At 45.0% G+C, this 72,089-nt stretch overlaps 1 protein-coding gene across 1 annotated transcript; it reads right to left on the bottom strand.

Moving 5' to 3' along the window:
* Nucleotides 1-26,120: 26,120 nt before the first annotated feature.
* On the bottom strand, nt 26,121-38,374 carry LOC137381594 (probable G-protein coupled receptor 139). Its single transcript, XM_068054289.1, has 2 exons — nt 38,305-38,374; nt 26,121-27,028 (listed from the first exon to the last, which is right to left on the bottom strand). Exons 1-2 carry the CDS (start codon nt 38,372-38,374, stop codon nt 26,121-26,123), a joined length of 978 nt encoding a protein of 325 aa, XP_067910390.1.
* Nucleotides 38,375-72,089: the final 33,715 nt, after the last annotated feature.

Below are 72,089 nucleotides of genomic sequence, written 5' to 3'. Positions count from 1 at the left end.
CCAAATTGATAACAGTGTGATAATTCACCCACAGTAACAGTGTCAATAACACAATAGAACTACATTTACACAGTGATAACAGTATGATAATTCACCCACAGTAAGTGTTGATAACAAAATAGAACCACATTTACACAGTGATAACAGTATGTTAATTCACCCACAGTAACAGTGTCAATAACACAATAGAACTACATTTACACTGTGATAACAGTGTGATAATTCACCCACAGTGACAGTGTCAATAACACAATAGAACTACATTTAGACACTGACAACACTGTGATAATTCACCCTCAGTAACAGTGTCAATAACAGAAAAGGACGACATTTACACAGTGATAACGGTGTGTTAATTCACCCAACAGCAACAGTGTCAATAACACAATTGAACTACATTTACACAGTAATAACAGTGTGATATTTCACCCACAGTAAGGGTGTCAATAACACAATAGAACTACATTGAAACTCTGAGAGCAGTGTGATAATTCACACACAGTAACTGTGTCAATAACACCATAGAACTATATTTACACTTTGATAACAGTGTGATAATTCACGCACAGTAACAGTGTCAATAACACAATAGAACTACATTTACAAAGTGAGAACATTGTGATAATTTACCCACAGGAACACTGTCAATAACACAATAGAACGGCATTTAAAATGTGGTAACACTGATAATTCACCCACAGTAACAGTGTTACTAACACAATATAACTACATTTACAAAGTGATAATAGTGTGATAATTCACCCACAGTAACAGGGTCATGAACGCAATAGAACTGCATTTACACTCTGATAACAGTGTGATAATTCACCTGCAGTAACAGTGTCAATAACACAATAGAACCCCATTTACACTCTGATAACAGTGTGAAAATTCACCCACAGTAATAGTGTCAATAACACAATAGAACCACATTTACAAAGTGATAACAGTGTGATAATTCACCCACAGTAACAGTGTCAATAACACAATAGAATCACATTTACAGAGTGATAAAAGTGTGATAATTCACCCACAGTAACAGTGTCAATAACAGAAAAGGATAACATTTACACAGTGATAACGGTGTGATAATTCAGCCAACAGTATCAGTGTCAATAACACAATGGAACTAACTTTAAACTCTGAGAACAATGTGATAATTCACCCACAGTAACAGTGTCAATAACACCACAGAACTACATTTACACTTTGATAACAGTGTGATACTTCACCAAAATTAACAGTGTCAATAACACAATCGAACCACATTTACACAGTGATAACAGTGTGATACTTCACCCACAGTAACAGTGTCAATAACACAATAGAACCACATTTACACAGTGAGAACAGTGTGATACGTCACCCACAGTAACAGTGTCAATAACACAATAGAACCACATTTACACAGTGATAACAGTGTGATACTTCACCCACAGTAACAGTGTCGATAACACAATAGAACTCATTTACAAAGTGATAACAGTGTGATGATTCACCCACAGTAACAGTGTCAATAACACAATCAAACCACATTTCTACATTGATAACAGTGTGATAATTCACCAACAGTAACAGTTTTGATAACACAATAGAACCACATTTACACAGTGATAACAGTGTGATAATTCACCCACAGTAACAGTGTTGATAACACAATAGAACCACATTTACACAGTGATAACAGTGTGATAATTCACCCACAGTAACAGTGTTGATAACACAATAGAACCACATTTACACTGTGATACCAGTGTGATAATTCACCCTCAGTAACAGTCTCATTTGCACAATGGAACCACATTTACACAGTGATAACAGTGTGATGATTCACCCACAGTAACAGTGTCGATAACACAATAGAACTACATTTACACTCTGATAACAGTGTGATAATTCACCCACAGTGACAGAGTCGATAACACAATAGAACCACATTTCCACAATGATAACAGTGTGATAATCCATCCACAGTAAGGGTGTGAATAACACAATAGAACTACATTTATACTTTGAAACAGTGTGATAATTCACCCTCAGTGACAGTGTCAGTAACATAATAGAACTACATTTACAAAGTGATAACATTGTGATAATTTACCCACAGTAACACTGTCAATAACACAATAGAACTACATTTACAATGTGGTAACACTGCTAATTCACCCACTGTAACAGTGTTACTAACACAATATAACTACATTTACAAAGTGATAATAGTGTGATAATTCACCCACAGTAACAGGGTCATGAACGCAATCGAACTACATTTACACTCTGATAACAGTGTGATAATTCACCTACAGTAACAGTGTCAATAACACAATAAAACCACATTTACAGAGTGATAAAAGTGTGATAATTCACCCAAAGTAACGTGTCATTAACACAATGGAACCACATTTACAAAGTGATAACAGTGTGATAATTCACCCACAGTAACAGTGTCAATAACACAATAAAAGCACATTTACAGAGTGATAAAAGTGTGATAATTCACCCAAAGTAACGTGTCATTAACACAATGGAACCACATTTACAAAGTGATAACAGTGTGATAATTCACCCACAGTCAGAGTGTCAATGACGGAATTGAACTACATTTACACATTGATAACAATGTGATAATTCACCCACAGTAACAGTGTCAATAACAGAAAAGGACAACTTTTACACCGTGATAACAGTGTGATAATTCACCCACAGTAACAGTGTCAATAACGCAACAGAATCACATTTGCACACTGATAGCAGTGTGATAATTCACCCACAGTAACAGTGTCAATAACACAAAAGAACTACATTTACACTGTGATAACAGTGTGATAATTCACCCACAGTGACAGTGTCAATAACACAATAGAACTACATTTAGACACTGACAACACTGTGATAATTCACCCTCAGTAACAGTGTCAATAACAGAAAAGGACGACATTTACACAGTGATAACGGTGTGTTAATTCACCCAACAGCAACAGTGTCAATAACACAATTGAACTACATTTACACAGTAATAACAGTGTGATATTTCACCCACAGTAAGGGTGTCAATAACACAATAGAACTACATTGAAACTCTGAGAGCAGTGTGATAATTCACACACAGTAACTGTGTCAATAACACCATAGAACTACATTCACACTTTGATAACAGTGTGATAATTCACCCAAAGTAACAGTGTCAATAACATAATAGAACTACATTTACAAAGTGATAACATTGTGATAATTTACCCACAGTAACACTGTCAATAACACAATAGAGCTACATTTAAAATGTGGTAACACTGATAATTCACCCACAGTAACAAAGTTCATAACACAATATAACTACATTTGCAAAGTGATAATAGTGTGATAATTCACCCACAGTGACAGAGTCGATGACACAAAACAATTATATATTTACACTGTGATAACAGTGTGATAATTCGCCCACAGTAAAAGTGTCATGAACGCAATAGAACTACATTTTCAAATTGATAAAAGTGTGATAATTCACCCACAGTGACAGTGTTGATAACACAATAGAACCACATTTACTCTGTGATAACAGTGTGATAATTGACCCACAGTAACAGTGTCAATAAAACAATAGAACCACATTTACACAGTGATAAGAGTGTGATAATTCACCCACAGTAACAGTTTCAATAACGTAATAGAACTACATTTACAAAGTGATAACAGTGTGATAATTCAGCCACAGTAACAGTGTCAATAACACAATGGAACTACATTTACAATGTGATAACAGTGTGATAATTCACCCACAGTAAGAGTGTTCATAACACAATATAACTACATTGACAAAATGATAATAGTGTGATAATTCACTCGCAGTAACAGGGTCATGAACACAATAGAACTACATTTACACTGTGATAACAGTGTGAAAAGTCACCCACGCTAACAGTGTCAATAACAGAAAAGGATGGAATTTACACAATGATAACGGTGTGATAATTCACCCAACAGTAACAGTGTCAATAACTCAGTAGAACAACATTTAAACTGTGAGAGCAGTGTGATAATTCACCCACAGTAACAGGGTCAATAACACAATAGAACCACACACAGTGATAACAGTGTGATAATTCACCCACAGTAACGGGGTCATGAACGCAATAGAACTACATTTCCAAATTGATAACAGTGTGATAATTCACCCACAGTGACAGTGTCGATAACACAATAGAACTATGTTTACACTGTGATAACAGTGTGATAAATCACCCACAGTAAAAGGGTCATGAATTCAATAAAACTACATTTCCAAATTGATAACACTGTGATAATTCACCTACAGTGACAGTGTCGGTAACACAATAGAACTCCATTTACACTGTGATAACAGTGTGATAATCCTCCCACAGTAAAAGTGTTATTAACACAATATAACTACGTTTACAAAGTGATAATGGTGCAATAATTCACCCTCAGTAACAGGGTCATGAAGAAAATAGAACGACATTTACAATGTGATAACAGTGTGATAATTCACCCACAGTAGCAGTGTCAATAACAGAAAAGGACGACATTTACACAGTGATAACGGTGTGATAATTCACCCAACAGTAAAACTGTCAATAACACAATAGAACTACATTTAAACTCTGAGAGCAGTGTGACAATTCACCCAAAGTACCAGGGTCAATAACACAATAGAACCACATTTACACAGTGATAACAGTGTGATAATTCAACCACAGTAACATGTCAATTACACAATAGAACCACATATACACTGTGATAACAGTGTGATAATTCACCCACTGTAACAGTGTCGATAACACAATAGAACTACATTTGCAAAGTGATAATAGTGTGATAATGCACCCACAGTAACAGGGTCATGAACGCAATAGAACTACACTTCCAAATTGATAACAGTGTGATAATACACCCACAGTGACAGTGTCGATAACGCAATAGAACAATTTTATACTGTGTTAACAGTGTGATAACTCACCCACAGTATCAGAGTCAATAACACAATGGAACCACATTTACACAATGATAACAGTGTGATAATTCACCCACAGTAACAGTGTCAATAAGACAATAGAACTACATTTACACAGTGACAACAGTGTGATACTTCACCCAAAGTAACAGAGTCAATAACAGAAAAGGACGACATTTACACAGTGATAACGGTGTGTTAATTCACCCAACAGCAACAGTGTCCATAAAACCATTAAACTACATTTACACAGTGATAACAGTGTGATAATTCACCCACAGTAACAGTGTCAATAACACAATAGAACTACATTTACACATTGATAACAGTGTGATAATTCACCCACAGTAACAGTGTCAATAACATAATAGAACTACATTTACACATTGATAACAGTGTGATAATTCACCCACAGTAACAGTGTCAATAACATGATAGAACTACATTTTCAAAGTGACAACATTGTGATATTTCACCCACAGTAAAATTGTTAATAACACAATATAACTACATTTACAAAGTGATAATAGTGTGATAATGCACCCACAGTAACAGGGTCATGAACGCAATCGAACGACTTTTACACAGTGATGACAGTTTGATAATTCACCCACAGTAACAGTGTCAATAACACAATAGAACCACTTTTACACTCTGATAACAGTGTGAAAATTCACCCACAGTAACAGTGTCAATAACAGAAACGGACGACATTTACACAGTGATAACGGTGTGATAATAGACCCAACAGTAACAGTGTCAATAACACAATAGAACTACATATAAACTCTGCGAGCAGTGTGATAATTCACCCACAGTAACAGTGTCAATAAGACAAGGGAACCACATTGACAAAGTGATAACAGTGTGATAATTCACCCACAGTAACAGTGTCAATAACACAATAGAACCACATTTACACAGTGATAACAGTGTGATAATTCACCCACAGTAACAGTGTTGATAACACAATAGAACCACATTTACACTGTGTTAACAGTGTGATAATTCACCCACAGTAACAGAGTCAATAACACAATGGAACCACATTTACACAGTGATAGCAGTGTGATAATTCACCCTCAGTAACAGTGTCAATAACACAATAGAATCACATGTACACACTGATAACAGTGTGATAATTCACCCACAGTAACAAAGTCAATAACACAATAGAACTACATTTAAAAAAGTTATAAAAGTATGATAATTCACCCACAGTAACAGTGTCAATAACACAATAGAACTCCATTTACACTTTGATAACAGTGTGATAATTCACTCACAGTAATAGTGTTAATAACACAATATAACTACATTAACAAAGTGATAACAGAGTGATAATTCAACCACAGTAATAGTGTCAATAACACAATAGAACCACATTTACACAGTGATAACAGTGTGATAATTCACCCACAGTAACAGTGTCAATAACACAATAGAACCACATTTACACAGTGATAACAGTATGATAATTCACCCACAGTAACAGTGTCAATAACACAATAGAACCACGTCTACGCAGTGATAACAGTATGATAATTCACCCACAGTAACAGTGTCAATAACACAATAGAACTACATTTACACAGTGATAACAGTGTGATAATTCACCCACAGTAACAGTGTCAATAACACAATAGAACCACATTTACACAGTGATAACAGTATGATAATTCACCCACAGTAACAGTGTCAATAACACAATAGAACTACATTTACACAGTGATAACAGTGTGATAATTCACCCACAGTAACAGTGTCAATAACACTGTCATTGTCGACAGGAATAGTTCCGGAAGACTGGAGGATAGCAAATGTTGTCCCCTTTTTCAAGAAGGGGAGTAGAGACAGCCCTGGTAATTATAGACCTGTGAGCCTTACTTCGGTTGTGGGTAAAATGTTGGAAAAGGTTATAAGAGATAGGATTTATAATCATCTTGAAAAGAATAAGTTCATTAGCGATAGTCAGTACTGTTTTGTGAAGGGTAAGTCATGCCTCACAAAGATTATTGTGTTTTTCGAGAATGGGACCAAACAGGTGGATGAGGGTAAAGCAGTGGATGTGGTGTACTTGGATTTCAGTAAGGCATTTGATCAGGTTCCCCACGGTAGGCTATTGCAGAAAATACGGAAGTATGAGGTTGAAGGTGATTTAGAGCTTTGGATCAGAAATTGGCTAGCTGAAAGAAGACAGAGGGTGGTGGTTGATGGCAAATGTTCATTTTGGAGTTTAGTTACTAGTGGTGTACCGCAAGGATCTGTTTTGGGGCCACTGCTGTTTGTCATTTTTATAAATGACCTGGATGAGGGTGTAGAAGGGTGGGTTATGTAAATTTGTGGATGACACGAAGGTCAGTGGAGTTGTGGATAGTGCTGAAGGATGTTGCAGGGTACAGAGGGACATAGATAGGCTGCAGAGCTAGGCTGAGAAATGGCAAATGGAGTTTAATGCGGAAAAGTGTGAGGTGATTCACTTTGGAAGGAGTAACAGGAATGCAGAGTACTGGGCTAATGGGAAGATTCTTGGTAGTGTCGATGAGCAGAGAGATCTTTGTGTCCAGGTACATAAATCCCTGAAAGTTGCTACCCAGGTTAATAGGGCTGTTAAGAAGGCATATGGTGTGTTAGCTTTTATTAGTCGGGGGATCGAGCTTCGGAGCCACGAGGTCATGCTGCAGCTGTACAAAACTCTGGTGAGGCCGCACCTGGAGTATTGCGTGCAGTTCTGGTTACCACATTGTAGGAAGGATGTGGAAGCTTTGGAAAGGGTGCAGAGGAGATTTACTAGGATGTTGCCTGGAATGGAGGGAAGGTCTTACGAGGAAAGGCTGAGGGACTTGAGGTTGTTTTCGTTGGAGAGAAGAAGGAGGAGAGGTGACTTAATAGAGACATATAAGGTAATCAGCGGGTTAGATAGGGTGGATAGTGAGAGTCTATTTCCTCGCATGGTGATGGCAAACACGAGGGGACATAGCTTTAAGTTGAGGGGTGATAGATATAGGACAGATGTTAGAGGTAGTTTCGTTACTCAGAGAGTAGTAGGTGTGTGGAACGCCCTGCCTGCACCAGTAGTAGACTTGCCAACTTTAAGGGCATTCAAGTGGTCATTGGATAGACATATGGATGAAAATGGAATAGTGTAGGTCAGATGGTTTCACAGGTCGGTGCAACATCGAGGGCCGAAGGGCCTGTATTGCGCTGTAATGTTCTAATGTTCTAATGCTCTAACTACATTTACACAGTGATAACAGTGTGATAATTCACCCACAGTAACTGTGTCAATAACACAATAGAACTACATTTGCACGGTGATAACAGTGTGATAATTCACCCACAGTAACAGTGTCAATAACACAATGGAACTACGTTTACAAAGTGATAACAGTGTGATAATTCACCCACAGTAACAGTGTCAGTAACACAATAGAACGACATTTACACAGTGATAACAGTGTGATAGAAACAAAACACTACGGATGCTGGAAATCTGAAATAAAAACAAGAAATGCTGGGACCACTCAGCTGGTCTGGCAGCATTTGGGCAAAGAGAAGCCGCGTTAACGTTTCGGGTCAGTGAAACTTCTTCAGAACTAACAAATATTAGAAATGTCAAAGGTCACAAGCAAGTGAGCCGCTGGTGGGGCAAGAGATAACAAAGGGGAAGGTGTAGATTGGACCAGGCCACATAGCTGACCAAAAGGTCACGGAGCAAAGGCAAACAATATGTTAATGGTGTGTTGAAAGGCAAAGCATTCGTGCAGACAGGGTGGTAATAAACTGAAGATTGAGCAGCAGCAAGTACAAACATGAAGAAAAACAGTGGGTAAGCGAACTGAACCAACCAGAATGAAATGAAACAAACAAAAGAAAATAAATTGTAAAAAATATAAAAAGGAAAAAGAAAAAATGACTAAAAATAAAAGTAAAATGGGGGGCCCGTCATGCTCTGAAATTATTGAACTCAATGTTCAGTCCGGCAGGCTGTAGTGTGCCTAATCGGAAAATGAGATGCTGTTCGTCCAGCTTGCGTTGTTGTTCAGTGGAACACTGCAGCAAGCCCAGGATAGGGATGTGAGCATGAGAGCAGGGGGGAGTGTTGAAATGGCAAGCAACCGGAAGCTCAGGGTCCTGCTTGCGGACTGAGTGGAGGTGTTCTGCAAAGCGGTCACCCAGTCTGCGTGTGGTCTCCCAAATGAAGAGCAGACCACATCGTGAGCAGCGAATACAGTATACTGGATTGAAAGAAGTACAAGTAAATCGCTACTTCTCCTGAAAGGAGTGTTTGGGGCCTGGGATAGTGAGGAGAGAGGAGGTAAATGGGCAGGTATACATCTCCTGCGATTGCAGGGAAAGGTGCCATGGGACGGGGATGAGGTGGTGGGGGTAATGGAGGAGTGGTCCAGGGTGTCTCAGAGGGGATGATCCCTTCGGAATGCTGACAGGGGAAAGGAGGGGAAGATGCATTTGATAGTGGCATCAACTGCAGGTGGCGGAAATGGTGGAGGATGATCCTTAGGATATGGAGGCTGATGGGGTGGAAAGTGAGGACAAGGGGAACCCTGTCACAGTTCTGGGAGGGAGGGGAAGGGGTGAGGATAGAGGTGCGGGAAATGGACCAGACACGGTTGAAGGCCGTGTCAACAACAGTGGGGGGGAATCCTCGGTTGAGGAATAAGGAGGTCATATCAGAAGCACTGTCAGGGAAGGTGGCATCATTAGAGCAGATGCGTCGGAGACGGAGAAACTGGGAGAATGGAATGGAGTCCTTACAGGAGGTGAAGAGGTGTAGTCGAGGTAGCTGTGGGAGTCGGTGGGCTTATAATGGATATTGGTAGACAACCTGTCCCCAGAGATAGAACATAGAACAGTACAGCACAGTACAGGCCCTTCGGCCCACGATGTTGTGCCGACCCTTTAACCTACTCTTAGATCAAACTACCTACATACCCTTCATTCTACTATCATCCATGTACCTACCCAAGAGTCGCTTAAATGCCCCTAATGTATCTGCTTCTACTACCACCGCTGGCAGTGCATTCCACGCACCCACCACTCTCTGTGTAAAGAACCTACATCTGACATCTCCCCTGAACCTTCCTCCAATCACCTTTAAATTATGCCCCCTGGTGATAGCCCTTTCGCCCTAGGAAAAAGTCTCTGGCTCTCCACTCTATCTTTGCCTCTCATCATCTTGTACACCTCTCTCAAGTCACCTCTCATCCTTCTTCGCTCCAATGAGAAAAGCCCGAGCTCCCTCAACCTTTCTTCATAAGACATGCCCTCCAGTCCAGGCAGCATCCTGGTAAATCTCCTCAGCACCCTCTCTAAAGCTTCCACATCCTTCCTATAATGAGGCGACCAGAACTGAACACAATATTCCAAGTGTGTTCGAACCAGGGCCTTGTAGAGCTGCAGCATAACCTCGCGGCTCTTAAACTCATTCCCCCTGTTAATGAAAGCCAACACCCCATATGCTTTCATAACGACCTTATCAACTTGGGTGGCAACTTTGAGGGATCTATGGACGTGGACCCCAAGATCCCTCTATTCCTCCACACTGCCAAGAATCCTGTCTTTAATCCTGTATTCTGCATTCAAATTCGACCTTCCAAAATGAATCACTTCACACTTTTCCAGGTTGAACTCCATCTGCCACTTCTCAGCCCAGCTCTGCATCCTGTCAATGTCCCGTTGCAACATACAACAGCCCCCCACACTATCCACAACTCCAGCAACCTTTGTGTCATCGGCAAACATACTAACCCAGCCTTCCACTTCCTCATCCAAGTCATTTATAAAAATCACAAAGAGCAGAGGTCCCAGAACAGATCCCTGCGGAACACCACTGGTCACCGAGCTCCAGGCTGAATACTTACCATCTACTACCACCCTCTGTCTTCTGTGGGCCAGCCAATTCTGTATCCATACAGCCAAATTTCCCTGTATCCCATGCCTCCTTACTTTCTGAATGAGCCTACCATGGGGAACCTTATCAAACGCCTTGCTAAAATCCATATGCACCACATCCACTGCTCTTCCTTCATCAATGTGTTTTGTCACATCCACAAAGAATTCCATAAGGCTTGTGTGGCATGACCTGCCCCTCACAAAGCCATGCTGACTATCTCTAATCAAACTATGCTTTGCCAAATAATCATAAATCCTGTCTCTCAGAATCCTCTCCAATAATTTGCCCACCACCGATGTAAGACTGACTGGTCTGTAATTCCCAGGGTTATCCATATTCCCTTTCTTGAACAAGGGAATAACATTTGCTATCCTCCAATCATCTGGTACTACTCCAGTGGACAGTGAGGATGCAAAGATCATCGCCAAAGGTGCGGCAATCTCTTCCCTCGCTTCCCGTTAAAACCTTGGGTATATCCCAGCTGGCCCCAGGGTCTTATCTATCCTCATGTCTTTCAAAATTTCCAGCACATCCTCCTTTTTAACTTCAACCTGTTCGAGCATATCAACGTGTTTCACACTGTCCTCACAAACGACAAGGTCCCTCTCACTAGTGAATACTGGAGCAAAGTATTCATTAAGGACCTCCCCTACCTCCTCCAACTCCAGGCACAAGTTCCCTCCACTATCCCTGATCGGCCCTACCCTCACTCTGGCCATCCTCTTGGTCATCATATAAGTGTAGAATGCCTTGGGATTTTCCTTAATCCTACCCGCCAAGACTTTTTCATGTCCCCTTCTAGCTCTCCTAAGTCCATTCTTCAGTTCATTCCTGGCTACCTTGTAACCCTCTAGAGCCCTGGAGACAAGAAGTCGAGGAAGGCAATGAAGTGTCAGAGATGGACCATGTAAAGGTGAGAGAAACGGCAGTTCTGATGAAGGGTCACTGACCCGAAACGTTAACTCTGCTTCTCTTTCCACAGATGCTGCCAGACCTGCTGAGTGGTTCCAGCATTTCTTGTTTTTAATCCATAATGTAGAGATGATAAAATGAGAGCAGTGGCACAGCTAATCTATGTTTCCCATCACTAATAAGTAACTATAATAGTTTTGTCTGCTGAGTGAATCCATCATTTCTTGTTTTTGTTTCAGATTTCCAGCATCCACATTATTTTGCTTTTATTTTAGTGTTTAATTCACTGCCACTTCTCTTCCAGGAATGCCTACCTTGAAGAAGTTCTGCTCTTCTCTCCGACGGGATTTTCGTTTGTCTCTTTTACGCCCCCACCTCAATGAATTACGCGCTAGGCATGACGTTGAGCTCTTCTTCCGTCGCCTAATCTGTGAATTTTCTAATATTTGTCAGTTCCGAAGAAGGGTCACTGACCCGAAACGTTAACTCTGCTTCTCTTTCCACAGGTGCTGCCAGACCTGCCGAGTGAATCCAGCATTTCTTGTTTTTGTTTCAGATTTCCAGCATCCGCAGTATTTTGCTTTTATTTTAGTGTTTAATTCACTGCCACTTCTCTTCCAGGAATGCCTACCTTGAAGAAGTTCTGCTCTTCTCTCCGACGGGATTTTCGTTTGTCTCTTTTACGCCCCCACCTCAATGAATTTTGCGCTCGGCATGACATTGAGCTCTTCTTCTGTCGCCTAATCTGTGACTTTTCTAATATTTGTCAGTTCCGAAGAAGGGTCACTGACCCGAAATGTTAACACTGCTTCTCTTTCCACAGATGCTGCCAGACCTGCTGAGTGAATCCAGCTTTTCTTGTTTTTGTTTCAGATTTCCAGCATCCGCTGTATTTTGCTTTTATTTTAGTGTTTAATTCACTGCCACTTCTCTTCCAGGAATGCCTACCTTGAAGAAGTTCTGCTCTTCTCTCTGACGGGATTTTCGTTTGTCTCTTTTACCCCCCCACCTCAATGAATTTCGCGCTCGGCATGACGTTGAGCTCTTCTTCTGTCGCCGAATCTGTGACTTTTCTAATATTTGTCAGTTCCGAAAAAGGGTCACTGACCCGAAACGTTAACTCTGCTTCTCTTTCCACAGATGCTGCCAGACCTGCTGAGTGAACCCAGCATTTCTTGTTTTTGTTTTAACTATAATAGTTTACCTGGAATCCCGATAGCTGCAAGGATGGGATAGTAAATGGCAAACGCCAGACCATTTAGTGATATGTGCATTTCTATTAGCAGCTCCAAACATGCTCTGTACTAATCTCAAAGACTTTAGCATTTATACATGATGTTAGGATCCAGGGAGATAATTACATGGTTTGATTTGTTACATTAATTACACTAATTGAAACAAACGCATTAGTGCAGCAGATGCCAGACTCGTGTTTTTGTTTTGATGAAATGGAATGTTTTGCAAGGGATCTATCAGGGCTCTAAAGTGACATAGACACTACAGTATGATCCTAGTTACAGTTATGATAATGAAAAGCTAAATAGATGGTTGCAATGGTGAAAGTGAAACTTGTATATGAACAATCCCTGGGTTTAAGCCCTTTAATGCTGAGTTAAGTGCCCTCGGCACAAGGTTTAACTAACCAGAGACATGCTGGTCCTGAAGAAAACCGCAGCCAAGTTCTCGTTCCTGAATATCATTCATCTCCAGTCCGTGTAATGATGGGTCATATGCACCTAATTCCGAATTCCACTTCAACGCAGCTGACTGTGTCCAGTGTGGATTGGTCTAGGTCAGCTCGGTATTATCAGTGTGCTTTGGCACAGTTGTGCATTTTTACGTTTTGTGTGTAAACATCCAGTTCAGCACAGTTGTATTCAGTATTGATGGTCAAGTTCAGTATGGTTATCATCAGTGGAGACGTGCGCAGTTGAGCACATTTATACTTAATGTAGACCGGTCGAGGTTATATGCAGTGTGGAGAGGTTAAGTTCAGCATAGTCACAACTATCTGCACAGGTTTAGTTCAGCATAGTTATTCCACATTTTGATGGGTTCAGCCCGGTTACATTTCATGTGCACAGGTCCAGTTGTGTACACTATCTTTCAGTGTTGAAATGTCCAATTCAACATGGTAACATTCAACAACAACTTATATTCATATAGCGCCCTTAACATCATAAAACATCCAAGGTGCTTTACAGTAGAATTATGAAACAAAGTATGACTCTGAGCCACAAAAGGAGATAGGCTGTGTTTGTTGATAACACAGCCATTAGGTGGTGCTGTACTGGCACATGCGCAAATGTAGCCTCCTCCACTGAAACATCACTGTCTGTGATATCGCTGGAGTTGCCAGTAATAAAGATGGCACTGCTCAATTTGCTACAATAAGCAAGTGCAGCCTTAAAAGCAAATCCCCTCAGTGGCTGCAATCAATGCCTCCATCGCAACCCCAACAGGACCTGCTCCCTCTTGCCATTGCACTTCTCTGCGCCACTCCCTCCCACACCCGTCTGCTCACCACTCACTCCTGCCCTCTCCACTTCCACAACTCGGTCGCTTGCTCCCCACCTTGCCGCTTTGGCTGCTCGCTTCCCGCTTCCATCCCGTAACTCCTGGGCCGCTCGTTACCCGCCTTGCCGCTTCGGCTGCTCGATCCCAACTCCCCCAGCACTTCTTCAGGCAACGTGGCAGGGAGCGATTGGCTGAGGGGGAAAGGGCAAGGACAGCAGTAATTAGACCAGGAGGGAAGCAGTGAGGCCTGCAGTGAATGGCCGGGGGATGTGGAGGGAAGCGGCGAGGGCAGGAGCAAGTGGCTGAAGGGAAAGTGGCGAGGCCTGTAACAAGTGGCTGGGAGGGGTGGGGAAGGGTAAGGGTGGGAGCAAGTGGCTGAGGGGGGAAGCGGTGAGGGTGGGAGCGAGCGGCTGAGGGGGCAAGTGGTGAGGGCAGGAGCTAGAGGCTGAGGGGGGAAGCGGCGATGGCAGGAGCGAGTGGCTGAGGGGGGAAGTGGTGAGGGTGGGAGCGAGTGGCTGAGGGGGGAAGCGGTGAGGGCAGGAGCGAGTGGCTGAGGGGGGATGCGGTGAGGGTGGGAGCGAGTGGCTGAGGGGAGAAGCGGTGAGGGCAGGAGCGAGTGGCTGAGGGGGGAAGCGGTGAGGGTGGGAGCGAGCGGCTGAGGGGAGAAGCGGTGAGGGCAGGAGCTAGTGGCTGAGGGGGGAAGCGGTGAGGGTGGGAGCGAGTGGCTGAGGGGGGAAGCGGTGAGGGCAGGAGCTAGTGGCTGAGGGGGGAAGCGGTGAGGGTGGGAGCGAGTGGCTGAGGGGGGAAGCGGTGAGGGTGGGAGCGAGTGGCTGAGAGGGGAAGCGGTGAGGGCAGGAGCGAGTGGCTGAGGGGGGAAGCGGTGAGGGTGGGAGCGAGTGGCTGAGGGGGGAAGCGGTGAGGGCAGGAGCTAGTGGCTGAGGGGGGAAGCGGAGAGGGCAGGAGCGAGTGGCTGAGGGGGGAAGCGGTGAGGGTGGGAGCGAGTGGCTGAGGGGACAAGCGGTGAGGGTGGGAGCGAGTGGCTGAGGGGAGAAGCGGTGAGGGTGGGAGCGAGTGGCTGAGGGGAGAAGCGGTGAGGGCAGGAGCGAGAGGCTGAGGGGAGAAGCGATGAGGGTGGGAGCGAGTGGCTGAGGGGGGAAGCGGTGAGGGCAGCAGCTAGTGGCTGAGGGGGGAAGCGGTGAGTGTGGGAGCGAGTGGCTGAGGGGAGAAGCGGTGAGGGCAGGAGCAAGTGGCTGAGGGGGGAAGCGGTGAGGGTGGGAGCGAGTGGCTGAGGGGGGAAGCGGTGAGGGCAGGAGCTAGTGGCTGAGGGGGGAAGCGGAGAGGGCAGGAGCGAGTGGCTGAGGGGGGAAGCGGTGAGGGTGGGAGCGAGTGGCTGAGGGGGGAAGCGGAGAGGGCAGGAGCGAGTGGCTGAGGGGGGAAGCGGTGAGGGTGGGAGCGAGTGGCTGAGGGGACAAGCGGTGAGGGTGGGAGCGAGTGGCTGAGGGGAGAAGCGGTGAGGGTGGGAGCGAGTGGCTGAGGGGAGAAGCGGTGAGGGCAGGAGCGAGAGGCTGAGGGGAGAAGCGATGAGGGTGGGAGCGAGTGGCTGAGGGGGGAAGCGGTGAGGGCAGCAGCTAGTGGCTGAGGGGGGAAGCGGTGAGTGTGGGAGCGAGTGGCTGAGGGGGGAAGCGGAGAGGGAAGGAGCGAGTGGCTGAGGGGAGAAGCGGTGAGGGCAGGAGCAAGTGGCTGAGGGGGGAAGCGGTGAGGGCAGGAGCGAGTGGCTGAGGGGGGAAGCGGTGAGGATGGGAGCGAGTGGCTGAGGGGGGAAGCGGTGAGGGCAGGAGCGAGTGGCTGAGGGGGGAAGCGGTGAGTGTGGGAGCGAGTGGCTGAGGGGAGAAGCGGTGAGGGTAGTGGTGAGTGGCTGAGGGGGGAAGCGGTGAGGGCAGGAGCGAGTGGCTGAGGGGAGAAGCGGTGAGGGCAGGAGCGAGTGGCAGAGGGGAGAAGCGGTGAGGGCCGGAGCGAGTGGCTGAGGGGAGAAACGGTGAGGGCGAAAGCGAGTGGCTGAGGGGGGAAGCGGTGAGGGCAGAAGCGAGTGGCTGAGGGGAGAAGCGGTGAGGGTGGAAGCAAGTGGCTGAGGGGAGAAGCAATGAGGGCAGGAGCGGGTGGCTGAGGGGGGAAGCGGTGAGTGTGGGAGTGAGTGGCTGAGGGGAGAAGCGGTGAGGGCAGGAGCGAGTGGCTGAGGGGAGAAGCGGTGAGGGCAGGAGCGAGTGGCTGAGGGGGGAAGCGGTGAGTGTGGGCGCGAGTGGCTGAGGGGGGAAACGGTGGGGGCAGGAGCGAGTGGCTGAGGGAAGGCTGTGGTGAGGTGGGATGGAGTGGAAGATTGAAAGTGGTGATTGATGCGAGGATGGAGCGAGGGAGCGGGGTGTTCTTTGGGGGAATGGAGACGGTGATCACAGCTATTGAGGGGTGATGATGTCATTGCGTGGTGACATCAGCACGTCCATGCTTGCGTTCATACTGGCAAGCTGGCAAATGTTCACATGCACTGTTGACATCCACAATCACTCTGCGCCTGCTCTACATTGTCCGGAGACATGTTGTAAGGGAAATGATGAACAGAGTTTGGCAGGAAGGGACAGAATGTACAAAATTAAGAGTGTGAAAGCAGCCCAGGCTAGTGATTGTGTAAATAGTAAAAAGACAGAACTGAAGGCTCTGTATTTGAATGCAAGTAGCATTCGTAACAAAACAAATGAATTGGTAGCACAAATGGAAAAAAATGTATGATCTAATAGCCATGACCGAAACATGGTTGCAAGATGACGAAGGCTGGGACCTGAACATTCAAGGGTATATGAGATTTTGGAAGGACAGGAAGCTGGGAAAAAGTGGAGACGTAGTTCTTTTAAGTAAAGATGGCATTAGTACAATAGAGAGAGGTGAACTTAGTTCTAAAAATCAAAATGTAGAATCAGTTTGGGTAGAAATAAGAAATAGCAAAGGTAGAGAGTCACTAGTGCAAGTAATTTATATGATCCCAAACAGTAACCACACAGTGTGACATGGTATACAGGAAGAAACAATGGGGGCTTGTGTGAAAGGTACGGCGATAATCATGGGTGATTTAAATCGACAGATAGATTGTATGAATCAGATTGGCAAAGGTAGCCTGGAAGATCAGTTCATGGAGTGTCTTCAGGACAGCTTCTTAGAGCAGCACATTTTAGAGACAACCAGAGAGCAGACTACTCCTGATCTGGCAATGTGTAACGAGACAGGATTAATTAATGACCTTATAATAAAGGTGCCCCTAGGTAGCAGTGATCACAACATGAATGAATTTTGCATTCAGTTTGAGGGTGAGAAGAGTGGATCTAAGTTGAGTCTTTTAAACGTAAATAAGGGTAATTATAAGGGTTTGAAGAAAGAGCTGGCTAAAGTAAACTGGGAAATTAGGTTAAGGGATACATCAGTAAAGATGTAGTGGCAGACATTTAAGGAATAATTTCATAACAGTCAGCAAATATACATTCTAGTGAGAAAGAAAGATTCTAGGGGAAGGATGCACCATCCGTGGCTAACTAAGGAAGTTAAAGATAGTATCAAATTAAAAGAAAAAGTGCACAATTCAGTGAACAGTAGTGGCAGGTCTGAAGATTGGACAGAATATGAAAAAAAGTAAAAAATGACAATGAATAATGAGAGAGAAATTAGAGTACGAAAGAGAGCTAGCTAGAAATATAATAAATTGATGGTATGAGTTTCTACAGGTATTTAAAAAGGAAAAGAGTAAGTAAAGTGAGTGCAGGTCCTCTAGAGAGTGAGTCTGGGGAGTTAATAATAGAAAATAAGGAAATAGTGGAGGAACTGAATAGATACTTTGCATCTGTCTTCACTGTAGAGGATACAAATATCCTTCCAGAAATAATTGTGAATCAAGGGTTGAAAGGGAGGGAGGAATTTGAAACGATTACCATCATCAGGGAAATGGTACTGAGAAAATTATAGGAACTAAAAGCTGACAAGTCCCAGGTCCTGACAGACTTCATCCTAGGAACTTAAAAGGCATGGCTGCTGAGATAGTGGATACATTGGTTTTAATTTTCCAGAATTCCCTCGATTCTGGAAAGCTCCCATCAGATTGGAAAATAGTGTATCTAACTCTGCGATTCAAGAAAGGAGGAAGACAGAAAGCAGGAAACTACAGGCCAGTTAGCTTAACATCTGTCATAGAAATAGGGCCACAGTGGAAAATAGTGGGAAGGGTACAAGTAATGCTAAAGGGACAAGCCTTAAGGCTTTGTCCCTTAACGTGCCGAGCATTCGCAATAAAGTGGATGAATTAATCACGCAAATAGATGTACACGGGTATGATATAGTCAGGATTACGGAGACATGGCTGCAGGGTGACCAGGGATGGGAAATGAACATTCAGTATTTAGGAAGGACAGACAAAAAGCAAAAGGTGGTGGAGTTGCATTGCTGGTTAAAGAGGAAATTAACACAATAGTGAGGAAGGATATTGGCTCCGACGATGTGGAATCTGTATGGGTAGAGCTGGGAAACACTAAGGGGCAAAAAACGTTAGTGGGGGTTGTATATAAACCCCCAAACTGTAGTGGTGATGTTGGGAATGACATTAAACAGGAAATTAGAAATGCATGCGATAAATCTGTAATTATGGGTGTTTTTAATCTGCATATAGATTGGGCAAATCAAAATAGTCACAAAACCGTAGAGGAGGAATTCATGGAGTGTATACGGGATGGTTTTCTGGACTAATACATTGAGGAAACAACTAGAGAACAGGACATCCTAGACTAGGTATTGTGTAATGAGAGAGGAATAATTGACAATCTAGTTGTGTGAGATCCCTTGGGGATGAGCAACCATAATATGATAGAATTCTATCATGGAGAGTGACGCAGATAGAGCTGATTCTGGGACTAGGGTCCTGAATCTTTTAAAAGGAAACAATGAAGGTATGAGGCGTGTGTTGACTATGATGAATTGTCAAATGTTACTTAAAGGGATGACGGTGGATCGGCAATGGAAAACATTCAAAGAGCGCATGGATGAACTGCAACAATTGTTTATTCCTGTCTGGTGCAAAAGTAAAACGGGAAAGGTAGCCAAACCATGGCTTACAAGGGAAATTAGACATAGCATTAGATCCAAAGAAGAAGCATACAAATTTGCCATAAAAAACAACAGACCTGAGGATTGGGAGCAGTTTAGAATTCAGCAAAGGAGGACCAAGGGATTGATTAAGAAGGGGAAAATAGAGTATGAGAATAAGCTTGCGAGGAACATAAAACTGACTGTAAAAGTTTCTACAGACATGTGAAGAGAAAAAGATTGGTGAAGACAAATGTAGGTCCCTTACAGTCAGAAACAGGGGAATGTATTGTGGGGAACAAAGAAAGGGCTGACAAACTAAATGCATACTTTAGTTCTGTCTTCACAAAGGAGGACACAAATATCATACCAGAAATGTTGGGGAACATAGGGTTTAGAGAGAGGGAGGAACTGAAGGAAATCAGTATTAGTAGAGAAATGGTGTTGGGGAAATTGATGGGATTGAATGCCGATAAATTCCCAGGGCCTGATAATCTACATCCCAGAGTACTTAAGGAAGTGGCCCTAGAAATAGTGGATGCATTGGTGGTCATCTTCCAAGATTCTATAAACTCTGGAACAGTTCCTACAGATTGGAGGGTAGCTAATGTACCCCACTATTTAAAAAGGAAAGAAGAGAGATAACAAGGAATTATGGACCAGTCCGCCTGACATCGCTAGTGGGGAAAATTCTAGACTCCATTACCAAAGATTTTATAGCAGAGCACTTGGAGAACTGTGGTAGAATTGCACAGAGTCAGCATGGATTTACAAAAGGGAAATCATGCTTGACAAATCTACTAGAACTCTTCGAGGATGTAACTAGTAGAGTTAGTGAGGGACAGCCAGTGGATGTAAACGGGTATGATATAGTCAGGATTACGGAGATATGGCTGCAGGGTGATCAGGAATGGGAAATGAACATCCAGGGGTATTTAGTATTTAGGAAGAACAGAAAATAGTAAAAGGCGGTGGAGTTGCATTGCTGGTTAAAGAGGAGATTAACGCAATAGTGAGGAAGGGTATTAGCTCTGACGATGTGGAATCTGTATGGGTAGAGCTGAGAAACACTAAGGGGCAAAAAACATTAGTGGGGGTTGTATATAAACCCCTAATCTGTAGTGGTGATGTTGAGAATGGCATTAAAGAGGTAATTAGAGATGCATACGATAAAGGAACATCTGTAATTATGGGTGATGTTAATCTGCATATAGATTGGGCAAATCAAATTAGTCACAATACTGCAGAGGAGGAATGTTTGGAGTGTATACGGGATGGTTTTCTGGACCAATGCGTTAAGGAGCCAGCTTGAGAACAGGCCATCTTAGACTGGGAATTGTGTAAAGAGAGAGGAATAACTGACAATCTAGTTGTGCAAGACCCCTTGGGGATGAGCGACCATAATGTGATAGAATTCTTCATCAAGATGGAGAGTGATGTAGTTGATTCTGAGACTAGGGTCCTGAATCTTAACAAAGGAACTACGAAGGTATGAGGCTTGAGTTGGCCATGACGGATTGGGAAACGTTACTTAAAGGGATGATGGTGGATAAGCAGTGGCAAACATTCAAAGGGCGTATGGATGAACTGCAACAATTGCTTCTTCCTGTCTGGCGCAAAAGTAAAACGGGAAAGGTAGGCAAATCATGGCTTACAAGGAAAATTAGAGATAACATTAGATCCAAGGAAGAGGCATACAAATTTGCCAGAAAAATCAACAAATCTGAGGATTGGGAGCGGTTTAGAATTCAGCAAAGGACGACCAAGGGATTGATTAAGAAGGGGAAAATAGAGTACGAGAGTGAGCTTGCGGGTAACATAAAAACTGACTGCAAACGTTTCCATAGGTATGTGAAAAGAAAAAGATTGGTGAAGACCAATGTAGGTCCTTTACAGTCTAAAACAAGGAAATTTATTATGGGGATCAAAGAAATGCCTGACCAGCTAAATGCATACTTTGGTTCTGTCTTCACAAAGGAGGACACAAATATCATACCAGAAATGTTGGGGAACATAGGGTTCAGTGAGAGGGAGGAATTGAAAGGAATCAATATTAGTAGAGAAGTGGTGTTGGGGAAATTGGTGGGATTGAAGGCTGATAAATCCCCAGGGCCTGATAGTATGCATCCCGCAGTACTTAAGGAAGTGGACCTAGAAATAATGGATGCATTGGTGGTCATCTTCCAAGATTCTATAGACTCTGAAACAGTTCCAACAGATTGGAGAGTAGCGAATGTAACCCCACTATTTAAAAATGGAAGTAGAGAGAAAGCAGGGAATTATGGACCAGTCAGCCTAATTCTGGTTATGGGGAAAATTCTAGAGCCCATTATCAAAGATTTTATAGCAGAGCACTTGGAGAACAGTAGTAGAATCGGAAAGGGTCAGCATGGATTTACGAAAGGGAAATCATGCTTGACAAATCTCCTCGACTTCTTCAAGGATGTAACGAGTAGAGTTGATGAGGAGGAGCGAGTGGGTGTGGTTTATTTGGCCTTTCAGAAGGCTTTCGACAAAGTCCCACATAAGAGATTAGCATGTTAAATTAAAGTGCATGGGATTGGGGGTAGTGTATTGCGATGGATAGAAAATTGGTTGGCAGACAGGAAACAAAGAGTAGGAATAAATGGGTCATTTTCTGAATGGCAGGCAGTGACAAGTGGGGTACCGCAGGGATCGGTGCTAGGACCCCAGCTATTCACAATATATATTGATGATTTAGATGAGGGAACTAATATAATATCTCCAGATTTGCAGATGACACAAAACTGGGTGGGAGGGTGAGTTGTGAGGAGGAGGCAGAGAGGCTTCAGGGTGATTTGGACAAGTTGAGCGAGTTGGCAAATGCATGGCAGATGCAGTATAATGTGGATAAATATTAGACTATCCATTTTGGTAGCAAAAACAGGAAGGCAGATTGTTATCTGAATGACTATAAACTGAGAGAGGGGAATATGCAGGGAGACCTGGGTGTTCTGATACACTGAAGGTAAGCATGCAGGCGCAACAGGCGATAAAAAGGCAAATGGTATATTTGCCTTCACAGTGAGCGGATTTGAGTACAGGAGCAGGGATGTGTTGCTACAATTATACAGGCCCTTGGTGAGGCCACACCTGGAATACTGTTTTATTTTATGATACAGCACTGAAACAGGCCCTTCAGCCCACCAAGTCTGTGCTGACCATCAACCACCCATTTATACTAATCCTACACTAATCCCATGTTCCTACCACATCCCCACCTTGCCTATATTCCCCTATCTATACTAGGAGCGATTTATAATGGCCAATTTACCTATCAACCTGCAAGTCTTTGGCTGTGGGAGGAAACCGGAGCACCCGGCGAAAACCCACGCAGACACAGGGAGAACTTGCAAACTCCGCACAGGCAGTACCCAGAATTGAACCCGGGTCACTGGAGCTGTGAGGCTGCGGTGCTAACCACTGCGCCACTGTGTGCAGCTTTGGTCTGCTTATCTGAGGAAGGATGCTCTTGCTACAGAGGGAGTGCAGCAAAGGTTTATCAGACTGATTCCTGGGATGGTGGTACTGACGTATGAGGAGAGATTGAGTCAGTTAGGATTATGTTCGCTGGAGTTCAGAACAGTGATGGGGGAGTCTCATTGAACCCTATAAAATTCTAACAGGACTTGACAGGGTAGATGCAAGAAGGATGTTCCCGATGATGCGGGCGTCCAGAACCAGGGCTCATAGTCTACGGATACGGGGTAAACCTTTCAGGACTGAGATGAGGAGAAATTCTTCACCCAGAGAGTGGTGAGCCTGTGGAATTCGCTACCACAGAAAGCAGTTGAGGCCAAAACATTGTATGTTTTCAAGAAGGAGTTAGATATAGCTCTTGGGGCGAAAGGGATCAAATGATATGGGGGGAAAGCGGGAACAGATTACTTAGTTGGATGATCAGCCCTGATCATAATGAATGGCGGAGCAGCTCGAAGGGCCGAATGGCCGACTCCTGCTCCTATTTTCTATTTTTCTATGTTTATAAAACAAGTCTTAACAAGTAATGAAGTAAAGCATAAACACACAGATCAAAATTTTTGAAAGTTCCCTTTTTTCACCATAGCCCCTTCACACTCACATATGCGCATAAACACTGGTTAACCGAAATAGAAGGGATTTTATAAATTCAGAGCTCTGTTGCAGACCAAACAACTTAGTCAGATTACTTGCTTGTTTTATTGAAAACAGCAGATGAAATATGTTGTTCCAAAACTGACATACAGTCTAACTTCTGAGTACACGGAGACAGGTCACTAGAATCTTCCAAAACAATTCTTTTCAGGTGGTGTTGAGAAGTAATTTCACAGATATTCTTCAAAGACAGGATGTGAGATGAATTGACACCATGAACTTCTCAGTGTCCTTCAGAGATATTGGAAAATGAAGCTGGGTTGTGGTCTTCTCTCCTTTTTACACTTCTTCACCTGACTTGACTTTATTTGCCGCTCACTCCAGAAGGTAAAACACACACTCTGACCCACAACCAAAAACCTTGTGAGGTTTCTACCATTTCTGAATGTATCCTGCCCTCAAGATCCAAATCATTCCAAGGAGAGATATTGTGGTCCCCTCATTAAACAGTTCAGTGTCATTTTGGATAACAGTTCAGAGGCCGGACTCTCTTGCCAGAATTTTATGTTTGTGGGGTGGCTGGCCAAAAAGTAAGGGGTGAGCCTACCTCTGCCGGGCCTGGGAGCCGCGTCAGTATTTTACATGGCCCAGGCCCTTAATTGGACTTGGGTGAGACGTCCACCTTCTTGAGGCAGGAAGTCCTGCCTCCAAGAGCTGTCAGCCAATCAGTGGGCTGACAGCTCTCAGTCCCAGCAGCATCACCAGGGGTGGCATCCACTGCTGGGACTGCACCCAGTGAACAGCAGCGTAGTGGATGTCGGCTCCGGCAGACTGGTAAGTTTTCAGGCCTTGCTGGGGACAATCAGCCAGGCCTCTACGAGGCAATGGGAGGCATTTGGAGAGGATTGGACCATTATTTTAGTGGGAGCAGTTGGAGCTTCGGCGGGATCCTCCGTGGATACAGGATGCCAATCAGGAGGCATACACCCCAAGCCTTCAGGGAAGCCTGCAGGTTTTACCTGGTGGCCTTCTGTAGGGCTTAAGGCACCCACCCACCACTGGTAAAATTGCAGAAGGGGCAGAAAGGCATCAGGAACAATAACCCCCTGCCTGCCACTGAACTTTATTCCCCCTCCCCCGCCACCAGCTCACTCCAGTAAGTAAAATTTCGGCATGAATGTAGAAATATGCCAGTGCCCTGGGGGCTGGTGGGACTGTACTAGACCTGAGTCAACACAAGCAAGAGAACTGGAAATCAAGAACAGGTCACAACACTGAATCGTCCACTGATGCAGAGTTCCGATACAGTTTTTGTTAAAAATCACACAATTGTTAAGGACAGTATAACATGGATAAATGTGAGGTTATCCACTTTGGTTGTAAAATCAGAAAGCCAGATTATTATCTGAATGGTGACAGATTGGAAAAGGGGGAGGTGCAACGAGACCTGGATGTCCTTGTTCACCAGTTGCTGAAAGCAAGCATTCAGGTGCAGCACGTAGTTAGAACAGCGAATGGTATGTTGGCCTTCATTGCAAGATGATTTGAGTACAGGAGCAAGGATGTCTTACTGCAGTTATACAGGGCCTTGGTGAGACCACATCTGGAGTATTGTGTTATCTGAGGAAGGATATTCTTGCCATGGAGGGAGTGCAAAGAGGATTCACTAGGCTGATTCCTAGGATGGCAGGATTGACATATGAGGCGAGATTGAGTCGACTAGGCCTATATTCACGAGAGTTTAGAAGAATGAGAGGGGATCTCACAGATACCTATAAGATTCCAACAGGACTGGACAGGCTTGATGCAGTGGGGATGCTCCCGATGGCTGGAGAGTCCAGAACTAGGGGTCACAGTTTCAGGATACGGGGTATGCCGTTGGAACTGAGATGAGGAGAAATGTCTTCACTTCGAGGGTGGTGAACCTGTGGAATTCTCTACTACAGAAGGAAGTGGAGGCCAAATCATTAAATATATTCAAGAAGGAGATCGATATATTTCTTAATGCCAAAGGGATTAAGCAATATGGGGAGAAAGCGGGAACAGGGTACTGAATTAGACCATCAGCCATGAACTTTTTTGAATGGCAGGGCAGTACCAAAGGGCTGAATGGCCTACTCCTGCACCTATTTACTATGTTTCCATTTATCTCAAAGTGAGTGACTGCATCTAGGACAGGAGGCCATTTGTGACATGAACAAGGACAGCAATAGAGGGAATACAATACAATAGGGCGGCACAGTGGCGCAGTGGTGAGCACCGCAGCCTCACAGCTCCAGGGACCCGGGTTCGATTCCGGCTACTGCCTGTGTGGAGTTTGCAAGTTCTCACTGTGTCTACGTGGGTTTTCTCCGGGTGCTCCGGTTTCCTCCCACAAGCCAAAAAACTTGCAGGTTGATAGATAAATTGGCCATTATAAATTGTCACTAGTATAGGTAGGTGGTAGGGACAGGTGAGGATGTTTGGTAGGAATATGGGATTAGTGTAGGATTAGTATAAATGGGTGGTTGATGTTTGGCATAGACTCGGTGGGCCGAAGGGCCTGTTTCAGTGCTGTATCTCTAATCTAATTTAAATTCATGTTGGATTTTACTATTTTCATCATTTGAATAATTTAACAATTAGTCTCGTTGGATATTTCACCCCATTCTTTAACTCCTCCCTGAACTTACTCTGGGTTCCTGCATAAATAAATGGGTTGATGCAAGAACTCCAAAGCTGAAGCATTATTCCACTCTCCTCCAGAATAAAATTTGATTCTTTGAAATTTGATCCGGAGAAATAACTAACACCCGCTATTCGGACATGGAGAACCGTTATAAAAAATAACAAATATAACAGGATGAAACTACCCGAGATGGCGAAGAGTAAAACAATGGAGTTTCTCCGCTTCTCCATCTCTGGGTCACTCTGATTCTGACAATTGCTGTGAGCCCGGAGTCTCCTGCGTGCTCTACTGGCCAATAGAATGTGTCTGATGGTCAGAACATTGAACAGTAAAATCAGAATGAATGGTAGACAAGGGGTTAAAATGATATAAATCCAGTCATATGCAGCCCATGCAGATGATGTATAATATATTACTTTGATGTTGCAGAACCAGGGTATGTTGTTAATTATGTAATTAGGTTCATATATGAAATACATGAAGACATTTTTGAAACAGCTCAGTGTACAGACCGTTGCTATAACCCGTGCTGCCGTTTTCTTAGTGCAATATTTTATTTTCACCTTCTGGCAACAAATGGCCATAAATCGATCGAAGGTGAAAGTGACTGTTAACCAGACAGAACAGCTGAAGGTTGCATAGTTTAGGGCAGAACGGAGACTGCATACGGGTGTGATGGACAGGAAACTGAGGGGGAAATAAATACCAGCAATCCGGTTTAATATCACTGCAGTGATCAGGACCAGGAGATCCGTCACTGCCATGGACACCAGGTAGTAAGTGATACATCTGGAGAGACCACATCTTCCTCGGTACAGGATCACAATCACTGCCAGGTTAGCTGTAACAGAGAGAGACAGAAAGGCTGAGAGAAAGCTGGAGAGCGGATGTGTGTGAGCGAGTGAGAAGAGGAAAGTTACTGTTTTACAGGATTCTGTGTGAAATTTCCAGTTTTGACATGTGATCCTGAGTTGGACACGACTGCTTACACTACAGGCACTTGCCTCTGTGTTTAAAACAATCCTGTGGAGTAAAAATATGGGGCTGAAATTTACAGCCCCCCCCCCCCCCCCCCCGCAATGTAGAATATTGACGGGGGTCTGGAAAATGTCTCCAGCAGAGGCCCAGCACAGGCCATGATGTCGGGAAGGACCAGCCCGATATTGTCGGTTGTGGTGAGGCCTCGTGGTGGACCCTTCCTGCTGCTCGGCAATGGGTGCCCCATTTAATTATTTAAATTTATTTAAATAAACAAATTAATTGCTTCCCAGCTCCCGCCATCCGTTCCGGAGTGATATTGGAGTCGGTGGCCGACACTCCCACGCATTCAGGTCCCCATCCAGGGATTGAGGTGGAACACTGGGGGAAGGGGGGAGATGGTAACTTTTTCAGTGAGGGAGATGGGAGCGGAGTCAAATTCATCTGATTGCTGTTGGAGATAGTGGAAGGGGTAAAGTGCATAGTTTATGACCATTGCGGGGAGGAGGTCAGGTGGACAAGGTAAATATTTCAGGGCGGAGAGGGCAAAGAATGAATTATATCTTTAATGGAGGTGGGAGAGGGGCGAGAAACAGTTATTTAATTTTTTCAGATCAATGTTAAATCACCATTTCTTTAAATATTACAATTGAAATGCAGGGTTTGAAGCCCTTTAAAAATGACATCAGCGCCTGCGCCAGTGCTGTCCACATCATTGGAGGGGGCGGTCCACTCTGGCCATTTAAATGAGCTGCCTTGTTTTATATCGCGGTGTCTCTGTGCTGTGGGGTCTGCGTGTGCAGCCTGCCATAGTTTACACCCGCCACTGAAATCCCCTACTAATATTACCCTATTATTTTTACACCTCTCTCAGATTTGCCAACATAGCTGCTCCTCTATCTCTCCCTGATTACTTGGAGGCCTATAGGACAGTCCCAGCCAAGTGTTTGCCCCCTTTTTGTTTTTAAGCTCTATTCCTGGAAACAAAATATTTAGGAAAGATAAGGATAGGAAGAAAGGAGGATGAGTAGCTATAATTATTATGGAAAATATTACACAGCTGGAGAGAGAGCATGTCCTGGAGGTTTTAATTACTGAATCTATTTGGTTCGAGTTCAGAAACAATAGAGGTACCATGATAACCACACTTTGTATTCGATAGGCCACCAACTCGTGGGAAAGATATAGAGGAGCAAATGTGAAGGGAAATTACAGAGAGGCACAAAAACTATAAAGTAGTGATAATGGGAGACTTCAATTATCCTCATACAGAATGGGATAACAATTGTGTAAAGGGCAGAGAGGGGGAAGAGATTATGAAGTATGAACTTTAGTTAGGCCACACTTAGAATATTGTGTGCAATTCTGGTCGCCACACTACCAGAAGGACATGGAGGCTTTGGAGAGGGTACAGAAGAGGTTTATCAGGATGTTGCCTGGTCTGGAGGGAATTAGCTATGATTAGAGGTTGGATAAACTCGGATTGTTTTCACTGGAACGACGGAGGTGGAGGGGCGACATGATAGAGGTTTACAAAGTTATGAGCGGAACCAACAGAGTTGATAGTCAGAAGCTTTTTCCCAGGGTGGAAGAGTCAGTTGCTAGGGGACATAGGTTTAAGGTGAGAGGGGCAAAGTTTAGAGGGGATGTGCGAGGCAAGGTCTTTGCACAGTGGGTGGTGAGTGCCTTAAAATTGCTGCTGGCGAAGATGGTGGAAGCAGGTACCATAGAGATGTTTAAGAGGCATCTTGACAAATACGTGAATAGGATGGGAGTAGAGGGATATGGACACCGGAAGTGCAGAAGGTTTTAGTTTAGGCAGGTATCAAATCGGCGCAGGCTTGGAGGGCCGAATGGCCTGTTCCTGTGCTGTACTGTTCTTTGTTCTTTGTTATTCAGGAGAATTTTATTGATCAGCAATGAGGAATGTGGTTTTGCCGGATCTGGTTCTGGGGAATGAGGTGGGTTAAGTGGATCAGGTGTCAGCTGCTGAACAGTTAGGGAACAATGATCATGGTATCATAAGCTTTTGGTTAGCTCTGGAAGAGGCAGGGAACAATCTAAATTAAAATAGTAAATTGGAGGAAGGCCAATTTCAGTGGGGTGAGAACGAATCTATTCCAGGTAAATTGGACTCAAAGATTGGCAGGCAACACTGTAACTGTACAATGGACTGCCTTTAAAGAGGAAATGGTTCGGGTACAGTCGAGGTACATCCCCATGAGGGGGAAAGATAGGGAAGAAAAGCCTGAGCTCCCTGGATGACAAGAATGATAGGGAGTAAGATGAAGTAGAAAAAGGAGCGCATGAGAAATGTCAGGCTGAGAATACGTAAAAGCCAGGCTGAAGATAGAAATTTCAGAGGGGAAGTGGAAAAAGGTGTGAAACTTAAAAGTGCTGATATTCAAAGAGACTTGGTTGTGCTTTTACCAGGAATGCAGAAAGTTAACATGCAGATACAGCAAGCAATTAGGAACGCAAATGGGTTTTGATGAAAGAACATCTGGAACACTGTGCACACATTTGGTCTCCACATTTAAAAAAGGATATACAGGCATCGCATCCAGGGTTCACGGGATTGGTCCCTGGGATGAGGGGGTTGTCTTATGATGAGTAAATTGGGCCTGTGTTGTCTGGAGGTTAGAAGAATGAGAGGTGATCTCATTGAAACATGAACGTTTCTAAAGGGGTTGGATAGGATCGACACTGAGGGATTATTTCCGCTGGCGGGGAATTTAAAATACAGGGGCACAGTCTCAGGATAAGGGGCTGATCATTTAGGACTGAGATGAGATGAAATTACTTCACTCTAAGGGTTGTGAATCTTTGGAATTCTCTGTCCCAGAATATTCCTTTCACTGAATACATTTAAGCCTCGCATAGACTGATCTTTGGTCTCTCAAGGAATCAAGGGATACAGTGAGTGGGAGTTGAAACCGAAGATCAACCATGATCATTTTGAATGGTGGAGCAGGCTCGATGGGCCATATGGTCTACTCCTGCTCCTATTTCTTGTGTTCTTATGAACCAGAGAGACAAAAGGAGAGTATGACAAAAAACTGGCAGCCTACATAACAGGGAATCAAAAAGTCTTCTCTCAGCATTCAAATGGTAAAAGGCTGCTCAGAGGATGGTTCGGGCCAACTGGGAACCAAAAAGAGGATCGATGTGTGGAGACAGAGGGTATGGCTGAGATATTAAATGAAGACCTTGCATCTGTATTTACCAAGGAAGAAAATGCTGCCCAAGTCATATTGAAACAGGAGGTAACTGAGATACTGAATGGACGAAAAATTGATAAGGAAGCGATATTAGAAAGGCTGGCTGTCCTTAAATTTGATAAGTCACCAGCACCATACGCATCTGAGGATGCTGAAGTAAGTAAGAGTGGAAATTGAGAAGCTACGTAGTCAATTAGATAGTTGGAGATACAGCACTGAAACAGGCCCTTCGGCCCACTGAGTGTGTGCCGACCATCAACCACCCATTTATACTAATCCTACACTACTTCCATATTCCTGTCACATCCCCACCTGCCCCTATATTTCCCGACCACCTACCTATACGAGGGGCAATTTACATTGGCTAATTTACCTATCAACCTGCAAGTCTTTTGGCATACTACTGGCCATAACCTTCCAATCCTCCTTGTATATAGGGCTGGTGCCAGAGAACTGCAGAATTGCAAATATTACAATCTTGTTTAAGAAAGGGTTTAAGAATAAAACCAGCAACTACAGGCCAGTCAGTTTAACCTCAGTTGTGGGAAAAATTTAGCGATGATAATCTGGGACAAAATCAACGCACATTTGGACAAGTGTGGTTTAATTATAGAAAACCAGAACAGATTTATTCAAGGCAAATCATTTATAATAATCGATCGTGTTTTTTGATGAGGTAACATGGATGGTTGATAAGCGTACTCCCGATGATATAGTGCCTATTGACTGCCAAAAGGCATTTGATAAAGTGTCACAAAATAGACATGTCAGCAAAGTTGAAGCCCATGGAATAAAAGGGAAAGTGGCAGCCTGGATAGATTGTTGACTGAGTGACAGGATGCAGAGAGTAGTGGAGAATGTCTGTTTACAGAATGGAGGAAGGTATGCAGAGGAGTTTCCCAGACTTCCCTATTAGGATGAATGCTTGTCTCGATATATATTAATGAGCTAGACTTGGGTTTGCAGGGCACCTGGTAGATTGGCAGACACGTGGCAGATGAAATTTAATGCAGAGAAGTGAGAATTGGTACAGTTTGGTAAGAAGGACCAGGAGAGGCAATACTTGGGCACAATTCAAAAGTGGGTGGAGGAACAGAGAGACCTCGGGTATGTATGAAAAATATGCTGAAGGTGTGGTTAAAAAGGCAAACAGGATCCTGGGTTTCATAAATCAACGCATCGATTACAAAAGCAAGGCAATTATCATGATCCTTAATAAAAAATCTCTTTCGGACTCAGTGGAAATCTTGTGTCCAATTCTGGCTCCAAAATTTAGGAAGGATGTGAAGACTTTCGAGAAGATGCAGTAAAGATTTAGGAAAATGATTCCAGGGGTTCGAGACTTCAAATACGTGGATTGATTGGAGAATCTGAAATTGTTATAGAACATAGAACATCGAACAGTACAGCACAGTACAGGCCCCTCAGCCCACGATGTTGTGCCGAACTTTTAACCTACTCTCTTTCTTTCTTTCTTTTTTCTTTCTTTTGGGCCTCCTTATCTCGAGAGACAATGGATACGCGCCTGGAGGTGGTCAGTGGTTTGTGAAGCAGCGCCTGGAGTGGCTATAAAGGCCAATTCTGGAGTGACAGGCTCTTCCACAGGTGCTGCAGAGAAATTTGTTTGTTGGGGCTGTTGCACAGTTGGCTCTCCCCTTGCGCCTCTGTCTTTTTTCCTGCCAACTACTAAGTCTCTTCGACTCGCCACAATTTAGCCCTGTCTTTATGGCTGCCCGCCAGCTCTGGCGAATGCTGGCAACTGACTCCCACGACTTGTGATCAATGTCACACGATTTCATGTCGCGTTTGCAGACGTCTTTATAACGGAGACATGGACGGCCGGTGGGTCTGATACCAGTGGCGAGCTCGCTGTACAATGTGTCTTTGGGGATCCTGCCATCTTCCATGCGGCTCACATGGCCAAGCCATCTCAAGCGCCGCTGACTCAGTAGTGTGTATAAGCTGGGGGTGTTGGCCGCTTCAAGGACTTCTGTGTTGGAGATATAGTCCTGCCACCTGATGCCAAGTATTCTCCGAAGGCAGCGAAGATGGAATGAATTGAGACGTCGCTCTTGGCTGGCATACGTTGTCCAGGCCTCGCTGCCATAGAGCAAGGTACTGAGGACACAGGCCTGATACACTCGGACTTTTGTGTTCCGTGTCAGTGCGCCATTTTCCCACACTCTCTTGGCCAGTCTGAACATAGCAGTGGAAGCCTTACCCATGCGCTTGTTGATTTCTGCATCTAGAGACAGGTTACTGGTGATAGTTGAGCCTAGGTAGGTGAACTCTTGAACCACTTCCAGAGCGTGGTCGCCAATATTGATGGATGGAGCATTTCTGACATCCTGCCCCATGATGTTCGTTTTCTTGAGGCTGATGGTTAGGCCAAATTCATTGCAGGCAGACGCAAACCTGTCGATGAGACTCTGCAGGCATTCTTCAGTGTGAGATGTTAAAGCAGCATCGTCAGCAAAGAGGAGTTCTCTGATGAGGACTTTCCGTACTTTGGACTTCGCTCTTAGACGGGCAAGGTTGAACAACCTGCCCCCTGATCTTGTGTGGAGGAAAATTCCTTCTTCAGAGGATTTGAACGCATGTGAAAGCAGCAGGGAGAAGAAAATCCCAAAAAGTGTGGGTGCGAGAACACAGCCCTGTTTCACACCACTCAGGATAGGAAAGGGCTCTGATGAGGAGCCACCATGTTGAATTGTGCCTTTCATATTGTCATGGAATGAGGTGATGATACTTAGTAGCTTTGGTGGACATCCGATCTTTTCTAGTAGTCTGAAGAGACCACGTCTGCTGACGAGGTCAAAGGCTTTGGTGAGATCAATGAAAGCAATGTAGAGGGGCATCTGTTGTTCACGGCATTTCTCCTGTATCTGACGAAGGGAGAACAGCATGTCAATAGTCGATCTCTCTGCACGAAAGCCACACTGTGCCTCAGGGTAGACGCGCTCGGCCAGCTTCTGGAGCCTGTTCAGAGCGACTCGAGCAAAGACTTTCCCCACTATGCTGAGCAGGGAGATTCCACGGTAGTTGTTGCAGTCACCGCGGTCACCTTTGTTTTTATAGAGGGTGATGATGTTGGCATCGCGCATGTCCTGGGGTACTGCTCCCTCGTCCCAGCACAGGCATAGCAGTTCATGTAGTGCTGAGAGTATAGCAGGCTTGGCACTCTTGATTATTTCAGGGGTAATGCTGTCCTTCCCAGGGGCTTTTCCGCTGGCTAGGGAATCAATGGCATCACTGAGTTCCGATTTGGTTGGCTGTATGTCCAGCTCATCCATGACTGGTAGAGGCTGGGCTGCATTGAGGGCAGTCTCAGTGACAGCATTCTCCCTGGAGTACAGTTCTAGGTAGTGCTCAACCCAGCGGTCCATCTGTTTGCGTTGGTCAGTGATTATGTCCCCCGATTTAGATTTGAGGGGGGTGATCTTCTTGATGGTTGGCCCAAGAGCTCTCTTCATGCCATCATACATTCCTCTGATGTTTCCGGTGTCTGAGGCCAGCTGAATATGACTGCATAGGAGTTGCCAGTAGTCGTTTGCGCAACGCCTAGCTGTTCTTTGTGCAGTACTTCTGGCTGCTTTAAGTGCTGCGGATGTTAAATCGCTGGGGGCTTTCTTGTAGTTCAAAAGTGCAATGCGCTTAGCGGCTATGACAGGTTCCAGCTCTTCATTATGAGATTGAAACCAGTCTGCATTTCTCTTCGCACTTTTGCCGTAGGTGGTCAAAGCTGACTCATAGATGGCGTCTCTGATGTGGGCCCACTTGGTCTCAGCATCCCCTGTGGGAGTGTTTTGAAGGGCTGTTACAAGTGAATTTAGAAATTTTTGTAACAGCTGTGGGTGAGAAATTCTGCTCGTGTTGATGCGCGGGTGGCCCTTCTGCTTGGAATGATGCAACTTCTTTGGTCTGAGTCTAACCTTGCTGCACACCAGGGAGTGGTCTGCCTGCTTCAATGGGTGCTTGGAGCTCAGGGTCATTGCCCGAAAGGTGGACTGATACACCGCACCAAACAACATGAAAAAAGGAAAGAAGGTACCAGCCCTTCGCTTTGCAAGCTGGAACGTCAGAACTATGTGTCCTGGCCTGTCGGAAGACCTTACACAAATCAACGATTCTCGGAAGACCGCCATCATTAACAACGAGCTCAGTAGACTCAATGTGGACATTGCAGCACTTCAGGAGACTCGCCTTCCCGCGAGTGGCTCTCTAGCAGAGCAAGACTACACCTTCTTCTGGCAGGGCAGGGATCCTGAAGAACCAAGACAGCATGGAGTGGGCTTCGCCATCAGAAACTCCTTGCTCAGCATGATAGAGCCTCCCTCAAATGGCTCGGAACGCATACTGTCCATCCGACTGCTCACCACCTCTGGTCCAGTACACCTACTCAGCATCTATGCTCCAACACTCTGTTCCGCACCTGAAGCTAAAGACCAGTTCTATGAACAACTCCATAACATCATTAGCAGCATCCCCAACACCGAACACCTATTCCTGCTGGGGGACTTTAATGCCAGGGTTGGGGCCGACCATGACTCATGGCCCTCCTGCCTTGGGTGCTATGGCGTTGGAAGGATGAATGAGAACGGGCAGAGACTGCTTGAGTTGTGTACCTATCATAACCTCTGCATCACCAACTCGTTCTTTCACACTAAACCCTGTCACCAGGTTTCATGGAGGCACCCAAGATCACGTCGTTGGCACCAGCTAGACCTCATTGTCACAAGGCGAGCCGCCTTAAACAGTGTTCAAATCACACGCAGCTTCCACAGTGCGGACTGCGACACCTAACCTACTCTAAGATCTGAGTAACTACCTAAGCTTCTTTCTACTATCATCCATGTAGCTATCCAAGTGTCGCTTAAATGCCCCTAATGTATCTGCTTCTACGACCACTGCTGGCAGCGCATTCCACGCACCCACCACTCTGTGTAAAGAACCTACCTCTGACATCTTCCCAAAACCTTCCTCCAATCACCCTAAAACAATGCCCTCTGGTGAAATCCCTTTCCGTCCTGGGAAAAAGTCTCTGACTATCCACTCTATCTATGCCTCTCATCATCTTGTACCCCTCTATCAAGTCACCTCTCATCCTTCTTCGCTCCAATGAGAAAAGCCCTAGCTCCCTCAGTCTTTCTTCGTAGGTCATGCCCACCAGTCCAGGCAGCATCCTGGTAAATCTCCTCTGCACCCTCTCTAAAGCTTGCACATCCTTCCTATAATGAGGTGACCAGAACTGAACACAATATTACAAGTGTGGTCGAACCAGGGCTTTATGGAGCTGCAGCATAACCTCGTGGCTCTTAAACTCAATCCCCCTGTTAATGAAAGCCAACACACCATTCGCCTTCTTAACAACCCTATCGACTTGGGTGGCAGCTTTGAGCGATCTATGGACATGGTCCCAAAGATCCCTCTGTTCCTCCACACTACCAAGAATCCTGTCTTTAAGCCTGTAGTCCGAATTCAAATTCGACCTTCCAAAATGAATCACTTCACACTTTTCCAGGTTGAACTCCATCTGCCACTTCTCAGCCCAGCTCTGCATCCTGTCAATGTCCCGTTGCAACCTGCAACAGCCTTCCACACTATCCACAACTCCAGCAACCTTCGTGTCATCAGTAAACTTGCTAACCCAGCCTTCCACTTCCTCATCCAAGTCATTTATAAAAATCACAAAGAGCAGAGGTCCCAGAACAGATCCTTGTGGAACACCACTGGTCACCGAGCTCCGTGCTGAATACTTTCCATCTACTACCACCCTCTGACTTCTGTGGGTCAGCCAATTTTGTATCCAGACAGTCAACGTTCCCTGTATCCCATGCCTCTTTACTTTCTGAATGAGCCTACCATGGGGAACCTTATCAAACGCCTTGCTAAAATCCATATACACCACATGCACTGCTCTTCCTTCATCAATGTGTTTTTTCACATCTTCAAAGAATTCAATAAGGCTTGTGAGGCATGACCTGCCCCTCACAAAGCCATGCTGACTGTCTCTAATCAAACCATGCTTTCCCAAGTAATCATAAATCCTGTCTCTCAGAATCCTCTCCAATAATTTGCCCACTACTGACGTAAGACTGACTGGTCTATAATTCCCAGGGTTATCCCTATTCCCTTTCTTGAACGAGGGAACAACATTTGCAACTCTCCAATCATCTGGTACTACTCCAGTGGACAGTGAAGACGCAAAGATCATCGCCAAAGGAGTGGCAATCTCTTCCCTCGCTTCCCGTAATATCCTTGGGTATATCCCGTCTGGCCCCGGGGACTTATCTGTCCTCATATCATTCTGAATTTCCAGCACATCCTCCCTCTTAACATCAACCTGTTCAAGCATATCAGCCTGTTCCACGCTGTCCTCACAAATGACCAGGTTCCTCTCACTAGTGAATACTGAAGCAAAGTATTCATTTAGAACCTCCCCTACCTCCTCCGACTCCAGGCACAAGTTCCCTCCACTATCCCTGATCGGCCCTCCCCTCACTCTGGCCATCCTCTTGTTCCTCACATAAGAACGCCTTGGGATTTTCCTTAATCCTACCCGCAAAGTCTTTTTCATGTCCCCTTCTAGCTCTCCTAAGTCCATTCTTCAGTTCCTTCCTGGCTACCTTGTAACCCTCTAGAGCCCTGTCTGATCCTTGCTTCCTCAACCTGAAGTAAGCTTCCTTCTTCCTCTTGACTATCCTTGGAGAAGAGAGGGTTGAGCAAAGTTCTGTTAGCAATGTTCAAAATCATGGGAGGTCGAGAGAGAGAAGCTGTTCCCATTGGTGGAAGGATCGAGAATCAGGGGGCACAGATGTCAGGTAATTGGTAAAAGAACCAAAGACGACATGAGAGAAAAAGTTTTTACACAGCAGGAGGTTAGAATCTGGAAGACACTACCTGAGAGTTTAGTGCAGGTAGATACTATCAGGAGCTTCAAATGCAAATTGGACAAGCACCTGAAAAGAAAGACTTTGCAGGGCTATGGGAAAAGATAAGGGAGTGGAACTAGCTGAGATGATGTTGCAGAAGGCTAGCATGGACACAATGGCTGAATGGCTTCTTTCTTTGCTGTAACCATTCTATGACTCTAAATAAATCATTCATAAAACAATGTCAATCTCAACAACTCGATGCCTAATAATGTACCCTCAAAAATCACTTATTGTATTCAGTTGGGAACGAGTTATTCATTGAAAAATTCCAATCAGTGAATCATTTATGGAAATTAGTCAGTCACTGTCAATGTCAATAACACAATAGAACGATATTCAGACCGTGATAACAGTGTAATAATTCACCCATAGTCACAGTGTCAATAGCACAGTAGAACTACATCTACACTGTGAGATGGTAGCTGTAAAGTGGAAAAATAATCCAGTTAAAATGTGATTGGTCAAGGGAAGTATAATACTGGGAAAGGGGCGAGATTATATCAGTAATGTGAAGAAATTGTATCAGTATAATGGTGGGTCTCTTAAAGGGAACGAAGTACGGCATGAATGGGCAGAAATTATATTGATAACAGGAAGAAATAAACAGCAAAAACACTGGAAATACAACAGCAGGTCTGGCAGCATCTGTGGGAGAGAAACTGAGTTAACGTTTCAGGTCAGTAAACTTTCATCACGACTTTTTTTCCTCAGTAATCTGATATTATTTCAGTACTTTGATTTTCTACAGGAAGAAGAAACATCGATAAAGTGGAGAAGTAAAACTGTTATAGTGGAATACGTGATACTGTAGAAGAGGAAAAGTTATAGCAATTCAAAAGGAAATGATATCCCATTAAAGGGAGAAATTATCCTGGGAAATGAAAGAAAGAATGTCAGAACCATAGAGAAGCCCTACTAGATATTAGATCAGTGACACAGCTAATCAATGTTACCGTAACTAATAACTAACTCCAATACTTTACCTGGAACCCCGATAGCTGCAAGGATGGGATAGTAAATGGCAAACAGCAGCCCTTTTGGTGATCCGTGCATTGCTATCAGAAGCTCTCAGCGCATTTTGCACTCCCTTCAAAGTTTGCCACATTTATCCCTGATGTCAGGCTCTAGGGAGGTAATTAATTGGTTTGAGCCTTTGCATTATTTACATCAATTGCAACAGAGAGATTAATGTAGCTGCTGTCAGGCTCGTGTTTTTTGTTGTGAACGGGATATTTTTAAAGTACACTGGCAGGGCTTTGAAGTGAAATACCCAGAAAGTTCTGCCTGATCCCCTTTACATTTGTTCATGAAAGATGATGAAATCTCAACAGGCCTTTGTTATGATAAAAGCAAACCTTGTGTGCAAGTAATCCCCAGGTTTAAACTCTTTAATGCTGAGTTAAGTGGTTTCAGCACAAGTGACCAGAGATTTTCTGACCTGAAGCAAAACATCACCAATTCTCGTTCCTGATCATTATTCAGTTCGATTAAAGGTCACATGCAACTAAATCCAAATCCCTCTGAGTCTGTGCACGCACTTTAATGCATTTTTCTGTGTAGGCATTGTGGAGAGGTCCAGTTAAGCACAGTTACAGTCAACATACGTAGATCCAATTGAGCACGGTTACATTCAGTGTGTACTGGTCCAGTTCAGCACGGTTACACTTAGTGTGTACTGGTCCAGTTCATAAAGGTTATATTCAGTGTTTACTGGTCCAGTTCAGCACTGTTACATTCATTGTGTACTGGTCCAGTTCAGCACGGTTACATTTAGCGTGTACTGGTCCAGTTCAGCACGGTTACATTCAGCGTGTACTGGTCCAGTTCAGCCCGGTTACATTCAGTGTGTACTGGTCCAGTTCAGCAGGGTTACATTCAGCGTGTCCTGGTCCAATTCAGCACGGTTACATTCAGTGTGTACTGGTCTAGTTCAGCACGGTTACATTCAGCGTGTACTGTTCCAGTTCAGCACGGTTACGTTTAGCATGTATAGGTCCAGTTCAGCACGGTTACATTCAGTGTGTGCTGGTCTAGTTCAGCACGGTTACATTCAGTGTGTACTGGTCTGGTTCAGCACGGTTACATTCAGTGTGTACTGGTCCAATTCAGCACGGTTACATTTAGCGTGTACAGGTCCATTTCAGCACCGTTACATTCAGCGTGTACTGGTCCATTTCAGCACGGTTACATTCAGTGTGTACTGGTCCAATTCAGCACGGTTACATTTAGCGTGTACAGGTCCATTTCAGCACGGTTACATTCAGTGTGTGCTGGTCTAGTTCAGCACGGTTACATTCAGTGTGTACTGGTCTAGTTCAGCACGGTTACATTCAGCGTGTACTGGTCCAGTTCAGCACGGTTACGTTTAGCATGTATAGGTCCAGTTCAGCACGGTTACATTCAGTGTGTGCTGGTCTAGTTCAGCACGGTTACATTCAGTGTGTACTGGTCTGGTTCAGCACGGTTACATTCAGTGTGTACTCGTCCAATTCAGCACGGTTACATTTAGCGTGTACAGGTCCATTTCAGCACGGTTACATTCAGCATGTACTGGTCCATTTCAGCACGGTTACATTCAGTGTGTACTGGTCCAACTCAGCACGGTTACATTTAGCGTGTACAGGTCCATTTCAGCACGGTTACATTCAGTGTGTGCTGGTCTAGTTCAGCACGGTTACATTCAGTGTGTACTGGTCTAGTTCTGCACGGTTACATTCAGTGTGTACTGGTCCAGTTGAGCACGGTTACATTCAGCGTGGACTGGTCCAGTTGAGCACGGTTACATTCAGTGTGTACTGGTCCAGTTGAGCACGGTTACATTCAGTGTGTACTGGTCCAATTCAGCACGGTTACATTTAGCGTGTACAGGTCCATTTCAGCACGGTTACATTCAGCGTGTACTGGTCCAGTTGAGCACGGTTACATTCAGTGTGTACTGGTCCAGTTCAGCACGGTTACATTCAGGATTCGATTTTATTAACATGTTGCACTTCATGGCAGCGCGCTTTGAAATCAGCAGCTTTCAGAAACAGAAGTGCCACCGCTGAGCCCCAGGGATAATTGCGCACAGGGACTCATTTAAAAGGAGGGAGCAGAGCGGCCATACCCGCTGACGCAGAGTGGGCAAGCACTCCATCCCGGCAATGCCATCCGGTGCCACCTCACAGGCGCCAGCACTATTTTAAAGGACTTCAATCCCTTAGGAACAAATACATTTTTATAGTCACACTGTGGGCAAAGTAAAATGGGATACTTTATTCACAGATCAAGGCCCCTCCCCCACCCCCACAATGGCCATTTCATGTTATTTACACGCCGGAAAACCTCTTCTTCCTAATTACTAACTTTGCCACCAGACTTTGTAACTTTGCCCCTCAACCTGTTCCCATCATCCCCACAACCAACAGAAATGTTTTACCTGCCCCCCGACACCCATTCTCCTGCCCTAATAATTTCACTCCTCCCTCCTCCCCACCAGTGTCTCACCTCAGAATTCCCTACCGAGATCTGAAGGCCTGTTATGGCCAGCGGTCGTAATATCAGCAAGAGACGGCCACTTGGAAAAGGTAAATATATGTCAATTTATTTGCATTGATTTAACCATTTTGATGAAGGCCCCACTGCTGATCGGCAGGGAGGCCGCACCAACACCTCGCTGCCGACAGTAAAATATGGCGGGGCCTTCTCTGCATCAGGGGCCGTGGCAGGATTCTCCTGCAAGTATTTTACAGGACCCCCCCCCCCCCCCCCCCCCACCAAGCCATCGAGGGGCTGGTACTAAAGGCCTGTTCCGGTATGTAATTGAAACCCGACCCAGGCCCAACTGGCGACCAAATACAGTTACGTATTTATTGAAAATCTTTCTTCCAACTCCTTGAGTGCATAAAGTTAAAGATCTCAACTCTAGAAGCCAAACTAAGTTTTTGAATATAACTTTCAAATACACACATTATTTCTCTTTTCTGTTAGAAATATCAGCCTGTCTCTTCCGAGACTTTCAAACAACGTCTTTACTCCCTCATGATTTTGAATCAGCCTTCTCATGAGATTATCCACTTTCTCTCGACAAAGAAAGACTTGCTCTTCTCCAGCACCTTTCACAACCTCAGGACATCCCAAACCACTTTCCACCCAATGAAGGTCTTTGTGAATTGTAGTCACTGTTGTAAAGTAGGAAATGCAGCAGCTATTGCCCACAACAAGCTCCCACAAACCGCACTGTGATAATAACCAGATAAAACAGAAACAAATCATGTCAAAACGTGGATTGAAAAGAAAACAAATAGCCTACTCCAACAAAGCACCCAATAGGGTGTTAAGTGAACATTTGATTTAGTAGTCTCAGTTACAGACATAGCAAAAAAAAGAAAAGAACAAATGGTGTTAGAAATTGTCATGTAAAAAAAGAATAGAGTCTACAGTGGAATGCTTAAGGGCAGTTTTCCGCTGCTCGATTGTCCTTCCAGCTATGCTGAAATTCCTCTCACTGCTGCTACTGCTCGCCGGAATGCAAACTAGACTTCTAGCCAGCCTGGTCAATTTAGCGTCTGCAACACTGTGTTCCTTCCACTAGCCTAACAGGTCACACCTGTTTGCCATCGCTAACTCAGCAAAGACAGCAGGCCTCTGTGCTGTGTACTGTTGCACTTCATCATTTGTGTCCACTTCTTCATGGACATTCTCCCATTTACCAAATCCAGTCCCTGCATTTTTGGCAGCTGTACGTTCATCGTCAACCAATTTTGTTTCCCTCACAGGGTCTTCTGTTTTAGAGTTGTTTGATACGTCCGCGTACTTCAGAATGAACTTTGTCCCTTTCATGGCAGGACAACATTCGCAGCTGATTAAATTTAGGCCAGAGAAATGTTGCTATCTTGTGCACGTCATTTACTTCAACTATTTCCAGAAACCACTCTCTGTGCCCTTGCCTGACAACTACTTGCATTGGAGTATCTGAAGAAAGTGGCATACAGAGTCGTTCTAGTTTCTCAAACCACAGAATTAACAGGTTCAATGGAGGATATTGGTCTCCCTCGAGTTCCCTCTGAGCTTCAGAAAATGGTCAAAGGAAATCAAGCAAAAACTGTCATTATCCCCACACTGTTCCAGTTTCTCGTGCAGCTCATGATAAATATCCTGAATTGATATCAGTGTTGGATATATAGTACTGTACCTCGTTTCTCCCATTGGATTTAAAGTTTTAGGCTACTGTCTCACCAAGGCTTTGGTATGTTGGAAAGTTTCTACAACATCCGGAGCTTTGGAAGCTAATTCCTTTGGATCAGGTGAATGACGAAGGACTGTGTTACATACGTGGTCCCGATGTCGATATGGTCTAAGAGCTAGCACTATGTTCGGACCTTGATCTGTCACCCAGACTAATATATTTAAATTTGCTGGGTCGAATCCAATAGTATTCACTAGCAGCTTTAAAATCTCATGCCTGATGTTTTTGCCAGTTTTGGTGTCCTCCAGTGGAAACATTGCTGTTGTTAAAACTTTGGCATTAGTTGAAAATCTGCTGTGATGTAATGACAAGTTATATAATGGATTTTACACATCGACATGTCAGTTGTCATTCCCACATTCACTTCCTTCATTATGTCAGTTATCTGAGAAATTAATTGTTTTCTCTTTTCTTCGACCACATCACGACATTTTCTTGAAACTGTACTTGGATTTGGTAACAAACTTGATGCTGATACTCGACCGTAGGCAGCACCCACATTGATAAGCTCTTGTGCTAACTCAACAAACCCATCAGCAGAGACAGTTTGGAAAGTCGAATATCCTTGCAACAGACACTCACGTATTTGTCTGTAATTTCAGATTTCTTGGGAGCGGGTATGTTTTTGTCGCTCTCTGGACAAATGAATTTTGGTACAACAGGTGGCACAATGGCTCAGTGGTTAGCACTGCAGCCTCACAACTCCAGCAACCCAAGTTCAGTTCTGGGTACTACCTGTGCGGAGTTTGCAAGTTCTACCTGTGACCGCATGGGTTTCTGCTGGGTGCTCTGGTTTCCTCTCACAGCCAAAGACTTGCAGGTTGATAGGTAAATTGCCCCTAGTATAGGTAGGTGGTAGGAGAATTGAGGGAAGGTGGGGATGTAGTAGGGAATATGGGATTAATGTAGGATTAGTATAAATGGGTGGTTGATGGTCGGCACAGACTTGCTGGGCCAAAGTGCCTGTTTCAGGGCTGGATCTTTCTATGACTGACTTGGCCCTGCTGTTGGTCGAGTGCAGCCTTTTACGGTGTGCCACTGCAAAGATGAATTTCCCATCTTTTTGATGTCATAGTTTGCATATCAATGCAGCCCAGTCTCTGCCAGTCATGGATGAGCTGGACGAACAGTGAACAAAATTGGAACTCAGTGATGTCATTGATTCTCTAGCCAGTGAAAAAGCCCCCGGGAAGGACGGCATTACCCCTGAAATAATCAAGAGTGCCAAACCTGCTATACTTTCAGCACTCTATGAACTGCTTTGCTTGTGCTGGGATGAGGGAGCAGAACCACAGGACATGCGCGATGCCAATATCATCACCCTCTATAAGAACAAGGATAACCATGGTGACTGCAACAGCTACCGTGGAATCTCCCTGCTCAGCATAGTGGGGAAAGGCTTCTCTCAAGTCGCTTTAAACAGGCTCCAGAAGCTGACTGAGCGTGTCTATCCTGAGCCACAGTGTGGCTTTCGAGCAGAGAGATCCACCATTGACATGCTGTTCTCCCTTCACCAGCTACAGGAGAACAACAGATGCCCCTCTCAGTTGCTTTCATTGATCTCACCAAAGCCTTTGACCTCGTCAGCAGGCGTGGTCTCTTCAGACTACTAGCAAAGATCGGATGTCCACCAAGGCTGCTATGTATCATCACCTCATTCCATGACAATATGAAAGGCACAATTCAACATAGCAGTACCTCATCAGACCCCTTTGCTATCATGAGTGGCATGAAACAGGGCTCTGTTCTCGCACCCACACTGTTTGGGATCTTCTTCTCCCTGCTGCTCTCATATGCGTTCAAGTCTTCAGAAGAAGGAATTTTCCTCCACACAAGATCAGATGACAGGTTGTTCAACTTGCCCGTCTTAGAGCGAAGACCAAAGTACGGAAAGTCCTCATCAGGGAACTCCTCTTTGCTGACGATGCTGCATTAACATCCCACACAGAAGAGTGTCTGCAGAGACTCATCAACAGGAATGTGGCTGCCTGCAACGAATTTAGCCTAACCATTGGCCTCAAGAAAGCGAACATCATGGGACAGGACATCAGAAATGCTCCATCCATCAATATTGGTGACCACGCTCTGGAAGTTGTTCAAGAGTTCACCTACCGAGGCTCAACTATCACCAGTAACCTGTCTCTCGATGCAGAAATCAACAAGCGCATGCAAAAGGCTTCCACTGCTATGTCCAGACTGGCCAAGAGAGTGTGGGAAAATGGTGCACTGACACGGAACACAAAAGTCCGAGTGTATCAAGCCTGTGTCCTCAGTACCTTGCTCTATGGCAGCGAGGCCTGGACAACGTATGTCAGCCAAGAGCGACGTCTCAATTCATTCCATCTTTGCTGCCTATGGAGAATTCTTGGCATCAGCTGGCAGGACCGTATCTCCAACACAGAAGTCCTCGAGGCGACCAACATCCCCAGCATATACACCCTACTGAGCCAGTGGTGCTTCAGATGGCTTGGCCATGTGAGCCACATGGAAGATGGCAGGATCTCCAAGGACACATTGTCCAGCGAGCTGGTCACTGGTACCAGACCCACCGGCCGTCCATGTCTCTGCTTTAAAGATGTCTGCAAACACGACATGAAGTCTTGTGACAGTGACCACGAGTCAGTTGCCAGTGATCGCCAGAGCTGGCGGACAGCCATAAAGGCAGGGCTAAAGTGTGGTGAGTCGAAGAGACATAGCAGTTGGCAGGAAAAAAGAGAGAAGTGCAAGGCTAGAGCCATCTGCGTAACAGCCCGACAACCAACTTTATCTGCAGCACCTGTGGTAGAGTCTGTCACTCGAGAATTGGCCTTTATGGCCACTCCAGGCGCTGCTTCACAAACCACTGACCACCTCCAGGTGCTTACCCATTGTCTCTCAAGACAAGGAGGCCAAAGAAGTTTTTAGTAGAAGTTTTCAAGATTTGCATTGTACAAATGCACTTGATCTTTTACAATGGATGACCATTTCCAATGGATGGTAGGACCCTAGGCAGTACAAAAGTCCAGAGGGACCTTGGTGTACTTGTCCATAGATCACTGAAGGCATCAGCACAGTCAGATAATGTGGTTAGGAAGGCATATGGGATATTTGCCTTTGTTAGCCGAGGCACAGAATGTAAGAGCAGGGAGGTTATGATGGAGCTGTATAAAATGCTAGTTAAGCCACAGCTGGAATACTGTGTACAGTTCTGGACACCGCACTATCGGAAGAATGTGAGTGCACTGGAGAGGATGCAGAGGAGATTCACCAGGATGTTGCCTGGGCTGGAGCATTTCAGATATGAAGAGAGACTGAAAAGGCGAGGGTTGTTTTCTTAGGGCAGGGAAGGCTGAGGGGAGATATGATTGAGGTAGACAAAATTATGAGGGGAATTGATATGTTAGATAGGAAGAGACTTTTTCCCTTAGTGGAGGGGTCAATAACTGGGGGCATAGATTTAAGGTAAGGGGCAGGAGGTTTAGAGGAGATTTGAGGAAATATTGAGGGTGGTTGGAATCTGGAACACACTGCCTGAAGTGGTGGTAGAGGCAGGAAACCTCACAACATTTAAGAAGTATTTCGATGAGCACTTGAAACGCCATAGTAGACAAGGCTATGGGTCTACTGCTGGAAATTAGGACTAAAATAGTTAGGTGCTTGATGGATGGCACAGACACGATGGATTTTCAGCCCAGTGCAATGGTTCGGAACATCAGCTGTGGGTTGGAGAGGAACTTGCAGTGGGAGAGGGAGGATCCAGTTGTCACCTCCACGGAGGTACCAACGACATAGGTAGAACTAGGAAAGAGGTTCTGCTGAGGAAAAATGAACAGCTAGGGTCTAAATTAAAGAGCAGGTCCTCAAAGGTTAAATTCTCCGGATTATTATCTGAGTCACGTGCAAATTGACACAGGGTAAATAAGATTAGAGAGTTAAATGTGTGGCTCAAAGATTGGTGTGGGAGAAATGGGTTTGATTTGTGGCGCACTGGCACAAGTACTGAAGAAAGTGGGAGCTGTACCATTGGGATGGTCTTCACCTAAACCATGCTGGGACAGGTGTTCTGGCAATCGAGAGGACTTTAAACTAAATAGTGGGGGCGAGGGATCTAGAGTAAGTCGGGTCACATGAGTGGAGAGAATATTAAAACAAAGCAAAGAATGACAAATTAATAATAAGGAGAGAGAAATTAGAGTACGAGAGAAAGCTAGCTAGAAATATAAAAATGGAGAGTAAGAGTTTCTGCAGGTATTTTAAAAGGAAAAGAGTAAGTAAACTGCATGTGTAGTCCTCTAGAGAGAAGGACTGGGGAGTTAATAATGGAAAATAAGGAAATGGCAGAGGAACTGAAGAGATATTTTGCAACTGTTTTCACTGTAGAGGAGACAAATAATGTTCCAGAAATAATTGTGAATCAAGGGTTGAAAGGGAGGGAGGAACTTGAAGCAATTACCATTACCAGGGAAAGGGTATTGAGAAAATTATTCAAACTAAAAGCTGACAAGTCCCAGGTCCTGATGGACTTCATCCTGGGGTCGTAAAGGAAGTGGCTGCTGAGATAATGGATGCATTGGTTTTAATTCTCTAGATTTTGGAAAAATCCATTCAGTTGAAAAATATCAAATCTAACTCCGCTATTCAAGAAAGGAGGAAGACAGAAAGCTGGAAACTGCAGGGCAGTGAGCTTAACATCTGTCATAGAGAAAATGTTGGAATCTAGTATTAAGGAAGTTATAGCAGGTCATTTAGAAAATCTCAATGCAATCAGGTAGAGTCAACATGGTTTTATGAAAGGTAAATCATGTTTGACTAGTTTATTAGAGTTCTTTGAGGAAGTAAAAAATCAATGTGGATAAATTGTGTTGTATGATCACCTTTTGATTGATGTCTGTTTAAGATCTCAGGGTGCTATTGAGCTAAGTACCAGGATGTAGTCATATGACTGCAGGCCTTAGTCACTCTGCAACTGCAACCCGCTGTGAATAGTTTGCTCTGTACTGTATATACTTGTTTAGTTGTTAATAAACCTGTTTGAAATCTTCAATGAATTAAAATCCACTCATCACATGATGTTGCACAAAACAACATAAAGAACTGATTACATAGTGGCAACTGAGCTGAAAACACAAGATTTATGCCTGAAGACCACGGGTAAAACGGCTGTGAAATTAGCTCGACCTACTGTCACAAGACAGAAAGTTCAAAAGAAATACTGGTCCAAACAGTGAAAAGATGAAAGAACCTGCCTCCAGCTGTAGAAGACAGAGCACAGAATCCTGCAGGATCTCAGTGGTTCTGGTTTGGAGATTATCAGCCCCTTATCAGAGAGGCCACACCAAGAGAATGAAGATCCAAATTCAGATGCTGAAAGTTCATTGTCAACAGGCAGTGTTTCTTCGTGCTCCAGCGACTCGGAAGAAGAGATTGACATTGTAACTACTGAGAAGCAAAGACTGGCAGTGGGGAGCATTCCCGAGGGGAAATCTCCATGCACCGAACCCACACACAGACTCTGGCCAGTATCAAATGGTGCTGTCTAGAAGTCCAGCAACAGCAGAAATATGCCACACCCTCACTTCTGCTCTCCAGAGCACCACTGGCACCAAAATGAGGCAGAACGGACATGTATCTCCAAGAGATTAAGTGCTCCTGCCCCAACAGGTCCTCGTCCATGAGCCTCAGGCCTTCAGATACGGAGGATGAGACAAGGTGAAGGTCATGAATGTCCTGAAGAGTCAGATGAGGAATGAGTTGAAGCATTGTCTGTTGGCTATTCGAGATGAGGTGCCAGAACGTTCCAAAAATGACAAGGCCTCAAACGTGGTCATGTTGAGAAAAGCAACAGAGTATCTTAGCAGGCTGAAGGCCTCTACATTAAATGCCATCTGCCCTGTGTTTGTCCATTTCACCCACTGTTATGTCCTCCTGATTTCTGCTCCTATATTCCTCACTGTTTGCAGCATATGCAAGTGTTGTGTTATCTGTAAACTTCATTCTCTGTGTAGCCGAGTGCAGGTCATTAATATATATCAAAAAGAACAGTGCTCCTAGTAGCAGATCTTGTGGAACATCACTATAGACATTCACATGGTTGAAAAGTAACCATTCAACATTACTTCCTGCTTTCTATCTTTTGTGAATTTTGTGTCCCTGCTGTCACTGTCTCTTCAATCACATGGGCTTCAATTCTGCTCACAAATCTATGACATGACACCTTATCAAACATGTTTTGAAAGTCCATTGTTACGACCAGGTGAGAAAGGGGTGTTGGGCTTCCCTCTCATCCTTTGCCTGGTTTAACTGTAACAGGGTTTAATTTTTTAGAAATACTCTGTTTTTAGCTCCCCGTCAGTGAATCCTTGTTCACTGCTCTCCCATTGGAAGGCAAAGAAATCAACCAGACAGGTTTTCTTAGACTTAAACAAGAAAAGTGTAAGTTTATTAACCTTAAAAGTCTAATTCGGCTAAAACTACTACGATTATGAGACACAACCACACTGGCATGCATACACAATAAACACATGTACAGAGAGAGACAGAAAAGTAGAAAAAATAAAGGGGAAAAGTTTGGAAAAATAGCTGGGATTTATTTCCTGTCCTTTGATTTCGATGTAGTGTCTTGACGTTTCATTGGGGCTCAGTGGACGCTTTCAAACTTGTTTCGATGCAGGAGTCTTCTCTTTTGACGTTTAAGTGTCTTCAGTGGATCTGGAAATTCATGAGAGAGAGAGAGAGAGAGAGAGAGAGCCAGGCAGTAAAGAGTCTGTCTTCGTCCAAGTTCAGTTGCAATCTGACCCAAACTGTTCTGTGAGCAGTTCAAAACCAAAGCTGGGCCAGCAGGTTAGTCATGTGACTAATTGTTTTTTAACAAACTCCTGAGTTTTTGTGGATTCTCCATCTTTGCAGATACAGAATCACAGAATCATTACAGTGCAGAATGAGGCTATTCAACCCATCTTGTCCGCACCGGCTCTCTGAAAGAGCAACTCAGTCAGTTCCATTCCCCTGCCTTCTCCCTTAACCCTGCACATTCTTCCTTTTCATATAACTGTCTAATTCTCTTTTGAATGCTTCAATTTAACCTGCCTCCAGCACATTCTCAGGCAGCACATTCCAGACCTTAACCACTCACTACGTCAAAAAGTTTTCTTCATGGCACTTTTGCTTCTCTTGCCAAATACTTTAAATCTGTGCCCTCTCGTTCTCGTTCCTTCCATGAGTCGGACCAGTTTCTCTCTATCTACTCCATTCAGGCCCCTCATGATTTTGAATACCTCTATTAAATCACCTCTTAGCCTTCTCTTCTCCAAGGTAAACATTCCTAACTTCTCCAATCTATCTTCATAACTGAAATTCCTCATCCATCGAACTATTCACGTGAATCTTTTCTGTACTCTCTCCAATGCCCTCAAATCTTTCCTCAAGTGCGGTGCCCAGAATTGGATGCAATATTCCAGCTGAGGCCGAACTAGTGTCTTATACAAGTTCAACATAACTTCCTTGCTCTTGTACTCTATGCCCCTATTAATATAGCCCAGGATACTGCATGCTTTATTAACTGCTCTTTCAACCTGTCCTGCCAATTTCAACGACTTATATACATATACACCTAGGTCCCTCTGCTCCTGCACCCCCTTTAGAATTGTACCCTTTATTCTCTAAGGTCTCTCCACATTCTTCCTATCAAAATGCATCACTTCACATTTCTCTGCATTGAACTTCATCTGCCACCTGTCTGCCCATTCCACCAACTTGTCTATGTCCTTTTGAAGTTCTACACTATCCTCCTCACAGTTCACAACGCTTCCAAGTTCCATATCATCTACAAACTTTGAAATTGTGCCCTGTACATCAAGGTCTAGGTTAATAATATATGTCAGAAAAAGCAAGGTTCCCAACACTGATCCTTGGGGAACTCCACTACAAACCTTCCTCCAGCCTGAAAAACATCCATGAACTCTTTATTTTCTGTCACTCAGCCAATTTCGTATCCATGTTGCTACCGTCCCTTTTATTTCATCAGCTACAAGTTTTCTCACAAATCGGTTGTGTGGCACTGTATCAAATGCCTTTTGAAAGTCCATGTACACCATATCAACAGCATTGCCCTCATCAATCCTGTGTTCCCTCCTCAAAAACTCCAGCATGTTTGGTAAGTATGATTTTCCCTTAAGAAATCCATGCTGGCTTTCCTTAATTAACTCACATTTGTCCATGTGACGACTGATTTTGTCCCTAATTATTTGTTCTTGAAGTTTTCCCACCACTGAAGTTAAACAGACTGGTCTGTAGTTGCTGGGTTTATCTTTACACCCTTTTTTGAACAAGGGTGTAACGTTTGCAATTCTCTAATCCTCTGGCATCACCCCCGAGTCTAAGGAAGACTGAAAAATTATGGCCAGTGCCTCTGCGATTTCCACCCTCACTTCCCTCAGTATCCTTGGATCCGCCTCATCAGGCCCTGGAGCTTTATCGACTTTAATTGCAGACAGCCTATCTAATACTTCTTCTTTATCAATTTTAAACATCTCTAGTCTCTGACATACCTCGTTTTTCAACTTGGCCTGGGTTGCAACATCTTCCTTGGTAAAGACTGATGCACATTTTTCATTTAATACCTCAGCTATGCCCTCTACCTCCATGTGTAAATCCCCTTTCTGGTCAGAAATTGGCCCCACTCCTCATTTTTCCACCCTTTTACTGTTTATATGCCAATAGAAAACTTTGGGATTGCCTTTAATGCTAGCTGCCAGTCTCTTTTCATGCTCTCTCTTTGCTTCTCTGAATTATTTTATGACTTCCCCTCTGTACCTTCCATATTCTGCCTGGTTCTCAATAATATTTTCTACCTGTCATCTATTATAAGCACACTTTTTCTTCTTTAGCTTAATGTCTACATCTTTTGTCATCCAGGGAGCTCAGGATTTGTTTGCTGTACATTTCCCCTTCGATGGTAGATACCTTGACTGTGCCCGAACTATCTCTTCTTTGAAGGTAGCCCATTGTTCATCTACCGGTTTTCCTGCTAGGTTTTGACTCCAATTTGTTCACACCAGCTCCATTCTTACCCCATTGAAGTTAGCCTTCCCCCAGTTAAATATTCTCACCCTGGATTGCTCTTTATCCTTTGCCATAGTCAGCCTAAACTATATGATACAATGATCACTATCCACTAAATGCTCTCCGACTGATACCTGATCCACTTGGCCCACCTCATTCCCAAGAACCAGGTTTGGCAGTGCCTCCTTTCTCGTTGGACACTCTGGAATGCTAGCTTTCGTACACATTCAATGTCTGGTGATCAAAATCCAATTGTGTTAATTGGATCAGGGAGCAGTTCTATTATCTCCAGGCACTGTCTCTTCGTATGCAGATGTTTTTCAGCCACTGCTGATCTCTTTAAACAAGTCATCTCTTCATTCCAGCAACAGTTTATAATTAATGTTCATATGGCAAAATTAATATTCCCCATTCATGTCAGATGGAGTCTTCATGACACCTGCACACCCAACGGAATGAAATGCAATTTTTTTAAAAGAGCATTTCATTAAAATGAACCAGAGAGAAGAGTCGGTACCCAAAAACACACATGCATCTCTCTCATTCATTCTCATTCATTCAGAAATCCGAAAAGCTATTACAGCCTGTCTTCTCTTGGTAGCAGTGCTGCTTTAAACTGCCCTTTTTGGCATCCCAATAAACATTTGATTTTTGGGGATGTTTTTCAATTTGCTCATTTCCATGATTGCCTCGGGTCTCTTTGTTCCTGTTGAGGTCTGCAGGGGGAGGGTTAGATTTAATTAGCCCTAGGTTGGAGTTCTGCTCATGGGCTTTGGCAGCGGGTGGATCCATTCTGTAATCTCTTTCAGTGCGTTGATGAGTCATGCAAGGGCTTTTTACCTGAAGGGATGGTTGGTTCCCTTTTCTCCTGACTGTGGGGGCGAATTTCTTGCTAATCTTCCCTTTGTCCTCTGGGAAATTTCTGCTTGCAGGTACTTGTCCAGATTCTACAACGCTCCCTGTGGAACTTCAAATTGGTGAGGCATCACCCTCACGGTTTCGCTGCCCTCTTGAGGACTTTCTTTGTCTCTGCAAGGTCCTGTAAATGCTGTGAGCATCTCTGTTGGGGTGCTTCTGGTGTCTGCATTTACATAGGAGGATGTCGGGTCCAACTTTTCAAATATTTCAGGGTTGACGGACCGGACAGTAGGGGTTTCCATTTGGAATTCTGACCGGACTTCCTTTAACCTGCCCTCTTTGTCCCCTTTTCCCCGTCCTTTCTAACATTTTGACAGCCATGTGCCTGCCTGTCCCCTTTTGTTCTCAGCAAGTTCACCAGCCCCCTGCTGGAGGGTCCTACAAACCCCGGTACAGGACTTAGTGGTGAAGATTTCACTGCAGGTTGGGGTTTCCCCTCAACCTGGCACATGTGGCAAGTCCTACAGTACTCCACTAAATCTTTGTTGAGTTTTGGCCAGTCAAACTGCTGTCTTATGCAGGCTTTGGATTCTCATAGACCGACATCTACGGCCACTGTAATCTCGTGGGCCATTCTTACTAATTCCAACTGGTACCTCTGCGGCACCTCTAACTGTTGAACCACTGTTCACTCCTTGCCCTCAGGCCTGTGAGGAGAACTCCACTTCCTCATCAGTACCTCATGTTTTCAATCGTAGCAATCAGGGACTCCCTCTGCTTCAATTTCAGACTAGACAGCCTGTACTAACTCTCTCAGTAATGGTCATCTGCCTGCTGTGCCAAGTCAGTCTCCTTTGGGGGAGCTGGTTTGATCATGGCCTCATTCACTACACACGCACGTAAACTGCAGGGGACCATTTCCCGCCACTGCCTTGTCTCTCTGACCTCCTGCGGTCACTCTTTCACTATTGGGGAAGCTACTACCTTCGTCCCCAACAGATCTTTACCTCAGAACAGGTCAACCCCATCCACAGGCAAACTTGGGACAATCCCTACGGTCATCGGTCTCCAAACGAGGTCACACTTAAAGTGCACCTGGTCTAAAGGTACAGGCATACACTGCCCTCCAATATCATTCACCACCATTCTGTTTTTTACTGTACTCTCTGGGGGAAAGATCAGGTGTTTTCCCAGTAAAAGAGATCTAGTGGCCCCTGTGTCACTAAGGATTACTATGGACTTGCTTGCCCCACTTGACGTGTATGGGGTTACTCTCCCTTCAGACACAAAATCCAGATAACCTTCAGGAATCCGATTAATTTTTCCTGTACTTGCAACATTCGGCTTCCTGGGTCTTACTATTACTGCAGTTAAAGCCACAGCTTCTTCTGTTGTGCTTTTCATCAGTCTGTTCTTCACTGAGTGGGTCTGCCCTGATTAACCCTACAGATTTTCCCTTTAGTTTCCAGCAGTCAGCTCTTAGATGCCCTGCTTTATTACAATGGAAGCATATGGGTCTCGGGGTCTCACTCCTACTTGCAGCACTTTCCATTTTGGCTGGAGGAGGGCCCCCTGTGTCTCCTTCTTTTCTTTCCCTCCTCGGATTGCTTGGGCTTCTATCAGATTCCCAGCCTTTATCCTTTTCGGATTTGTGCGGGCGAATGGGAAAGGTTTTCCATTGGTGAACCGACTTATAAATGAGAGGAAACTCATCAGCCAGAACTATGACTTGCCGGGCTCCATGAACCTCTGTTCTTCCACATGTGTCTTTATGGAGAGTGGGAGAGAGTTTTTAAATTCCTTGAGCAAAGTGGAACAGTGGCGCAGTGGTTAGCACTGCAGCCTCACAAATCCAGCGACCCGGGTTCAATTCTGGGTACTGCCTGTGTGTAGTTTGCAAGTTCTCCTTGTGTCTGCGTGGGTTTCCTCCGGGTGCTTTGGTTTCCTCCCACATGCCAAAGACTTGCAGGTTGATAGGTAAATTGGCCATTATAAATTGCCCCTAGTGTAGGTAGGTGGTAGGGAAATATAGGGACAGGTGGGGATGTGGTAGGAATATGGAATTAGTGTAGGATTAGTATAAATGGGTGGTTGATGGTCGGCACAGACTCGGTGGGCCGAAGGGCCTGTTTCAGTGCTTTATCTCTAAACTAACCTTAACTAAACAAATTTACCTCGCCGAGGTTTTCTAGCGAAACTGTACTTTAAGAGCCCTCAGCCACTGATCAAAATCCATCTGCCTCCTTCTCTCAAACTCCAGGCATGTTTAATCAGTTTGCGTCTTGAGGGTTCTAAACTTTTTGCGATTGGCCACTGCTACTATCTCATATGCCCCGAGAATAGCACTCTTTGTCAGTTAATAATTGGATGAACTCTCATCTGGCAACAGGGAAAAAACAGGACTTTTCCTGTTAGCTTGCTTTGTAGCAGGAGAGTCCAATCTTCAGATGGCCACCTAAACTGCCTTGCAAGTTTTTCAAAAGATACAAAAAATGTTTCCAAGTCTCCCTCATTGATTTTTGGAATCAATTGGGAAAATTTTAATAATTCTATTCCCAGCCCTGAATTACGATCCTCTATATTGGCCATGCTTTCACTGGGGTTACTCAGTCTCCCCCTAGTTAACTCAAGGCACCTCATCTCTCTCTCTCCCTTCGCATTCCTTCTGGAAAGCTCTTTCTTTCTCTCTCTCCTCTCTCTGTTTTTCTTCACGTTCCTTCTGAAAAGGTTCTTTCCCTTCCATTATCTCCTGTCTTGCTTTTTTGTTCTCCTGTCTCTCTCCTTCCCTATTTCTTTCTCATATTCAAGTTTCCTCTGTTCCAATTGTATCCTTGCCAGCAATACTCTGTCGGAGTCTATTTTGAACCCTATTTCTGCTTCTTCAGATTCAAGTGAAACGTGGTTGGCCACTAGTCTTAGGAGTTCAGGCTTTCTAGCCTTGGCATGGACAGTGATCCCACACTGCTCATCCATTTTTCTCAACTCCTCCATAGACAGTGCTTTTAGCTTATCCAAAGTGACTTCACCTTGGCTTGGGGAGTTACTGGCTGGACTTTTACACCAGCCTAATGAGCGGGATGGTGGCGGGGGGTGGCGTAAAATGAAGCGGGAGACTCTGGGAGGCTTTCCCGACCCACTCCCACCTCCACCACCCTTTAAGTAGGATGGCGGGGGCGAAAAGTGGCCCACCTGCCCAAGGCCAATAAAGGCCCTTAAGTGCCACTTAAGGATCATCGCCCACCTTCATTTGGATTTTATGCGTGGCAAGCGGGCGCCCTGGAGCCGGGAAAACCTGCCTGGAAAAACAGGCGGTTGATGATCGTCCCGGGGGTGGAGCCCTGATGATCGGGCACTGGGTGCCGGATGGAGGGCCATCTCTGCTACCCCAACCACGCCCCCAGCACCCAACAAGCCCCCCATTCCTCCATCTGACCACACTAGCCTCGCCGGGGCTCGTTCGATTATCCCCAGCAAGGCAAACAAATCTTACCTTAAGACCCTGCTCCATGTCTTCCTCTGCGGTTGGCTGGATGCAGTACCAGCAGTGGCCACCTCGCCTGGTGGCATTGCTGGGACTAAGAGCTGCCGTCCTGCTGATTGGCTGGCAGCTCAATGAGGCGGGACTTCCTCCGTCAAATGGGTGGAAGTCCCACCTCAGAACAATTAAAGCCCAGGGACAAGTAAAATATCGAACGGATCCCCAGATTCTCTACTGACTTTTCAGTCGGTGGCCAGCTCCAGTCTGCCCAATGTAAAATCTGGGCCACTGACTTTAGTCACAGACATGTTAGTATTGTTCACAGACCAGCACAAGAAATCCTGGAGTCACAGAGTAATACAGACAGAAACAGGCCCTTCGGCCCAACACGTCTGCGCTGACCATCAAACACCCATCCAATCTAATCCCATTTTCCAGCACTTGACCCGTAGCCTTGTATGCTATGGCGTTTCAAGTACTCATCTAAATAGTTCTTAAATGTTATGAGGGTTCCTGGCTCTACCACCCCTTCAGGTAGTGTGCTCCAGATTCTAACCACCCTCTGGGTGAAAATATTTTTCATCAGCTCCCTTCTAAACCTGCTGCCCCTTACCATAAATCTATGCCCCCTGGTTATTGACCCCTCCGCTAAGGGAAAAAGTTTCTTCCTATCTATCCTATCAATGCCCCTCATAATTTTGTATACCTCAATCAGGTCCTCCCTCAGCCTTCTCCGCTCCAAAGAAAACAACCCCAGCCTATCCAGTCTCTCTTCAAAGCTGAAATGCTCCAGCCCAGGCAACATCTTGGTGAATCTCCTCTGCACTCTCTCCAGTGCAATCACATCCTTCCCATAATGTGGTGCCCAGAACTGTACACAGTACTCCAGCTGTGGCCCAACCAGCATTTTATACAGCTGTAACATAACCTCCCTGCTCTTATATTCGATGCCGCGGCTAATGAAGGCAAGTATGCCATATACCTTCCTAACACCTTATCTACCTGTGCTGCTGCCTTCAGTGATCTGAGGACAAGCACCCCAAGGTCTCTCTGACGCTCTGCACTCCCTAGGGTCCCACCATCCTTTGTGTATTCCCTTGACTTGTTAGTCATCCCAAAGTACATCACCACACAGTTCTCAGGATTAAATTCCATTTGCCACTGCTCTGCCCATCTTACCAGCCCAACTATATCATCCCGTAATCTAAGGCTTTCCTCCTCACAATTTACGACACCACCAATTTTAGTGTCATTTACGAACGTACTGATCATACCTCCTATATTCACATCGAAATCATTAATGTACACTACAAACAGTAAGGCTCCCAGCACCAATCCCTGCGGTACCCCACTGGTCACAGGCCTCAATTCACAAAAACAATCCTCAACCATTACCCTCTGCCTCCTGCCACGAAGCCAATTTTGGATCCAGTTTGCCAAATTGCCCTGGATCCCATGGGCTCTTACCTTCTTAACCAATCTCCCATGCGGAACCTTATCAAAAACCTTACTGAAGTCCATGTAGACTGCATCAACTGCTTTACCCTCATCGACGCATCTCGTTACCTCCTCAAAAAATTCAATCAAATTTGTTAGACACGATCTCCCTCCGACAAAGCTATGCTGACTATTCCTGAATAATCCCTGCATCGCCAACTGGAGATTAATACTGTCTTTCAGAATCTTTTCCAATAATTTCCCTACCACTAACATTAGACTCACAGGCCTATGATTACCTGGTTTATCCCTACTACCCTTCTTGAATAATGGTACCTCATTCGCTGTACTCCAGTCCTCTGTCAGAGCCCCTGCTATCTCCTCCCTTGCCTCACATAGCAGCCTGGGATATGTCTCATCTGGGCCTTGGAATTTATTCACTTTTAAGCCCGCTACTACAGCCAACATTTCCTCCTTTTCAATGCTAATTTGTTCAGGTATATCACAATCCCTCTCCCTGAACCACCTACATCGTCCCTCTCTGTAGTGAACACAAATGAAAAGTAATTATTCAAACCTCACTTATGAGTATTTGCAATAAGGTAGGCAAATTAACTGTGCAAATAGATGCAAATGGATACGATATAGTTGTGATTATGGAGACAGGGCTGCAGGGTGACCAAGGATGGGAACTGAGCATCCAAGGGTATTCAATATTTAGGAAGGACAGGCAAAAAGGGAAAGAAGGTGGAGTAGCATCGTTAGTAAAAGAGGAAATAAATACAATAATGAGGAAGGATACTAGCACAGAGAATCCTGATGTGGAATTAGTAGGGGTGGAGCTAAGAAACACCAAGGGGCAAGTAACATTGGTGGGGATTGTATATAGACCCCCAAACAGCAGTGGTGATGTAGAGGATGGCATTCAACAGGAAATTAGAGATTCATGCAATAAGGGTGCAACTGTAATTATGGGTGATTTTAATCTACATATAGTTTGGGCAAATCAAATTAGCAATAAGACTGAAGAGGAGGAATTCCTGGAGTGCGTATGTGGTGGATTTTCAGACCAATACACTGAGGAACCAGCTAGAGAACAGGCCATCCGGGACTGTGTATTGTGTAATGAGAAAGGATTCGTTAAAAATCTTGTTGTGCAGCGTCTCTTGGGGAAAAGCGACCATAACATAATAGAATTCTTCATTAAGATGGAGAGTGAGAGAGTTTATTCCGAGACCAGTGACCTGAATCTAAATAAAGGAAACTATGAAGGTATGAGCTGCGAGTTGGCTATGATAGATTGGGAAATGTTACTTAAAGCGTTGACAGTGGATCGGCAATGGCTCGCATTTAAAGAGTGCATGGATGAATTACAATTATTCATTCCTGTCTGGCGCAAACATAAAACAGGAAGGGTGGCTCAATTGTGACTTACAAAAGAATTTACGGATAGTAGTAGATCCAAGGAGGAGAAAGATAAAATTGCCAGAACAAGCAGCAAGCCTGAGGATTGGGAGCAGTTTAGAATTCAGCAAAGGAGGACAAAGGGATTGATTAAGAAGGGGGAAATAGAGTATGAGAGTCAGCTTGTAGAGAACATAAAAATTGACTGTAATAGTTTCTATAGATAGGTGAAAAGAAAAAGATTAGTGAAGACAAAAGTGAGTCCCTTACACTCATAAACGGGGAAATTTATAATGGGGAATAAAGAAATGGCAGAACAATTAAATACATACTTTGGTTCTGTCTTCAAAAAGGAGGGCACAAATTACCTCCCAGAAATGTTGGGGAACATAGGGTCTAGTGAGAAGGAGGAACTGTACGAATCAGTATTAGTAGGGAAATGATGTAAGGGAAATTGATGGGATTAAACACCGATAAATCACCAGGGCCTGATAACCTACATCCCAGAGTACTTAAGGAAGTGGCCCTAGAAATAGTGGATGCATTGCTGGTCATTTTTCAAAATTCTATTGACACTGGAACAGTTACAACCAATTGGAGAGTAGCTAACGTAACCCCACTATTTAAAAAGAAAGTAGAGAGAAATGAGGGAATTATAGACCTGTTATCCTGACATCAATAGTGGGGAAAATGCAAGAGTCCATTATAAAAGATGTAATAGCAGAGCACTTGGAAAACAGTGACAGGATTGGACAAAGTCAACATGGATTTATGAAAGGGAAATCATACTTGACAAATCGACAGGAATTTTTTGAGGATGTAACCAACAGAATAGATAAGGGAGAACCAGTGGATGTGGTGTATTTGGACTTTCAGAAGGCTTTTGATAAGGTCCCACATAAGAGATTAGCATGCAAAATTAAAGCACATTGGAATTCGGGGTAAGGTACTGACATGGATAGAGAACTGGTTGGCAGACAGGAAACAAAGAGTAGGCATAAACGGGTCTTCTTCCGAGTGGCAGGCAGTGACTAGTTGGGTGGTGCAGGGAGCAGTGCTATTCACAATATACATTAATGATATAGATGAGGGAATTAAATGTAATCTCTCCAAGTTTGCAGATGACTCAAAGCGAGGTGGGAGTGTGAGCTCTGAGGAGGATGCAGAGAAGCTCCAGTGTGATTTGGACAGGTTGAGTGAGTGGGAAAATACATGGCAGATGCAGTATAATGTGGATAAATGTGCAGTTATCCAATTTGGTGGCAAAAACAGAAAGGCAGATTATTATCTGAACGGTGATAGATCGGGATAGGGGGAGGTGCAGTGAGACTTGAGTGTCCTTGTGCACCAGTCCCAGACACTGCAATCACTATCCCTGGGTATGTCCTGTCCCACCAGAAGTGGCGGGACAGTGGTCTACAGTAGGGAAGGAGTTGCCCTGGGAGTCCTCAACATCAACTCTGGACCCCATGAAGTCACATGGCATCAGGTCAAACATGGGCAAGGTAACCTCCTACTGATTACCACCGACTGCCCTCCCTCAGTTGATGCGTCAGTACTCCTCCATGTTGAACACCACTTGGAGGAAGCACTGAGGATGGCAAGGGCACAAAATGTAATCTGGGTGGGGGACTTCAATGTCCATCACAAAGAGTGGCTCGGTAGCACCATTACTGACCAAGCTGGCGAGTCCTAAAGGACATAGATGCTAAACCGGTTCTGCGGCAGGTGGTGAGAGAACCAACACGAGGGAAAAACATACTTGACCTTGTTCTCACCAATCTGCCTGCCGCAGATGCTTCTGTCCATGACTGTATTGGTAGGAGTGACCATCGCACAGTCCTTGTGGAGACAAAGTCTCGCCTTCACATTGAGGATACCGTCCATCGTGCTGTGTGGCACCATCACCGTGCTAATTGGGATAGATTTCGAACAGATCTAGCAATGCAAAACTGGGCATCCATGAGGTGCTGTGAGCCATCAGCAGCAGCAGTATTGTACTCAACCACAATCTGTAACCTCATGGCCCGACATATCCCCCACTCTACGATTACTATCAAGCCAGGAGACCAACCCTGGTTCAATGAAGAGTGCAGGAGGGCATGCCAGGAGCAGCACCAGTCATACCTCAAAATGAGGTGTCAACGTGGTGAAGATACAACCCAGGACTACTTGCATGCCCAACTGCATAAGCAGCATGCAATAGACAGAGCTAAGCAATCCCATAACTAATGGATCAGATGTAAGCTCTGCAGTCCTGCCACATTCAGCCATGAAAGGTGGTGGACAATTAAACAACTAACTGGAGGAGGTGGCTCCACAAATATCCCCATCCTCAATGATGGGGGAGCCCAGCACATCAGTGCAAAAGATAAGGCAGGAGCATTTGCAACAATCTTCAGCCAGAAGTGCCGAGTTGATGATCTATCTCGACCCCCTCCTGAAGTCCCCAGCATGATAGATGCCAGACTTCAGCCAATTCAATTCACTGCTCATGGTATCAAGAAACGACTGAAGGCACTGGATGCTACAAAGGCTATGGGTCCTGACAATATTAAGGCAATAGTTCTGAAGACCTGTCCTCCAGAACTTGCCGCACCCCGAGGCAAGTTGTTCCAGTATAGCTACAACACTGGCATCGATCGGCAATGTGGAAAATTGCCCAGGTATGTCCTGTACATTAAAAGCAGGACAAGTCCCAACCCGCCCAATTACCGCCCCATCAGTCTACTATCAATCATCAGCAAAGTGATGGAAGGTGTTTTCAACAGTGCCATCAAGCAGCACTTGCTTTGCAATAACCTGCTCAGTGATACCCAGTTTGGGTTCCGCCTGGGTCACTCAGCTCCTGACCTCATTACAGCCTTGGTTCAAACATGGACAAAAGAGCTGAACTCAAGAGGTGAGGTGAGTGTGACTACCCTTGACATCAAGGCAGCATTTGACTGAGTATGACATCAAGGAACCCTAGCAAAACTGGAGTCAATGGGAATCGGGGGAAAACTCTCCACTGGTTGGAGTCAGACAAAGCGCACAGGAAGATGGCTGTGGTTGTTTGAAGTCAATCATCTGAACTCCTGGACATCACTGCAGGAGAAAGTCGTGTCCTGGTCCCAACCATCTTCAGCTGCTTCATCAATGACCTTCCTTCAATCATAAGGTCAGAAGTGGGGATGTTCGCTGATGATTGCACAATGTTCAGCACCATTCGCAACTCCTCAAATACTGAAGCAGTCCGTGTAGAAATGCAACAAGACCTGGACAATATCCAGGTTTGGGCTGATAAGTGGCAAGTAATATTTGCGCGACGCAAGTGAAGGGCAATAACCATCTCCAACAAGAGAGAATCTAACCATCTCCCCTTGACATTCAACGGCATTACCATCACTGAATATCCCACCATCAAGGTCCTAGGGGCTACCATTGACCAGAAACTGAACTGGAGTAGCGACATAAATACCGGGCTACAACAGCAGGTCAGAGGCTAGGAATCCTGCGGCGAGTAACTCACCTCCTGATTCTCCAAATCCTGTCCACCATCTACAAGGCACAAGTCAGGAGTGTGATGGAGTACTCTCCACTTTGCTGGATGGGTGCAGCTCCAACAACACTCAAGAAGCTCGACACCATCCAGGACAAAGCAGCCCGCTTGATTGGCACCCCATCCACAAACATTCACTCCCTCCACCACCGATGCGCAGTGGCAGGCCAGACCAGGTAAGGACAGCAGATGGGCTTTTACAACAATGGTTTCATGGTTTAACTTTTTAATTCCAGATTTATTAATTGAATTCAAATTCCACCTTCTGCTGTGGTAGGATTTGAACCCATGTCCCCAGCACAATACCCTGGGTTCCTAGTCCAGTGACAAGAGCACTACTCCACCACCTCCCCTTTTACCTGCCTAATTTCCCTTTTTGTGTGGATCCAAAGGTGTTTCTTGCTACCTGCACCAGTGCTCATATGAAGGATACTAAATTGTATGGAACACATGAAGGAAATGTGCACATACACCCCCACACATCACACACACGTACACACACACTTACATACACAGTCCAAATATTGCTTCTTACTCTGATGTAGGTCAGATTAACTCTCAGATTCACTGAAGATGACACATCCATAACTGCATTTTATAAATCTTACAGAAGTAACAAAAGTTCCCGTTGTTTCGGCCAATCTATGCCGGTCTTTTATAGGCACAGATATCCCTGACCAAGAGCATGTCCAGCCTCCAGATTCATTTACTGCATGCAGCCTTCCCCATTATTTTCCTACATTTAAACTTGCAAAGCTCCAAACATTCTGATTATAATTGACTTCAAATTTACCATGAGCTCCATGACAGGGACAACATTGCACGCTAATGAATATTTAATTCTACATTGCAGTCCTCCATGTTCTACAATATTTGCTTGGTTGAGAAAATGCTATATTCAGTTGCATTTCAATGGGGTAAGAATGGAGCTGGGGCAAATAAATTGGATTGAAAAGTTGGCAGGAAAACCGGTAGCTGAACAATGGGCTACCTTCAAAGAAGAGATAGTTCGGGCACAGTCGCTCGAAGGGAAAGGGAGGGCAAAGACATCTAGAGCTCCCTGGATGACAAAAGAGATAGAGATTAAGATAAAGAAGAAAAAGTGTGCTTATGACAGATGCCAGGTAGAAAATGCTATTGAGAACCAGGCTGAATATAGAAGGTCCAGAGGGGAAGTGTTCTCCAAAGAAAACACTGCTCTTTGTTTTCTCAATGAAATTGATCCGGATGAAACTGACGAGCACAGCTGCCGATACTTCAATCTCCGATCCTGCTGTCTTCACAGTCCAGAGTGTCTGCAGCCACTGCATGCGGTAAGTGCATTGAGGTGAAGACGGAGCTGCGGGACCCGAGAGAAGTCCTGAGTAAAGGTGCCCCGAACGCCCAAAAAATCCACGAACGGCCCCCCCGGCCGCAACTTCAAAGCGCCCGTGGGAGATGGCTCGGAGAGCATCTGCAGCGCGCTGTCGGCAATGCTGCATGCCTTTAGTTAAACCACTGCAAAAAAAAAACCCTTAGCAAATGTAATCACCTCTAAGTCTGCCAAATGATGCTTCACCTCCCGAAGGACGTGGATGAGCTTTCCGGACGTCAATGGTGGGCACTGAGGAAATGGCTTATTACCTGCACCAGCTTCCCCCCCTCCCCCCGCTTTACCCCCCTTCCACCCCCCCACCCCCGTCCCCTTCCCTGCTCCACCCTCTCAGCTCACCCCCTCACAACCCCGTCCCAGCCCGTCCCCCCCTCGCACCATCTTCACCTCGCACCCCCTTCCCCTGCACCCCCCCACCCCCTCCCTCTACCCCTCCCCCTTGCATCCCCTCCTCCCACCGGCACCATCCGACACCTGTGTAGGGGCCCCAACAACCCCACTGCCTTGTGGGCATCTCGGGAGAGACCAAGGCTAAGGAAGTAAACCCTCACAGAAAATCCGGAGCGGAACCCCGTTGGCGGTCATGTGTCACCTTTGGCATGTTTCCGGCAGTTCCTGCATCCATACTGGTGCCAAACGTCGTGTCCTGCACTCCTTTGGACCCCACCAGAAAGGCCGAGAGGGGGGTTTTGATGACTGGGCAACTCTCAACCTCCATAAATTTGCCCAGGCATGCGCCATGGAGAGGTCACTCCATAGTTGCCTCACAGCGACTAAAACAACATGGAAGGCAGCAGATACGGGTTATAAGTCCATATAAATTGGCGTAGAAACTGGGCGCCACGGGTTGCCTTTGTCGGTGGGAGAGGTCATTGCACCTCACTGGACAGCTACCGCCCGCCTCAAACCGGGCAGCCACCGGTCAATAAGGTTCTGTCCCGCCAATGTCTGCCTGCTTCAATGGGTGCTTGAAGCTCAGGGTCATTGCCCGAAAGGTGGACTGATACACCGCACCAAACAACATGATAAAAGGAAAGAAGGTACCAGCCCTTCGCTTTGCAAGCTGGAACGTCAGAACTATGTGTCCTGGCCTGTCGGAAGACCTTACACAAATCAACGATTCTCGGAAGACCACCATCATTAACAATGAGCTCAGTAGATTCAATGTGGACATTGCAGCACTTCAGGAGACTCACCTCCCCGCGAGTGGCTCTCTAGCAGAGCAAGACTACACCTTCTTCTGGCAGGGCAGGGATCCTGAAGAACCAAGACAGCATGGAGTGGGCTTCGCCATCAGAAACTCCTTGCTCAGCATGATAGAGCCTCCCTCAAATGGCTCGGAATGCATACTGTCCATCCGACTGCTCACCACCTCTGGTCCAGTACACCTACTCAGCATCTATGCTCCAACACTCTGCTCCCCACCTGAAGCTAAAGACCAGTTCGATGAACAACTCCATAACATCATTAGCAGCATCCCCAACACCGAACACCTATTCCTGCTGGGGGACTTTAATGCCAGGGTTGGGGCCGACCATGACTCATGGCCCTCCTGCCTTGGGCGCTATGGCGTTGGAAGGATGAATGAGAACGGGCAGAGACTGCTTGAGTTGTGTACCTATCATAACCTCTGCATCACCAACTCGTTCTTTCACACTAAACCCTGTCACCAGGTTTCATGGAGGCACCCAAGATCACGTCGTTGGCACCAGCTAGACCCCATTGTCACAAGGCGAGCCGCCTGAAACAGTGTTCAAATCACACGCAGCTTCCACAGTGCGGACTGCGACACCGACCACTCCCTGGTGTGCAGCAAGGTTAGACTCAGACCAAAGAAGTTGCATCATTCCAAGCAGAAGGGCCGCCCGCGCTTCAACACGAGCAGAATTTCTCACCCACAGCTGTTACAAAAATTTCTAAATTCTCTTGTAACAGCCCTTCAAAACACTCCCACAGGGGATGCTGAGACCAAGTGGGCCCACGTCAGAGACGCCATCTATGAGTCAGCTTTGACCACCTACGGCAAAAGTGCGAAGAGAAATGCAGACTGGTTTCAATCTCATAATGAAGAGTTGGAATCTGTCATAGCCGCTAAGCGCATTGCACTGTTGAACTACAAGAAAGCCCCCAGCGATTTAACATCCGCAGCACTTAAAGCAGCCAGAAGTACTGCATAAAGAACAGCTAGGCATTGCGCAAACGACTACTGGCAACACCTATGCAGTCATATTCAGCTGGCCTCAGACACCGGAAACATCAGAGGAATGTATGATGGCATGAAGAGAGCTCTTGGGCCAACCATCAAGAAGATCGCCCCCCTCAAATCTAAATCGGGGGACATAATCACTGACCAACGCAAACAGATGGACCACTGGGTTGAGCACTACCTTGAACTGTACTCCAGGGAGAATGCTGTCACTGAGACTGCCCTCAATGCAGCCCAGCCTCTACCAGTCATGGATGAGCTGGACATACAGCCAACCAAATTGGAACTCAGTGATGCCATTGATACCCTAGCCAGCGGAAAAGCCCCTGGGAAGGACAGCATACCCCTGAAATAATCAAGAGTGCCAAGCCTGCTATACTCTCAGCACTACATGAACTGCTATGCCTGTGCTGGGACGAGGGAGCAGTACCCCAGGACATGGACGATGCCAACATCATCACCCTCTATAAAAACAAAGGTGACCGCGGTGACTGCAACAACTACCGTGGAATCTCCCTGCTCAGCATAGTGGGGAAAGTCTTTGCTCGAGTCGCTCTGAACAGGCTCCAGAAGCTGGCCGAGCGCGTCTACCCTGAGGCACAGTGTGGCTTTCGTGCAGAGAGGTCGACCATTGACATGCTGTTCTCCCTTCGTCAGATACAGGAGAAATGCCGTGAACAACAGATGCCCCTCTACATTGCTTTCATTGATCTCACCAAAGCCTTTGACCTCGTCAGCAGACGTGGTCTCTTCAGACTACTAGAAAAGATCGGATGTCCACCAAAGCTACTAAGTATCATCACCTCATTCCATGACAATATGAAAGGCACAATTCAACATGGCGGCTCCTCATCAGAGCCCTTTCCTATCCTGAGTGGTGTGAAACAGGGCTGTGTTCTCGCACCCACACTTTTTGGGATTTTCTTCTCCCTGCTGCTTTCACATGCGTTCAAATCCTCGGAAGAAGGAATTTTCCTCCACACAAGATCAGGGGTCAGGTTGTTCAACCTTGCCCGTCTAAGAGCGAAGTCCAAAGTACGGAAAGTCCTCATCAGAGAACTCCTCTTTGCTGACGATGCTGCTTTAACATCTCACACTGAAGAGTGACTGCAGAGTCTCATCGACAGGTTTGCGTCTGCCTGCAATGAATTTGGCCTAACCATCAGCCTCAAGAAAACGAACATCATGGGGCAGGACGTCAGAAATGCTCCCTCCATCAATATTGGCGACCACGCTCTGGAAGTGGTTCAAGAGTTCACCTACCTAGGCTCAACTATCACCAGTAACCTGTCTCTGGATGCAGAAATCAACAAGCGCATGGGTAAGGCTTCCACTGCTATCTCCAGACTGGCCAAGAGAGTGTGGGAAAATGGCGCACTGACACGGAACACAAAAGTCCGAGTGTATCAGGCCTGTGTCCTCAGTACCTTGCTCTATGGCAGCGAGGCCTGGACAATGTATGTCAGCCAAGAGCGACGTCTCAATTCATTCCATCTTTGCTGCCTATGGAGAATTCTTGGCACCAGGTGGCAGGACTGTATGTCCAACACAGAAGTCCTCGAGGCGACCAACATCCCCAGCATATACACCCTTCTAAGCCAGCGGTGCTTGAGATGGCTTGGCCATGTGAGCCATATGGAAGATGGCAGGATCTCCAAGGACACATTGTACAGCGAGCTCGTCACTGGTACCAGACCCACCGGCCGTCCATGTCTCCGCTTTACAGACGTCTGCAAACACAACATGAAGTTTTGTGACAGTGAGCACTAGTCAGTTGCCAGTGATCGCTAGAGCTGGTGGACAGCCATAAAGGCGGGGCTAAAGTGTGGTGAGTCGAAGAGACTTTGCAGTTGGCAGGAAAAAAGACAGAAGTGCAAGGCTAGAGCCAACTGCATAACAGCCCCGACAACTAATTTTATCTGCAGCACCTGTGGTAGATTCTGTCACTCTAGAATTGGCCTTTATAGCCACTCCAGGCGCTGCTTCACAAACCACTGACCACCTCCAGGTGCTTACCCATTGTCTCTCGAGACAAGGAGGCCAAAGAGGATTTTAGTAGAAGTTTTCAAGATTTGCATTGTACAAATCCACTTGATCTTTTACAATGCATGAACATATCCAATGGATGGTAGGACCCTAGGCAGTACAGAAGTTCAGAGGGACCTTGGTGCACTTGTCCATAGATCACTGAAGGCATCAGCACAGGCAGATAAGGTGGTTAGGAAGGCATATGGGAGCCTTTGCTAGCCGTGGCACAGAATGTAAGAGCAGGGAGGTTATGATGGAGCTGTATAAAATGCTAGTTAGGCCACAGCTGGAATACTATGTACAATTCTGGGCACCACACTATCGGAAGGTTGTGATTGCACTGGAGAGGATGCAGAGGAGATTCACCAGGATGTTGCCTGGGCTGGAGCATCTCAGATATGAAGAGAGACTGAAAAGGCTAGGGTTGTTTTCCTTAGGGCAGGGAAGGCTGAGAGGAGATATGATTGAGGTATACAAAATTGTGAGGGGAATTGATATGTTAGATAGGAAGAGACTTTTTCCCTTAGTGGAGGGGTCAATAACTGGGGGCATAGATTTAAGGTAAGGGGCAGGAGGTTTAGAGGAGATTTGAGGAAATATTGAGGGTGGTTGGAATCTGGAACACACTGCCTGAAGTGGTGGTCGAGGCAGGAACCCTCACAACATTTAAGAAGTATTTCGATGAGCACTTGAAACGCCATAGTATACAAGGCTATGGGTCTACTGCTGGAAATTAGGACTAAAATAGTTAGGTGCTTGATGGATGGCACAGACACGATGGATTTTCAGCCCAGTGCTGTGGTTTGGAACATCAGCTGTGGGTTGGAGAGGAACTTGCAGTGGGAGAGGGAGGATCCAGTTGTCACCTCCACGGAGGTACCAACGACATAGGTAGAACTAGGAAAGAGGTTCTGCTGAGGAAAAATGAACAGCTAGGGTCTAAATTAAAAAGCAGATCCTCAAAGGTTAAATTCTCCAGATTATTATCTGAGTCACATGCAAATTGACACAGGGTAAATAAGATTAGAGAGTTAAATGTGTGTCTCAAAGATTGTTGTGGGAGAAATGGGTTTGATTCGTGAGGCACTGGCACAAGTACTGAGGAAAGTGGGAGCTGTACCATTGGGACGGTCCTCACCTAAACCATGCTGGGACAGGCGTTCTGGCAATAGAGAGGACTTTAAACGAAATAGTGGGGGTGAAGGATCTAGAGTAGGTCAGGTCACATGATTGGAGAGAATATTAAAACAAAGCAAAGAATGACAAATGAATAATAAGGAGAGAGAAATTAGAGTACGAGAGAAAGCTGGCTAGAAATATAAAAATGGAGAGTAAGAGTTTCTGCAGGTATTTTAAAAGGAAAAGAGGAAGTAAACCTTGTGTGCGGTCCTCCAGAGAGTGAGTCTGGGGAGTTAATAATGGAAAATAATGAAATGGTGGAGGAACTGAATAGATATTTTGCAACTGTTTTCACTGTAGAGGAGACAAATAATGTTCCAGAAATAATTGTGAATCAAGGGTTGAAAGGGAGGGAGGAACTTGAAGCAATTACCATTACCAGGGAAAGGGTATTGAGAAAATTATTCAAACTAAAAGCTGACAAGTCCCAGGTCCTGATGGACTTCATCCTGGGGTCTTAAATGAAGTGGCAGCTGAGATAATAGGTGCATTGGTTTTAATTCTCTCGATTTTGGAAAAGACCATTCAGTTGAAAAATATCAAATCTAACTCCACTATTCAAGAAAGGAGGAAGACAGAAAGCTGGAAACTGCAGGACAGTGAGCTCAACATCTGTCATCGAGAAAATGTTGGAATCTAGTATTAAGGAAGTTATAGCAGGTCATTTAGAAAATCTCAATGCAATCAGGCAGAGGCAACATGGTTTTATGAAAGGTAAATCATGTTTGACTAGTTTATTAGAGTTCTTTGAGGAAGTAAAAAATCAATGTGGATAAATTGTGTTGTATGATCACCTTTTGATTGATGTCTCTTTAAGATCTCAGGGTGCTATTGAGCTAAGTACCAGGATGTAGTCATATGACTGCAGGCCTTAGTCACTCTGCAACTGCAACCCGCTGTGAATAGTTTGCTCTGTACTGTATATACTTGTTTAGTTGTTAATAAACCTGTTTGAAATCTTCAATGAATTAAAATCCACTCATCTCATGATGTTGCACAAAACAACATAAAGAACTGATTACATAGTGGCAACTGTGCTGAAAACACAAGATTTATGCCTGAAGACCACGGGTAAAATGGCTGTGAAATTAGCCCTACCTACTGTCACAAGACAGAAAGTTCAAAAGAAATACTGGTCCAAACAGTGAAAAGATGAAAGAACCTACCTCCAGCTGCAGAAGACAGAGCACAGAATGACAGGCTGCAAATAAATTCCTGCAATCGAGTGAATCATTGTGCCAATGGTCAAGGAATCCCAGTTAAAAAGAAAGAGCACTGAAGTGTTTAAAAAATTGAATTTTTTTAAAGTCTCCGTGGGAGAAGAAAAATGGGGAAAAAGCAATTTCTCTCTCAGGGCTGATCGTGCTCAACGCCATTACAGGAGGCGTCCAATAGGTTAATAAAACAGCATGGAAAACCCCTCCATCCACTCAGCCACAGTTAACAAATTCATTAAACCATTCGAGCATGAAGAAGAGTCACCATTTACGCAGCCAGAGCTGAAAAGATTCATTGAACTACTGGAGCATGAAAAACATATACACAGTCTCGCAAAAAAGAAGCCATTGAACTGCCTATTGAACAGCTGCGTCATCATACAAGCCAGAGTGCTGAAAGCAACTAAACAGAGAACACTGTCAGACACCTACTATTCTCTATCCAAGCAGCCAGTCTAAATAAAAGAGAAGTTGTTGAAGGGGAAACAGCGCAAAGTCAATAGAACAAGTTTTAAAACATGTTGAAAATCACAAATAGAAAAGTTATAACAAATGCAGTGCTGAAGGCACGCACAGAGCTGAACAAAGTTAAATTGTGGAGCTGAAAGCAAAAGAACGAAAGAAAAAATGGATAGCAAATTTCCCAGCATGAACTCAAGGCTATTGACATCCTATCTGAATTCAAACTTTTTAAACAAAGAATGCAGTTATGCTTCAGAGATCAAGTGATTGCAGAAACAGAGAATTAGAATTAGAATTAGAATTAGAACATTACAGCGCAGTACAGGCCCTTCGGCCCTCGATGTTGCGCCGACCTGTGAAACCATCTGACCTACACTATTCCATTTTCATCCATATGTCTATCCAATGACCACTTAAATGCCCTTAAAGTTGGCGAGTCTACTACTGTTGCAGGCAGGGCGTTCCACACCCCTACTACTCTCTGCGTAAAGAAACTACCTCTGACATCTGTCCTACATAGCAGGCTGTAAAAATACTACGAGCAGTTGGAACTAAGGGGTGATACAGAATCAATCTCTGAAGAGGGCCAGAAGGATCCTGCAAAAAGTGGAACGTGCTGGAAGATCAACTCCAGTTAAGAGTGAATTTTCGAATTCACCGCCTGGAATTGATGTCCTCCAGGCAACAGCCACAGGAATAACTAGATCAGTTTGTCAGTCGATGCCATAGTAAAGGAAACAAATGCTATTTTTTAGAAACGGAGCTGTCAGAGCTCCAAAGATGCAGCCAGAAGTCACAATAGGACACAAACAAACAGAAGACAAGCGCAGCAACAGGGTAATAGTAACACGGAGAACGCCAGAGACCTGCATAAAGACAGTCAAATACATGAATCCACAGTGAAACAAACCTGAGACAAAACTCCGAGTGGAGTGATTCTCAGCCAGAAGACAAGCAGCTGTTCCATGTTGTGAATTTGACACATTATTTTGTTTAAGTCAAACAACTGGAACGTTTTTGCTACTCTGAACATCATGTACCCAAACAGAGTTGGAGAATATCTGTTCAGGATTAAGATTGATACAGGCACTATTGCAAATATTCTACCCAGTCCGAATCCTGGAGGATATGTACCAGAGTCATTGGAAATTAATGATACAACCCACAACTGCAAAGTTATATGCATACAGTGGGTCACCTGTCCCTTGTAGTGGCACACTAACAATGAAATGCAGCTATGGCAAGTTGGCATGGGACACCACAAATATTTTACCTGATAGACATGAGCGGACTATCAGTGGCAGGACTACCGGCGTGTAA

Source organism: Heterodontus francisci, chromosome 22 (assembly GCF_036365525.1).
Source record: "Heterodontus francisci isolate sHetFra1 chromosome 22, sHetFra1.hap1, whole genome shotgun sequence".
Taxonomy (NCBI): Eukaryota; Metazoa; Chordata; class Chondrichthyes; order Heterodontiformes; family Heterodontidae; genus Heterodontus; species Heterodontus francisci.
This window is presented reverse-complemented; position numbering and strand designations above follow the sequence as displayed.

What these genes read in the sequence shown, in the direction of transcription:
- LOC137381594 (XM_068054289.1), bottom strand. Translation starts at nt 38,374, where the DNA reads ATGCACGGATCACCAAAAGGGCTGCTGTTTGCCATTTACTATCCCATC. An exon ending in TGCAGCTATCGGGGTTCCAG is followed by an intron (nt 27,029 to 38,304) that starts GTAAAGTATTGG and finishes TCTCTGTTACAG; the next exon opens with CTAACCTGGCAGTGATTGTG.